The 72089-nt window shown below is 35.4% G+C and overlaps 3 protein-coding genes across 5 annotated transcripts; 2 read left to right on the top strand and 1 right to left on the bottom strand.

Annotated features, from left to right (window-relative positions):
- Positions 1 to 23159: 23159 nt before the first annotated feature.
- On the top strand, positions 23160 to 25884 carry LOC112023224 (cytokinin dehydrogenase 3). Its single transcript, XM_065779108.1, has 4 exons — positions 23160 to 23986; positions 24644 to 24771; positions 25180 to 25455; positions 25580 to 25884. The coding sequence occupies exons 1-4, from the start codon at positions 23329 to 23331 to the stop codon at positions 25850 to 25852; spliced, it is 1335 nt and encodes a 444-aa protein (XP_065635180.1). The 5' UTR covers positions 23160 to 23328; the 3' UTR covers positions 25853 to 25884.
- Positions 25885 to 53620: 27736 nt separating this feature from the next.
- Positions 53621 to 60951, top strand: LOC112023228 (CRM-domain containing factor CFM3, chloroplastic/mitochondrial). The gene is made up of 9 exons (XM_024055845.2): positions 53621 to 54997; positions 55305 to 55782; positions 55867 to 55997; positions 57734 to 58084; positions 58221 to 58377; positions 58469 to 58761; positions 58849 to 58908; positions 59021 to 59113; positions 60456 to 60951. The coding sequence occupies exons 1-9, from the start codon at positions 53729 to 53731 to the stop codon at positions 60540 to 60542; spliced, it is 2919 nt and encodes a 972-aa protein (XP_023911613.2). The 5' UTR covers positions 53621 to 53728; the 3' UTR covers positions 60543 to 60951.
- A 1313-nt stretch (positions 60952 to 62264) lies between these two features.
- LOC112023223 (uncharacterized) lies at positions 62265 to 69217 on the bottom strand. Of its 3 annotated transcripts, none has more exons than XM_024055841.2 (8): positions 69049 to 69217; positions 68850 to 68906; positions 67916 to 68031; positions 67536 to 67618; positions 66307 to 66428; positions 65226 to 65390; positions 64236 to 64329; positions 62265 to 62534 (listed from the first exon to the last, which is right to left on the bottom strand). In XM_024055841.2, the coding sequence occupies exons 2-8, from the start codon at positions 68872 to 68874 to the stop codon at positions 62333 to 62335; spliced, it is 807 nt and encodes a 268-aa protein (XP_023911609.1). In that variant the 5' UTR covers positions 68875 to 68906; positions 69049 to 69217; the 3' UTR covers positions 62265 to 62332. The 3 variants fall into 3 exon arrangements, with proteins under 3 accessions (XP_023911609.1, XP_023911608.1, XP_023911607.1); XM_024055840.2 differs by having other exon boundaries at positions 68850 to 68925; positions 69049 to 69215; XM_024055839.2 differs by lacking the exon at positions 69049 to 69217 and having other exon boundaries at positions 68850 to 69042.
- Positions 69218 to 72089: the final 2872 nt, after the last annotated feature.

Below are 72089 nucleotides of genomic sequence, written 5' to 3'. Positions count from 1 at the left end.
ATTGAGAATTGAACATTTTGTAATGAAGATTGAGTCCGATAAAGATGAATATATACTTTGTAAAAAATAGAAGGGAGAGACTGTCTTCATCCTGCTCATTACTTAGATAAATAAATAAGGACTTCAACTTACACAAAATCATTGATCCGGGGAGTTGGGTATGACCCTTGAATTGTATTAACACTTAGCAAAAGACCAATAGGTATCACAGTGTTAATTTTCCCTTAGTATCTGATCCAGGGGATCAATCATGACTATGATTTTGTTTAACACTTAGAAAGATGTCATAACGTGTTAATTTCCCCCAAAGCATCTAGTCCGAGGACTCAAGCATGACTAAGGTTCTGTTTAATCACTTACAAAGATGTCATAGAGTGTTAATCTCCCAAAGCATCTGGTCCGAGGACTCAGGCATGACTAAGGATCTATTTGAACACTTAAAAAGATGTCATAAAGTGTCAATTTCCCCAAAGCATCTGGTTCAAGGACTCAGGCATGACTAAGGTTCTGTTTAATCATTTACAAAGATGTCATAGAGTGTTAATTTCCCCAAAGCATTTGGTTCGAGGACTCAAGCATGACTAAGGTTCTGTTTGAACACTTAGAAATATGTCATAGAGTGTTAATTTTTCCAAAGCATTTGGTCCGAGGACTTAGGCATGACTAAGGTTCTGTTTAAACACTTACAAAGATGTCATAGTGTTAATATCCCCAAAGCATCTGGTTCAAGGACTCAAGCATGACTAAGATTCTGTTTAATCACTTACAAAGATATCATTGAGTGTTAATTTCCCCAAGAAATCTGGTCTGAGGACTCAGACATGACTAAGGTTTTGTTTGAACACTTATAAAAATGTCATAGAGTGTTAATTTCTCCAAAACATCTGGTTCGAGGACTCTGGCATGACTAAGGTTCTGTTTAATCACTTACAAAAATGTCATAGATCGTTAATTTCCCCAAAGCATCTGGTCCGAGAACTCAGGCATGACTAAGGTTCTGTTTGAACATTTAGAAAGATGTCACATAGTGTTAATTTTCCCAAAGCATCTGGTCTGAGGACTTAGGCATGACTAAGGTTCTACTTAATCACTTACAAAGATGTTATAGAGTGTTAATTTCTCCAAAGCATTTAGTTCGAGGACTCAAGCATGACTAAGGTTCTATCTAAACACTTACAAAGATGTCATAGTGTTAATTTCTTCAAAGCATTTGGTCCGAGGACTCAGGTTGTTTACATTCCACGGGTGTGGTATTACATGTTCATCTAGGTCTTTGAGGAAACAGGCTCTTATACTAGCTGTCGAGGTGATGTGATATGACCCCTCCCAATTGGGTCCCAACTTTCCCCATGCTGGGTTCTTCACAGTACCTAGAACTTTTTTCAACACCAAGTCACTAGGCGCTAACGGTTTCAGCTATACAGTGGCATCAAAAGAACGGTCTCCAACAGGTCGTTGTTATCGCTCGGATCAAAAGAACTCATTCTCAGCGTCGGGGGAGTTTCCCCTGTTGATCTGCGAGGTGTGGTTCGATATGTCCACATGACATGCGACAATTCTCCCACCCATTTTCCCTTTGCATTGTCTAACCTCTTCTTAAGTCCACTTACTATAACCTTGTTGACAGCCTCGACTTGTCCATTCCTTTAGGAATAGGTTGGAGTAGAATATCTATTCGTGATTCCCAGGTCACAACAATATCTCCTGAAAGATTTGCTATCAAATTGAAGGCTATTGTCCGAGATGAGGGTACGGGGGATCCTAAATCGTGTGACGATATTTTTCCAAACAAATTTCTTGGCATCCATGTCCTTGATGTTTGCCAAGGGTTTGGCTTCAACCCACTTAGTGAAGTAGTCTGTGGCGATCGGCAAATATCTCTTGTTTCCTACTGCCTTGGGAAAGGGCCCACAATGTTTAAGCCCCATTGAGCGAATGGCTAAGGGCTAGACAGAGGATTAAGGCCTCCTCCCAGTTGGTGTATGTTTGGCACAAATCTTTGACACTGGTCACACTTCTTTACATATTCTTGTGTTTTCCTTTGCATATTGGGCCACCAATAGTCTTGAATGATGGCTTTGTGTGCCAAAGATCTACCTCTAGTGTGACTTTCACAAATCCCTTCATGTAACTCCCCTAGGAGTAATTCTGTTGCCTCGGGGTATATGCATAATAGGTACGACCTAGAAAATGAGCGTTTATATAATTTTTGGTCCTCGGACAGCCAAAATCGAGGAGCCTTTCTCCGTACCTTGTCCAGTTATGATTTCTCCTCGCGTAGGATATCCTCCTTCAAGAATAGTACCATGGGGTCCATCCAACTAGGCCCTACTCTAACTTGGTGGACTTGGATTACCTCTCTTTCTTCGTACCTTGTCTAGTTAGGATTTCTCCTTGGGTAGGATATCCTCCTTCAAGAATAGTACCACGGGGTCCATCCAGTTAGGCCCTACTCTAACTTGGTGGACTTGGATCACCTTTCTCTTCACCTCTGTAGGTTTGTACAAATCCTCTACAAGGATGACTCGGGGCAGGCTCTACGCCAAGGAGGTGGCAAGTGTGGCTAGGGAATCAGCATGTGTGTTTCCACTTCTAGGGATATACAACAGGTTGAAAGATTCGAACCCTGATTGCAAATGTCTAACCTGACTCAAGTACCCCTGCATTCTTTCATCTCTCGCTTCAAATTCTCCTTTCACTTGGCCAACGATTAATCTTGAGTCCGAGAACATCTCTACTGCCTTTCCACCAATTCTTTGAACCATTACCATTCCCATCAGTAGAGCCTCATATTCAGCTTTGTTATTTGTGGCTGAGAAGTCTAGCCTTAATGACTTCTTAATAATGATCTCTTCAAGGGATACTAGAACTAGCCCCACTCTGGAACCCTTCTGATTTGCTACACTATCAACGTATACTTTCCAAGATAAGGGACCTAGTTGAGAGATCATGCCCACCAATTTTTCATTCATGTGTTAGGTTTCTACCTCTTCTTCCAATGGAGATTTAGTAAACTTAGCTACCAGATTTGCGAGGACTTGACCCTTGACAGAGGTACGAGGCATGTATTTGATGTTGAAAGCCCCCAGCATTGTCCCCTATTTAGCAATCTTCCCCGTATAATTAGAACTTCAGAGTAGAGCTCTGAGCGAGAGCTGAGTTAGGACCGTATATGCCTGGAAGTAATGTGGGAGTTTATGTGTAGCATATATCACTGCCAAAATGGCTTTTTCTAGTGGCAAATAACGGACCTCGACCTCATGTAGTGACTTGCTCACATAATAAACTGGCATTTGTATGCCGCTATCGACTCGTATCAAGACCAAGCTTAGGGCATGGAGGGCCACAGCAATATAAGCAAACAAGACCTCATCCATCTCAGGACTGGATATGGTAGGTTGCCGAGAGAGATAATTCTTAAGTTGTTGGAAGGCTAAGGCATACTCCTCAGTCCACTCAAACCCCCTCCATTTGTTCATCAATAGGAAGATTTTTGTGGAAGGACTTTTGTCTTAGCCTTCAATCAGGTATTGTCCTCTTTGGAAATGGCGTTAAGTCTTAATCCTCAAGGGTTTGTTTAATCCCACATCAGGGAGAGATGTCTCTCACTTATGCCTTATAAATCTTTGGCCTATGGATGAATGTACCACCATTACACATCCGCTGATTGGGAGATAAATCGGTTTAAAGAAGCAATAATTTTGATCAACTTTTAGACTTCCTTGGGATTCTGAGGTGGTTGTAAACCGTTGATTGCCTTAATCTGATCAGGGTTAACTTCAATTCCGCGATGAGTAACCATGTAACCCAGAAATTTGCTTGACCCTACACCAAAAGAGCATTTGGAAGTGTTAAGGCACAACTTATGCTTCCTTAGAATTTCAAAAATGTTCCCAAGATCTCCCATATGTTCAGACACTACCCAACTGTGGTTCAAACATTCTAGTCATCATCCTTTGATAGGTAGACCCTGCATTTTTCAAATCGAATGGCATCACTTTATAGTGGTAGTTCCCAATGAGGGTGACAAAAGCTGTCTTTTCCTGATCATCTAGGGCTAGTGGTATTTGGTGGTATTCTTGAAAGGTGTCTAAGAAGCTCATTCGAGCATGGCCCACAGTTGCATCCACTAGTTGGTTTATTCTAGGCATAGGGAAGGGATCCTTTGGGGAAGATTTATTTAGATCGGTGAAGTCTACACACACTCGCCATTTCCCATTATTCTTCTTCGCCACAATTGTATTAACTAACCACTCAGGGTAGAAAACCTTCTTGATAGCCCTTGCCTACTTGAGCTTCTTCACCTCATCTCTGACAACATCAAAGTGATCCTTGGACGAGCGCCGATGTGGTTGCTTCTTGGGGGTGACAGATGGGTTAACATTTAAATTGTGGCAAATGAAGCTTGGATCCACTCCCGGGGCTTCGTAAGAGCTCCATGCAAATACGTCCACACTTCTCTTAAGAAACTTTATCAGTTCTTCCTTCTTTAGAGGGGGAAGCTGAGCTCTAATTAGAAAAACTTCTCCGAATCATCACCGACAACAACCATTTCTAAGTTTTCACATTTCACCTCTTCGGTTGATCCATCGAGAGGTAAATTCAGAGCTTTTTATTGCTATGACTCCCTTACAGTAGAGGCCGAGGACTAGCCTCAGGCTGATGTAGGATGGCGGCTACCAGGCATTTCTTAGTTGTGGATTAACTCCTAACAATCTCTTCAATTCGGTCGCCCGATAGATATTTCAACTTTGGTGATAGGTAGAAGAGACGACCCTCAACACATGCAACTAGGGCTTGGCCATAATGGCCGTATAGGGCGAATAAGCATCTACTACGATGAAGTCCACCTCCACCATTTCTGAACTGGCTTACACGAGTAGCCTAATCTGGCCCTTCGGGATGACGATCTTCCCATCAAAACTTACCAAGGGTGAATCGTAGGCTGTTAGGTCCTCGGGTCTCAAGTTCAGCCCCTTGTATAGGTCGAGGTACATTATCTCGGCACCACTACCTTGGTCCACCATCACCCTCTTCACGTCATACCCCCCAATCCTGAGTGTGACCACCAAAGCATTGTTGTGGGGCTGTATGGTTCCAACCTTATCTTCATCAGAAAAGCTCAACGCCGGTTGGGTACTCACTTTAGCCCTCTTTGGCTTAGCATTTGTGTCCTTGGCAATCAGCCGAGCAATAGACATTACCCTGAAAAGGCAGGACCCGGTCCTCCCTAGAGCGGCGAAGATGATGTTTATTGTGCCTAAAAAAGGTCTCAAAGGAGCATCTCTTTGGGGTTTTTGGCCAGTTTGGTTTCCCTAGCCACTAGAATGATGCAGGAGATGCTTCAACTTTGCTACAAATTTCTGCAGTCTTTTGTAGTATGTCCTTGGTCCTAGTGGTATTGGCAATAGAGATTCTGATTGCACCTCATAGGGTTTCTTGCCATCTTATTCGGCCATTTGAAGAATGAATCATTCTTAATCTTCTTCAGAACTTGATGCACCAGTTCCCGGAATACCACATTAACTGCCTGAGTGTTGGCAGACCTTGACTGCTTAGTAAGGTCCTTTCGAGGCCCATTGTTGTTATATCGATCCGACCTGAAATCTCTCCTATCCTAAGGGATAACCTTAGCCTTACCTTTCCCCTGCTGTTGGTCTTCCTTAACCCTTTTATACTTGTCGATTCAGTCCATAAGTTGGCGCACGCTGGTGACAGTTTTTCCTATCAAAGATTTCCTTAAACTGTGCTCGGTTGGGAGGCCGACCTTGAAAGTACTGATGGCGACATCATCAAAGTCACCATCTATCTAGTTATAAATCTCCCAGTATCTATCTGAGTACGTTTTCAGGGTCTCCCCTTCTCGCATGGACAAGGACAGTAAGGAGTCTAAGGGTTAAGGAACTCTGCTACAAGTGACAAAACGAAAGCCAAATGCCTGGGTGAGCTCTTTGAAGGAACCTATGGAACCCGCCTTTAAGCCATCGAACCATCTCATTACCACAGATCCCAGACTGGAGGGGAACACCTTGCACATCAAGGTTTCATCCTTGGAATGGACAGTCATTCTTTGGTTGAAATTGCTCACGTGCTCCATTGGGTCTGTTTGACCATTGTAGATGGTGAATGTTGGCTAATTGAATCGTTAGGGGAGTCTCACCCCTTCAATCTTGCGCGTGAAGGGTGATTGGGAAATTTGATTTAGCGCCTTGCTCATAACGTCACCTCACAAGCCTTTATGAGGCGGGCTCTTATACCTATGTTTGTGATGGTGCTCCTCCTCGTAGGAGAAAGACTCGCTGGGTGGGGTCATTGACGTTCGTCTATAACTGGTATCCTTTCTATCATCAGAGGAAATGTTGGAGTTGGAGGGGGTTCGGTTTTGCTATGCACGACACAACTTTCTCTTTAGCTAGTCAACCTCCAGTTGTAAGGCTCTGGTATCTTCCTCTCTCGAGAGTGGCTCTTACCTCAGGGTTGACTTTTATCGAATTGGACAATATGCACACTCCCCTCTCGATCCTTTCTACATTCAAGGTTGACAAAAGGATTTTCATGTTAGGATCCTATGGATTCTTCTTAGTGTGGACTTAAACCTACCATGGTTAAATGTTGCACTCACTATCACCCAACTATTCCTCCCACAGATAGCGCTAATTGTGAGGACCCGATTTGAACTCTTAGCCTAAAAGGTACATGGACTTAGGCCCAAAAAGCCCAAAGCAATAAATTTGTAGAGAATGGGTTGGAAAATTGGGTTTTAATGAGTTAAGCAACAAGTAAACAGGTCTTGATGATTGAGAAAGGAAAATAATGAACTTTCACCAAGGAAAAACGTCCTCAGCGGAGTCCAAGGAGGCTGATTCTTATGTATTACTTTTGAAGTTCGATTACAAGTCTGGTTCTAGATTGCTACAGTGTTTCTCTCTTGATTTTTTGATCTTCCTTCCTTCAGGGGTCTTTTACATTATATATCTCACTCCTAGTGATCTTGGCCTTCGACTTGTTGATCATCCAAGCCACTACTTGAGTGCTTGTCCTATCAGACACCTTTTTTGGCTTTCTGTGAGTTGTGGTAGCCAAGACAGCACTATTCAGGAGTCTTTTCCACATAAATGCAACCAAAAAGTTAGTTGCAGGGCATTCAATGCGGTGGCAGTAGTTTTTCCTTAGGCATCTCCTAGCTTCTACTTTTTGGTACACTTGAGAATTACGCCCCTGCCACTGGAACTTCCTAAAAGGTCGCCTTGATCATTAGAATCTACATCAAATTCATGTTTAACTTATCCTACCTCCTCGGACTACCTTCTTATTAATATCATGCTCATGAAGCTACGAGCTTAAACCACTTACTACTATTTAATTGTCCTCAGATCACTCGTGTTCTCGGCCAAGGTCTAAAACCCAATACCAGATTTGGGCCTTTACCCTTATAATAATTTTCTCTCTCTCTAAAAATAAATATATAATTTTTCCACTTCCCCACCCCTTCCACTACAATATGGCAACACTACTCTTTTACAAACCCACCTTCACCTTCATCGCCAATCACAAGCACCAACCCACCATTGACACCACCAATCACTACAAACAATTTTAGCATCAGAAATCATAAACCCCACCTACTTTCATTGAAAACCCAGGCCTGTTGCACCTATTTCAAGAACCAAACCCAATCATGGCAAAACCCACTAAATATAATCTCTAGTAAAACCCACCTTCAAGCACCAAATCCACTCATACCACCTTTAATCACCAAGCCCCACTGAACCAATGATTACTAGCGAAACGCACTTTCAAGCACCGAACCCACTCGCACCACCTTCAACATCCAAACCCATCTTCAACCACTTAGCACTACCTTCATTCACCAAGCCTCATCGAACCCAGTCACCTGACCCACTTGCACAAACAAGCCCTTTGACCCGTAAAAACCATAAACTCTGTGCATGAGAGATAGAACAATATATATATATATATATATTTTAGTTTAACTTTGGCGATGACCAATCCTCGTTACTTCGGGCAAGGTATTTTCGTACGCTACTTTTTCAAGTTATGATGTGGACAGATTTGTGTTGTTTAGCCAAAAGTTTAGCTATTTCTTACGTATACCGAAGCTACCGTGAGTGCTCTAAATGGGCGAAAAAGAGCCAAAAGGGGAGGAGAATGGTTGGAAACGGGTGTTTGACATGGCACAATAAGATATTAACAAAATTAACTTTTAATAATCAATTATTATTGTAAGGACACGTTTTGCAGCCCAAGCCAAAGATATATAAGATCTTGGGCCAGTGAGCCTAGTACAATAAATTTATAGAGAGTGAGTTGGAGAACTAGGCCATAATGAATTTGACAACGGCTAGTATGGATTTAAAAGATGATCAAGAAAGAACAAGGGAGATAGAGCTGAATCTATTCACTGTCCGAAAAGATATTTTTCATATAAATCAATAACAATGGAGTACAAGTACAATTTTAATTGCTACAGTACTCTCTTTCTCTATTTTTCCGATCCTTTCCTCATGGAGGGTCTCTTATATTATATAGTTCCCCTTGGACCATCTTGATCCTACACTTGTTGATTATTTGAGCCATTATTTGAGTGCCCGTCCCATTAGACACCCTCTTTGGCTTTCTGTGAGTTGTGGTAGCCAAAGCAGCATTGTTCAGGGGTCTTCTCCACATAAATGCGACCAGAAAAGTAGCTGCGGTGCATTTAATGCAGTAGTAGTAGTTTTGGCTTTCTGTGAGTTGTGGTAGCCAAAGCAGCATTGTTCAGGGGTCTTCTCTACATAAATGCGACCAGAAAAGTAGCTGCGGTGCATTTAATGCAGTAGTAGTAGTTTTTCCTTAGATATTTTTGGGTTCCCTTCCTTCTCGTATGTTCATGAGGCACATCTCTATCACTGGGGTTTTTATGGAGGTTACTTTCATCGTTGGAATGCACATCTGAGTAGCATCTATCATATTCGATGAGGAATTCCTCCTCGGATTGCCTTCCACTCATGTCTTATTTATGAGACTCTGAACTGGAATCCCTCATAACTTTTTATCCCTCCTCGGACTTGTCAATGTCCACGGACAAAGCCCAAGGCCCAATATACGATTTTGGGCCCTTATCCCTACAATTATATATTGAATAGATTTCATTAATTATTTTAAATTTTTTTAATGATCTATTATAATATTTTATATTGATAAAAAGTCAATCTTACATGTTTTTTCCAACCTAACTCAAATTATTTTTTTGTTTTTTATTTTTACTAATTATTTTATTATTAAATTTTTTTTATGTTATTAAACTATTTATTTAGTTTATTTACATTTCCTTAATAAATATGCATATCATAGATATATTATTCTTGTTTGTGTATATTATTATGAGTAATGCTACAGACACAAACTATTTTACACAATTTTTACAAACTGCTGATGTGGATTTAGTATTTTCTAAATAGTTATTGCAAATAAAAATGTGATGTTAGTGATGGGCCCATATTAGAACTAGTAAGAATTTACCATATCAGCAGTTTGTAAAAATGTTATAAAATAGTTTGTATCTGTAGCATTACTCTATTATTATTGTACCATGTACATCACATTTAGAATATATTGATATACTTGATTGAATAAAATCAAGGAACATTATTTGTCCTTAATTTTAGCCCAGTTAAAGGATTCTCCTTAGTCATGTTTAGTTTCTATACATAGCGTACATAGGATTCATAAAACAACAACTTTGAATTGTAAAAGATGCAACCTTTAAAGATTTTATGTCGTGGACATGGATCTTCCGCTCTTCCTATCTCCAAATCTTTGATTTTCTTCCTTTTATTTTAACATATATATAATTTAACTATAAATAATATTATACTATCTAATAACCTTTTTTATTGAATTAATATTTTGAAAATATCACAGTTGGATAAAATGTTGTGGATATAGCACTTCTCATGTTCTTAACACTTACACTAAATTTTGTGCCAATTAGATACTATTTGCTATTTGATATAGAAACTTATCTTTTATGAACACTTTTAAACTAAAAAAAAAAAACTTGAAATTTAAACATTTAATTAATGACATAGTTGTTGACCTTAAATTATCTTGAAAATTGTTCAAGAACTTATGGTATAAGAAGAAAATATAATCCAACAGTGGATTTCTTAAAAATGACATCCAATAAAAACACATTGAGGAACTTGAACCTAACAAATATATATATATATATATGATTTGTCTTTTAGCTAAATTTCTTATTTGCAAGGTAGGATATAAAATATATTCTCCTTTTGTTTTCTTCATATATCTGACAAAAAAATTTAAGGTTTGTGTAATTGTTGTTAGAATAATGTGGCCCAACATAATATATATATATATAATGCCTTTATTATTAACAAATAAATATTCAGTCTCTTGTGAAATTATGCAATATTTTTATTATGTAAGATATTGATATATTGAAAGAGGTCTACGTGATTTAGTAGACTAAGATTATGAATGCATTCATTGTAGTCCTTGACTTGATCATATCCATCATGATGTAGCCTATTTTGATAGGTACATTGTTGGACCATGTTGGAAAGGAGGTGCAAGTTAAAATTGCTTAGACTATGGAAGATAATAAGGGCTAGTCTTTTTGATGGTCAGTGCATAATAATCTCGGAAGTCCTTCCATAATGAGATTCATGTACGTTGAGTGTTGGCTTTAATAAATTTATCGTGTCAATAACAGTAACTTGAACTCCTATTAAAGGTGTTGTCATTATAGTAGTTCTGGATATGAACGATAGATGAATCCATGTAGTAGCATGGAGTTACAAAAGTAATAACACATTAATGAACTTTTTCATTAATGAATCTAATTAATAAAGTTGTTTATTAACAAATGTAACATTTTTATTACATGAAGTGTTATTACAATAGAAAGGATTTTATAACTGGTCATGTCCTTTCTGAATATTATAAATATTGTCAAGGCCACACTTGCAAGAGGGTGTGAAAGAGAAAATTAACCTCTTGTTAATCCTGACCAGCTCGGGAGAGCATCCTGATTGCTTGTGAGGTCCTTGAATAACATAATCTAGTATGTAAATTTCTCACATCTTATTGTTGATTTTTATTATATATGCACATGATATAATTGTTGATAAATGTATTATATTTGTTTCTCTTGAATTATTACTTTTTAAGTATAATTCCAACAATTGTAAACAGGTAGGCAAATCATGAAAGAAATGGATCGTGAATGTACTTATATACTTGTCGGGTCATATCTCTAATATGACACTACGGATCAGATCCTTGATTTGTTTGCTTGTATGATTCTAAATTGACTGCATTGAAGAGGGAGATTTGGTATATCTTACAAGTTACAGCCACAATGCAAAGCATCGAAAAATCAGTGGTACAACCAAGGCAAAGTTAATTATCTGTGCTGAAGAATGATGCTATGTGAATCCAAGTTATATCCTTTAGAGTACATCAATTCAAACATTACACATGGAAGCTGCTTTACCTTCTGAATAGCAGGGTTGATGGCCCCACGAATGGTCCCAGATGGATGAGCATTACCTTCAAGGTAGAGCAGTACTGCATTAATGAAATGACATAGCTGTACACGTAGACAAGTCAATGATCATGACCCTGTTTAATTGAGAATCTAGAGCCGGTATGAAACTTTGAATGATCAAGATTCTAGATATATATGGTTGTTGGATGAGTAATCTATTAGTAATTAACTTCTACGCTGTCCTACAAATGGTCAAGACAACATAATTTTCCAATCCTCCTATGCAGGTTGGCTAGTCCATTCACATGTCCCTATTGTTTTGGTGATCTGTAGGGTTTCAAAATTGAAACAATAAAATAAAATAATTCAATGTAGAAAGAGAAATCGGAAGAAAGAAAATTAATGTGGTTAAGTATGATGGTTTATCACTACAATCAAAAGTCTAGCTAACCACACCTTTGCTACATTAAATTATGTTATAATGAACCCAATGTAGGGTAAATTTATAAAGACATTAAGCATAGTATGGTAACTTTAAAACCATCCATCATATTACAAAACCATGGTAGTATAGTATACGAATTTATGATAATATCTCAAATGTAAAGCTTGAAGATGCCTTTTGAGTTTGTAGTATAAACTTGATAAGGGAACTATGACCATAAATGATCGGATTAGATGTAAAATGAATTGGCCATGATGTCAATTGGAACAAAAGAGATAATAATGAACAAGGATGTTCAGCAAGGAATAGAGCTCTGAAGATGGCTATTGTGGCTAAAAGATTACTGCACCAATGACCAAAGGAAGACTAGTATTATGGTAGGAGTCCTATGTTTAGAACAAAAAACCTAATAGACTATATCTTTAATTTATTGAATTGTGTTTAACAATAAACCCAATGTACGTAGAGCGTAAGGTATGATAATCCTAAAAACATGGTAGTATTATAAAACCATGAGAGCCTATAATATTATACAAAACCATAGTCTAGCCATCACGTACGCTTTATTATTTCCATAGCCTTTTCTATTTGTTGGAAATTTTTTTCAATATACTTTCCGAATCTTCACGTGTATACTGAGTAATTCTAAACTTTAGGAAGGGCTAAAAATGAAAACTTGATGCATTGGAAATAGCGTTATTAAATTATTTGCAATTATGTAATGAATCTCAATGGGTCACTCGGTCAAATGAGCTCTAGAAGACCTACCAAAGAGGAGCACACAGCTCGAAACAATACTGATGTGGTATTTGGCCCAAACGTTTGATGCTTTAGTTAAGACTCAAAAAAAAAAAAAAAAACTGTTCATAGACAGCTCAAACTTGACTCGATAAAATACTCAAATATGTTTGTTTGTTTATATATAAGCCAAACTTAAATTTTAATTTTAGGCTTGTTTGAAAAACAAGTCAAGCCCAAACAAAATATGTGGTTCATGAACATGCTTGTGAACAATAAGGCTTAATAAAAATAAAATAAAATATATATATATAAAAAAAAAAAGCCAAGTTTAGGCTGATTTATGAACTTGGTAATAAATTTGATATGATCTTGAAAAATAAACTTATATCTTACCAAGTCTTTAATTAATTAGGAGTTATGATCACATGTCTAAACCAAATGGAGTTGATAATATTCTTAATATAGACTTAATACTTAGATCTTGAGCTTAAAAGCTTAATATGAAGCATGAGTTTGAGCTTGATATTGAGCTCAACCTTAACTTGACTAAACCAAGCTTAAACTTTTAGACTTTCTAACAAGTTTAAATTTAAATATAATTTGTAAGATTAGTTTAAACTCAAATCAAACTTGAACCTCTTACATTTATTTGAATAGAGCTTGATCGTATAATACTAATAACAAAGCTCGGATTTACGATCTTATTTTGGGTAGGTGTGGATTGTGCTTATGCATGTAGACTTGTCCCCATCAATTTGCTTTTAGGATTGACAAGCTATACCTATCAAATTACTTTTAGGATTTACCTCCAAACAAAATCGTGCAGTAATTCTATTGTTTATTTACTTCTTGAACTCCTCTGTCCTGGTAAAAGTGAGAATATGTTGGAGATTTAGATCTGCAGCAGGACAATCAATATCGGGGGAGAAAAAAATCAATTGAAACGGGAAAAAGTCACTAAAAGTATAGTATAGTATTTGAACATTTTCCCAAGCAAGCCTTCTTGAATACTGAGCAAGATCCACATATTCCAGTGGAGGACAATGCATGGACCTAGGCTATAACGAAACAGAGACCCGAGGTTCCCTAAAAGAACGGTGATTAACTTTTGGAGTACATATAACACGCTGGCTTGAAACTAACTCACCAACAAGAGGCTCACTAAACAACAACAACAGAGCCGAAGTGTACTGGGGGTCTGGCTCACACAGACGTAGACGTAGAGAAAGCTTATTTTCATTGGATAAAATTAAGAGGCACACAGCACTTGGATTTGACCGGAATTAAATTTTATCTCGTGAAATGGGATTTTATCATTTAAATGGTACTTTCACTTTGATACACCCATGAACCCAAATAATTTGATTGATCGATTGATTTTGCGATCATGACACCCCTACAACACCAAAACTTTGACCTACATGCATGGCACTGGAGCTGGGTACCCCTATGCCTATCCTTGCACTGTTGCCCATGTGCTAATTAAACTGCAATGCATGCCTATTATGGGTTTTGCCGGATTGAGATGCCGTTGTTACGAATGAATGAGATATAAAATTGCAAAAAGTAACTTTAAATTTTAATTATTGAATTTTAAAAATGAGAAAAAGTATGATCAATAAAAAATTATTGTGAGAGAGAAGGGGGTTAATTGCATAGTATATTGCAATTGCATCAAATCTCAATCCGGCTTAAGAGCATTGGTTTAAAAATTACATTTAGAAACATTTTATAGAAAAATGATAAATTAATTAATTTTTTTGACAGATTTTTATATTTCTCATAAAAGTGGTGTTAAAACTTTCTTAATATGATTTATTAACAATTGTTCTAATGGCACCTATTAACATGACCCAAAAAGTAGTGACTTTTTTTTAACAATATTTTCAATTTCTTATAAAAATGTCCTAAAATAGATTATTAATGTATATTCTAAGGGCATATATTACTTGAACTCATTACACATACCAAAATGTAATGAACAAATTGTGGCTTAACATTTTTTTTAAAAAAATGTGTTTAATGGTCAGGTGACTCAGGTCGGTTCAATCCTTAGGCCATTAGGTTATTGGTGGTTTTAGGATTTTTTTTCTTCTATGGCAATCAATAAGAAACTTAAATTATAAAAAATATATTAAAAAATGAACTTGAATATATAAAAAAAATGCAAATTCATGAAGTTTTATAATTTCCTTCCACTAATAAAATGAGAAAGCAAAAAGGGACAAAAGAGAGATGAGAATTAGGAATTTTGAGATAAGAGTAATAAAGTAGGAGAAAGTATGAAATGATGATAACAAAAATGGAGAGAGAGAGAGAGAGAGAGAGAGAGAGAGAGAGAAATAAACGATACCTACTGTAATTACGAGCCAAGCTGTTGAGGAAAGCAAAGTTGAGGTGAGTAGAGCTACCAACACCACATAGGGGAACTCATGGTGAAGGTATCTCTCTTGACACTATTTTCTAGGAAATATGAAATTTGATATTATTTTTATGGAATGGATTGAATGAGTTACAAATCTAAATGATTATAAGTTTTCATTTTTTTGGTTTGTTTTTGAATGAGCTTTTTGTTGAATAGTTTATTCATTTGTTGTTGTTAGGACTATTTTTGTTAGTGCTTGGACTAATTTTTATTATTGTTATTTGGGCATATATATATATATATATTATTGTTTAAGGAGTTAAGGATTATATCTGCAGGCCAAAATTATTTTTGTTGAATCTAAATTCTTGAGATTCTCAAATTAGGGTGTTCATATTAACACCCTATACCTTGGCTTCAACTTAAAACTGCCCTTACATTAGGTAATAGCCTAAGGCCCCTAAGTGAAAGAATGCCTCCTATTAACAAATAAAATATATTATATCTATCTATCTTATAATGTTGAGCTGTTGACAATTTTTTTTATTTTATTTTTTTATTATTTTTTATTGTCTCCTCTATCGGCCAATAAAATATATTCTCTATATATCTCAGTGTAAAAAATTTAATTAATAAAAATTACTTTTAAAAAATGATCTCTTCAAATGTTGTGCACCCTACAAATGTGTTTTACTCTATTTGTGATAGCTTCAAAATGTAAAAAACTTCATTCTCCCAAAGACGCGTAAAGTGAACCAACTCTTCATTTCTCTCTTTATCAAAGTTAAAATCAGAATTACTTATTTTTTTTAAAAAAAATATTACTAAAATTCAACGTTGTCAAAAGAGAGAGAATGACTATCTAAAAAAAATCCCAAAAAAAACAACACAAACCTCTTAGTTTTTGAAGAGATCAAAATCCCAAAAAAAAATTTCTGCGCGTTTTACTCACCTTGCTTTTTTTTTTTTTGAGAAACAAACACACACACAAGGTAAAGTGAAAGAGATTCTAACACAAAAACACACCACAACTCCACTCAAAATATATTATATATATTTTATAAAGAAGTTTTTATAAATCTTTTGTTCTTGTGTTCTTTTATCATTTTTCCATATTTCCCTTACACTATTGATTAATATCTTCCTAAACTCATTAATGGAGTACTTGATCTTTAAAAGTCCATCATGCTTGTCAAATAGAATGATTGAAGATTAATTAAAATCTAATATATCTCATTTGAAAAAAAAAAATCAATATATATATATATATATATGCACACACAATTAAGTCTACTAAATATTGTGTTTCAAATTGGATAATAAATGTCCTCCTATTAACATCAAAATTGGCATATAAGTAAGTCTTTGAAGGACATTAAATTAACAATGAGCTTGATAAATTATTAAGCCAATAAAAATCACTGAGAGAGAGAGAGAGAGAGAGAGAGAGAGAGAGAAATAAACGATACCTACTGTAATTACGAGCCAAGCTGTTGAGGAAAGCAAAGTTGAGGTGAGTAGAGCTACCAACACCACATAGGGGAACTCATGGTGAAGGTATCTCTCTTGACACTATTTTCTAGGAAATATGAAATTTGATATTATTTTTATGGAATGGATTGAATGAGTTACAAATCTAAATGATTATAAGTTTTCATTTTTTTGGTTTGTTTTTGAATGAGCTTTTTGTTGAATAGTTTATTCATTTGTTGTTGTTAGGACTATTTTTGTTAGTGCTTGGACTAATTTTTATTATTGTTATTTGGGCATATATATATATATATATTATTGTTTAAGGAGTTAAGGATTATATCTGCAGGCCAAAATTATTTTTGTTGAATCTAAATTCTTGAGATTCTCAAATTAGGGTGTTCATATTAACACCCTATACCTTGGCTTCAACTTAAAACTGCCCTTACATTAGGTAATAGCCTAAGGCCCCTAAGTGAAAGAATGCCTCCTATTAACAAATAAAATATATTATATCTATCTATCTTATAATGTTGAGCTGTTGACAATTTTTTTTATTTTATTTTTTTATTATTTTTTATTGTCTCCTCTATCGGCCAATAAAATATATTCTCTATATATCTCAGTGTAAAAAATTTAATTAATAAAAATTACTTTTAAAAAATGATCTCTTCAAATGTTGTGCACCCTACAAATGTGTTTTACTCTATTTGTGATAGCTTCAAAATGTAAAAAACTTCATTCTCCCAAAGACGCGTAAAGTGAACCAACTCTTCATTTCTCTCTTTATCAAAGTTAAAATCAGAATTACTTATTTTTTTTAAAAAAAATATTACTAAAATTCAACGTTGTCAAAAGAGAGAGAATGACTATCTAAAAAAAATCCCAAAAAAAACAACACAAACCTCTTAGTTTTTGAAGAGATCAAAATCCCAAAAAAAAATTTCTGCGCGTTTTACTCACCTTGCTTTTTTTTTTTTTGAGAAACAAACACACACACAAGGTAAAGTGAAAGAGATTCTAACACAAAAACACACCACAACTCCACTCAAAATATATTATATATATTTTATAAAGAAGTTTTTATAAATCTTTTGTTCTTGTGTTCTTTTATCATTTTTCCATATTTCCCTTACACTATTGATTAATATCTTCCTAAACTCATTAATGGAGTACTTGATCTTTAAAAGTCCATCATGCTTGTCAAATAGAATGATTGAAGATTAATTAAAATCTAATATATCTCATTTGAAAAAAAAAATCAATATATATATATATATATATATGCACACACAATTAAGTCTACTAAATATTGTGTTTCAAATTGGATAATAAATGTCCTCCTATTAACATCAAAATTGGCATATAAGTAAGTCTTTGAAGGACATTAAATTAACAATGAGCTTGATAAATTATTAAGCCAATAAAAATCACTTTCATTACAAATAGTTATATTAACTATAATTTGAATCAGAGATGAGAAAAGATTGGGTATTGCTTCAATATCTCAGAGAGTTTCTCTCCCAAAGTCGATTGTAGAGGTAGAAAGTCATGGTACCCATGAGAACTCTTGCATTCTCTTTAGAAATTAAGGTTACAAGTTATAACTGATGTTTTTGAGGAAGACTCAGATATAATTATAAACTCATTGAAAGATGAGGATGAATCTCTACCATCTTTCAATCATTTGATTTCTGATTCAAAGTTGATTCCAAAATCTTTCTGGAACATTAGTATTTCACATGTTCTGTAGCTCATAATTGTGCCAGACATACTAAATATATGTCACAGATTTTTTGATGTAGATATATAGATGATGTTTCTTCATACCTCGATGTTGTAATTCAAGCCGATTTGACTTTTTTTTTTAATGAAATTTGTAGTCTCCTTTTCAAAAAAATAAAACTTAAATCCATAATATATATATATATATATTGTAAAACTCGCTTATTTTACAAGATCAACTGGATATGACAATGGGTATATATAAAGGTTCAATAAATAGTTTGTAGTAACACTCTTTAAGTATTTTCAACAACAGTCAAGATGACCTCCAATTTTCATTTAAAGATTTATGCAATTATGAAAGAGGATAGTGTGGTTTGAACCTTCTTGAGCTCGAACAAAAATAACCAAGATAGCATACCATAAACATGTTCATGGAGTCAATTAGAATTATAGGGTCCGGTTAATGTGTACCTCTAGGGTACATATTAACCGTCCATTTTTTATAAATTTTTAAAAAAAAATAATTTACTAATATATGCACTATGCACATGAGCAAATTCCTTAGAATTATATAGCAGCAAATGATAATGTAGAAAAAATCTAGGCTAATAAAAAAAAGCTCTTATATTCTTGCTACAAGTTCCAAAGAAATTGCTCATCAAGAAAGCATGGTGGTACCCTTGGTAGCTGCCGATTCACGGAATGGGAATTAATCACAGTACACAGTACGTACTATACCCACTTTTGAAAGAGGATACGATTCCATTTATTCGAGGAAATGTCTTTCGTATTTCTTTAACTCTTGTCTCTGTGGGGCACTCAATAGTACAGACAGTATCTATGGCCCGAAGGGAAAAAATGTTCTGACTCAAAGCACGACAGCTGAGCTGAGAGGGTAAAATGAGAAAACCTTCTAATTTCGTTTTTGTCAAAACTCAAAGATTACCCTTCTTGCTCCTTTAGGAATTGTTGTGGACATTCACCTTCCCATCTTGGACAAAAAGTAACAGCCTCCCATACATGAGCCCAAATGAGAAATTTGTGTGCCTGTTTCACACACTCAAATGATTTTGTCTACCTTCTTTAATTAAACTATATAAAGAAATAATTCTACCACTTATAGCCAAAAGATAAAGGAAAGTCCAAATACAAAATGTGTAGTTAGGAATATATTATTTCTGTGTTAGTAAAACAAGTGTACAATGCAAAAATTGATGAGATGAATTACTCTATATTAACCCTAAACTGAGCTAATTTGGAGTAATCAACTTAAATTAGGAAACCCTAAAACAATTAGGATTAGGGCGACATAATACATGTGCCTTGGACCTATATTTCTAACATCCCCTCCAACTTCTGGTGGTAAATCCGAGGCTAGTTTGAATTTGAAGAAAAGGGTGAAGCTTATAACATGAAGCATGCAACTTAGTGAAGATAACTATAAGTTAGTTAATCCGCTAAACGTGAAGAAGATGATAATGAATGAAAGGACAATCAATCTCATAGAAAAAATCATTATGATTAATCCTAATAACATTCTAATTGTCATAATAAATTGGAGTAGCAACGGAAAAAGAAACTATCATATCCTTCAGAGAAAAACGTAACTAAATGAGTTTAGAAATGGTGTTAGTAAGAGCATGATATTCAACCTTAATGCTAAACTGAGCAACAACATTTTGTTTACACCAAAGCTAAAGAACACTAATAACAATTTTAATTTAAATATATTTGGTAATTTCATGAAAGATATCATTATATATGTGCAATCTTATAATGCTTTGTCGCACAATAAATCATAGTAGCAATGGAAGTAGACACTCACATGTACCCTTAACAAGAGAGCGTTTCCAAATGAGCTTACCAATCGTTTCAATAAGAACACAAGTCAACCTCAATAAAGCAACAACAGTTTGCTTTCCATGCTATCAATAAACTACCTAGGAAGAAGCAATTGCCACCATTAAATTAGTTGTGTAAGTAAACAATTGTATTACTGTAGGTATTGATGGAATGAATAACCCTAGATAAATCTAAACTAGCTTAGATTAGGTTTAGTGAAATTAGGTTGGAAAACCCTAAAAAATCAGGATTAGGAAAAAATAATAAATTGACCTTGGCCTATATATGTGATATATTTTCTATCTTTGGGGGAAAATGAGTGAAAGAAAAGGAAAATAATTGAATTGGTAGAGTGCATATACAGCCTTGCCGCTCTACATCTTGTTTTTGAGAAATTAAGGGGGTGTTTGAAAAGGATATTTAAACAACAGTTTTTATTGTTTAAACAACATAACACGTATTTTCATAATATTTTTTTACGTATACGTATTTTTAAAAAACTTAAATAATGTTACTAGAAAAACATTATCAAACAGATTTTAAAAGAAAAACTTTTTTATCAAAAATCTTGCAATTCGACATATCTTTTGATATTCTAACAAAAACATCTAGGATTTAAATCTTCTATCTCTCTCAACTATCAATACATCAAAAGAGGAAAGATTTTCCTAAAATCTGAAATTAAGACACGACGGCAGGGACCATGGTGGGTGTCTTCGTAGTTTTTCAAATGTAGATGATGTTTCCTCTCAATCAACCTTCATGCACATGATATATGTATCAATGGACGGATATGATTGCAGTACGTACGTGAGAGTAGAGCAATCAAAAATGACAATTGACATGGATTTGGCGGTGGGTCTTGTTGGTTTAGGACCACGCGATCTTGTGGGCTGGCAGGCTTGGATCCCCATAAAGATTTCCAGCATCTTAGAATAGTCCCCCCCTCCCCCCTTTTCTCACGAGTTCTCTCTACTCTATAGTCAGCTGTACCCATGTTTTTCTGCACAGGCATCTTTGATTCTTTCTTCTCTCTCACTATTTCTCTCAGTGATTCGCATGTCGAAGAAGAATCACATGTAACAACAACAACTCAGCTAGTAATGCCACCATTCTATTTATAAGCTACAAACTCACTAGATAAGATGTTGAATTTGCGTGGAAGTCTTATTGTACTGACAAAACAACATAGTCCAAATCCATATTTGGCGCACAGTCAAGTATATATATTTTACTGATGAGATGTTGTTGTCACCAACTGATGATCATCTAGCAACTTGCTCGATCTTTTGGTTTCAAAATTTACCGTTTTGATTGCAGATTTGGTGGCAACATACGATGTAGATATGTTTTGCCCCTCTTGTCTTTTCAAATAGTGTGAGTTATGATAGAAATTATACTAATGGATTGAAGCAGGAGTGTGTGGAATTTACGTTTATGTCTACATATTCCAAGGAAATATAGCAGGACAAACTTTTTTTATTACTAAATCTTTGGTTAGGTAGAGGACCTAACTATCACTATTTAGCCATGTGGGGAAGGCGTGCTTAGTTGTTTTCATGAAGTTACTTGATTTTATTATATTCAGTAAAATATGTTTTGTAAGGGATATGAATAGATTAGACATGCATGGGGCACACATGCATGACATTCTTGATAATAAATTATGGTGTTAATTACAGGATATGGACGAATGAAACCCTGCATGGTGGAGCGTCTAGTTCCCCGATAGCTCCTCCTACCTGTGAGATCTTTAGGTCAAAGATCATCCATTGAATTGGCTTATTTGTTTAGTCTAATTTCAATTTCCAATCAAAATCTTTGCTCTAGACCTGAAACTATCTTTGTCTAATATCATACCAAGAAGATCTCCAAGAGAACAGTAAGTTTTATAAATAATTGATATGTTATAGTACCACTAATTCTTCTATACCAAAAAAAAAAAAAAAAAAATTGTATGGAATTACTATTAATATTTATTGTGGCAAGACCAATGCTTGCAATTTAATCTACCAGATTCTCTTGTGTGCATGGCATGACATTGTTTTCTTGCTATATTTTTCTTCATCGTGTGTAAGATGCTCAAAATTAATGATAATTATAATTCCTCATGAAAATTGTATACTTCTTCTTAGACTATTATTATCTTAAAAGTTTGCAAGAAGCAAGAAGAATTCGCTCATTTTAATATATAGATTAAGAATCAATTTTAATATATAGATTAAGAATCAATGTCGATACTTCGCTATCTATTTATGTAGATTTGGTAATTTAAAATTTAAATTTAAATTTTTTTTACCAATGAGAGTTACCTTGGAAGTTTCATTATGAAGCCCTGGAACCATGATAATTACTCCACAGATAATACTATATATCTTTGACATTTCCAAGTCAGTAGGCAAGACAACATGGACAAGGAAACAATCTGATATGACGCCATTGATTGTATGTACTCTTAGATACGCACAAAGAAAATCTAGAATGAAGAAAAATCTGGTTTGATGTCTACCCCATTCCTTATTTTCCATCTATAAATCTAAATGTTGAAGATAAAACCCTGATTCATGAGAATCCTTCAATTCAAAAGAAAATCTTATTAAAAGATCCTCTGATGATTATCTATATTTTGACCACTTTAATTTCATCCTAATTCCTAAGTTTAAAAATAAATAACAATTGTTTTAAAAACAACAACTTAGGCTTGCACGAAGCCAATTAAAATTGGACCAAACTTGACTAATCTTGACCTGATGAGATCATGATCCAACGGTTTAGACTTGTCGTTTTGGTCCTTTAACGGCCCACAAGAATGAATTAATACTCCTGTGGGTTGCTTGGAATATTCGTGATCATGATGATACATACATAAACACACAAAACACGCAGTGGAACATGAAATTTAATACTATGTACACGAGCATTTTATGACCATTTCCCGTTTGGAAGAACACAGAAAAAAAAGTGAAATCCAATGCATTGTCCTTCCGTATCTTTGAAAATAGACTTTATATGCCACGACGTCGTTTCCTATGAAAGAACCCAAAAGATTTTCTTCCCTGATGTCAAAGATTTACATCCTATTTTTTCTTGCAAATGCAACTTTTACATCTATAAATACTGTCCAATCTTTCCACCACAAAGCACAGCTGACATCCCTCACCAACTTTATATTCCTCTCTTCTTCTTATTGTTCTTCTTCATCACTCATTCCCTCTCTTAAAAATGGTTGAAACTTTTCCAATTACGACATATTTCATGCTACTATTTTTATTTTTAAGTTCTTTGGTGTCCACCTTAGGAAAGCCAAAGCTAAGTACAAATTGTCTTTCATCCAAGTTCCAAAACCCTGTCTATCAAAATAGAAAGCTCCAAAACCTTGATATCATAAGTAAGCTTCGTGATGACCATGATGCCATTAAATTAGCCTCTAGTGATTATGGCAATATGGTTCACGAGATTCCGGCCTCAATTCTTTATCCAACTTCTATAAATGATATTGAAACCTTAATAAAATTTGCTCACAATAATTCTGCTCCTTTTACTATAGCTGCTAGAGGCCAAGGCCATTCTGTCCGTGGACAAGCAATGGCTCCTAATGGGGTTGTTGTGAACATGAGATCCCTGAAAAATCATAGAAATGGGTTTGGAATCACTGTCTCTGGAACCCCATCAATGGGTTTTTTTTATGCTGATGTTGGTGGTGAACAGCTCTGGGTTGATGTTTTGAATGCCACACTTGAACATGGACTTGCACCGGTCTCGTTCACCGACTATTTGTACCTAACTGTTGGAGGGACACTCTCCAATGCAGGGATTAGTGGCCAAACCTTCCGTTATGGTCCTCAGATCAGCAACGTGTATGAAATGGATGTCATCACTGGTATGAATTATTTTTTTACTCCATTTTTACATCTTTTTTTTAGTAGATTGATGATTTTTTTTAAAAAAAAAATCTTTATAGATTCAATTGAACTTGAAAGTATTGGTGAAAAAGGCAAGATTCGAATACAAGTTCCTTATTCGATTATAAAAAAAAGATTTTACCAATTAAACAACTAGATCTACCTATAGAAGAGAAAATCTGTGAACACAACTCTTGTATCATAATTTTTACCATAACACTGATATGGTTTATGGTGAATTGTAGAATAAAAATACTAAATCCATATAAAATGATAAAATTCCACTTATAGTTTGCCAGGCAAGTGTAAAATGACCTATATATAATACAATGTAGTGGTTGTTGAATTTAAATATACCCTCACATTGGAACATATTGATTATTATTACTATTAGGAGTCCTTTAGTTGGGACCCAGACTAGTTCTTAAAGTTAACACTGTGGTCCTTGACCTAAAGACCTAGACAAACTTTACATTTGTCTCCATTGTTTAGCACCTAATTGGTTTGGTTTAATTATTAGCTAATATTTTAGTTTTATGCAGATCTATTCTCAGATTTGTTTTTAGAATTAATTTTGTTGCATGCATGCAGCTATTTTGGGGTCTACTTATGATGTTTTTGCTTGTTTGATTTAGGGGAAGGTGATTTTGTTACTTGCTCCCCAGAAAAGAACAGGAAGCTCTTTTATGCGGTTCTTGGTGGTTTAGGCCAATTTGGGATTATAGTCAGAGCAAGAATTGCCCTAGAGCCAGCTCCAAAGAGGGTACGTGTAAATATTAAATAAAGCACCTTTTTTTTTTTAAATGTGTAGCACATTGACTTAGACTTGTCTTATTATTTTCCCACTGCTCTCATAATGTCGATTTCATGATGTTCCTTATTTCAACTAAGCATGCACGATAATAATTACAACTTTGATGATGATAATAAAAGACTAACTACAAAAACCCATCCAACTATACTGTACATAAAGAGATATTCATCATCAAGAAAAATTAAATTGATAAAGCAACCCATTTATGTACATCATACAGTTATCCGAAATAAAAGAGAATTTCATAACCCATTAATTCCATGCTAGTTAGCTATTTTTTATTTTTGGTAATGCTGAGTGTTTTTACTATGTGCCAATATTGTTTATTTAATGTGTGATGAATTTGTTTTTTTGTAGGTCAAGTGGGTTCGAATGCTTTATAATGACTTCTCTGCATTCACTAAAGACCAAGAGAGCTTGATATCACTCAATGGAAGGAAGCAAAAGAATGCACTTAATTACTTAGAAGGTTTACTTCTCATGGATAAGGGTACACCAGAAAATTGGAGATCAACCTTTTTTCCATTATCCGATCACTCCAGAATTATTTCCCATGTGACCAAATATGGCATCATCTACTGCATAGAAGTAGCCAAATATTATGATGACCACACTCTTAATTCAGTGGACAAGGTACATCTTAAAGATCAACATGATTTATAACACTTATAGCAAAATTACCTTCAAAGTTCTTCTAATTAGTAATATAACAATATGACTCCTAGTAATGGTTTTTTTTTTTTTTTTTAATTAATAGGAACTCCAAGTTTTGTTCGAAGGGTTGAGCTTTATTCCTGGATTTACATTTGAGAAGGACATCTCATACATAGATTTTCTGAATAGAGCCCAAAAAGGAGAGCAAAAGCTTCAGTCACAAGGACTATGGGATATTCCTCATCCATGGCTGAATCTCTTTGTACCAAAATCTCATATCTCAGATTTTAATTCCATTGTTTTCAAGGACATTGTTCTTAAGCGTAACATTACCACAGGACTTGTCCTCGTTTACCCTATGAACAGGAACAAGTAAGTTTTTTTTTTTTTTTTACTATACAGTAGAATTTCAACCTCGGTGCCATAATGATTGTTTTTTATTATCAAATCAAAACACCAATCGATTTTTAGTGTAAACATAGTTCGAATTATAAATTTTTTATTTAATTGCAAGATAATTTATTTATCAAACAACTAAATGAAACCCACAAGTTCTTATTATGCGTAAGGAAAAAACTTTGATATAATTTTTTAGGTGTTATACCTTCAGTTTTTCAATTAATTTCAATCATGTAACCTATTAATCAATGCAATAAAATCATGTGATTTATTGGCCATTACACTTCGTAGCTAGTGTATAGCTATGGCTTCTAAGATCACATTATTACATTGGGAACCTAAAGAATAACAATTAAGGAATTAATTTGGGGTTTAAGCAATAGTCCAATAGTAATGGTTTTTTTTTTTTTTTGGTGATATCACATGTTTGTAGTTCTAATCCATTCTCCCTCTACTATGCTATTTACCTATCAAAAGAAATTTTGAAAGAAAAAAAGAAAAAGAAAAAGAAAAACTAAGTAACTATGCTTAACTTTTACCTTTATGTATGCACATAAATGCACACAAAAACATTTTGATATATTGCAATATGAATGAATTACTGAAAATTAAATTACAGGTGGATGATAGGATGTCTGCGGTTATACCTGATGAAGATGTGTTCTACACCATAGGCTTTTTACATGGAAGTGGGTTTAATGACTGGGAAACCATTGATTTACAAAACAAGGATATACTGCAGTCTTGTTATAATGCCGGTATTGAAGTTACACAGTATCTTCCCAATTACAAGACAACAGAAGATTGGAAAAACCATTTTGGCATGAAGTGGAGAACTTTTCAAGAGAGAAAAGCTCAGTTTGATCCGAAAATGATACTATCACCAGGACAAAGAATTTTCAATAACAATTGAAGCATAAATGTATTAGCTAGTGTGACTGGAGTGTACGGGTGTAGTGAAAATATATATTTCTATCCTTTGTCTTTTGTAGTATAAGTTTCACTTTTTTACTTCTCGTACTATTTATGCCTTTTTTTTCTTTTTCTTTTTTTTTTTTGTATCATTAGCAATCAGTAGTTATGAGAATTAAATTAATAAACATAATCTTGATGGTCCATTTGTACTCAATTTGTCATAGTTTTTTTTACGTTTTTTTCCCTAGCTTATTTATGCTATATATATATATATATATAACCATTTAATATTTTACTTTTTCTAGATACAATTATATTTTTACCTAATTTATTTCTTGAGTCCAATTTAAAGTCAATCAAAATAAACAAATTATAATAATATCATTCATGCATGTCGTTTAGTCAAACTGTTGTTGGAATTTTCTAACTTGATACACACGTTTCCACTTTTTTAATGATTTGAACCACATATATAATAACGTGATGTTGAATCAATATTGCCTTAATGTGGGATTTAAAAGTTTACAGTCGGCCAGAAAAAGGGCCTTAGTTGCGTATCATAATTACCTTAGATCGCTGGTTAACCTTGGTAATCTTGGACTGCTAGGAAGAATTCAAATCCTATCCTATCACATCTAAAACAGAAGTCATAGTTAGCTGTAGGTGGGGTTGGGTCCAGATCTCACCATCTTCAGAAGAAGTACCTGGCTAGCTACTAGTGGGTGCTGGGTACGTATAGTCTGTTGCTACGTATGATTATTCGGAAAAATATGATAACGTCCTGGTTGGGTTAAAATTGTGTAACTCTAAACAATGTCTTACATTTAATATTTTGTTATTGAATTTATATTTTAAAAATCTCACTGTTCGATTATATATTCTATATGTTTTTAACATATATACATGTATTCATGTAAATCGAATGTTATTTACCATTTAATCTATAAACTCATTTTTTAATACATTATTTTAAACTACAAAAACTTAAACTTAAACAATTGATTGATGACATGATTCTTTATCTTTGATTATTTTGAAATGTTGTAAGCATATAAAATATACAAAAATAATGTAATTCAATAGTAAATTTGTCAAAATTTGCATCCAATTAAAAATATGATGTGATATAACATTGTTTAAAGTTACACATATATGTGTAATTTGAACCCAACCCTATTCATAATTAAGTGAGCTTTAATTTGAAATGTTAGAGACAAGAGCTATTTGTTTGACATTTACCTCTCATTACCCATTAGTTGTAACTTCACGCATATTTGCATATACACAGACAAATTTAAAAATAATAACAATTAGATACATATGAGATGTTCTTACTGAATTTAGTATACTACATACCTATATTTGTCTTTGAATTTTCTAAGCCTTGAAAAATCCTTAAAGTATACATATTGGTAGTACATTTTAGAAAGAAATTTGTGAAGATAACTTTCTGAATTTTCTTATGTTTAATAGTATTATAAAAAAAATAGGTTAAAGGAAAATTATCTCTTAAGTTCTTTTATTTAGCCTAACATGAGATAATGTTGTTTTCTATTAAAATTTTCTGTAAAACAACTTTATCTCATATCAAGTTAAAGAAGGAAAACAATTTCATCTCACGAGAAGGTAAATAACAGAAGTCAAGAGATAGTTTCCAAGTTATTTTAAAATCGCTACCAAACATAAGAAAATGAGGTAATTTTCTAGAAAATGCTTTTTGAAAAATGATTTATTTTTCATTATTTTATTTTACAAATATTTTCATACAATTAATTTTGTTAATAGTTATTAAAATTTTGAAATAAGTTAGGAAAATTAAACCATATAAAAATTTATTCAAAAGACACGAGAAGATTTATGGAATATGGTAAAATTTTGTTTTAAATTTTATTGAGTTAATAATAAGTACTAATAAGAAATTTGGATAACTCAGAAAAAAATAAAAATAAAAAAGAGTAAGAAATTAGGATTAATTTGAAGTAATTTTAAATGCACTCGAAGCAGATTTAAATTTAAAGGACATTTGACACGCAGTTTGAATAAATTTGAAATCTAATTTGGAACACCCAACATAAAATTGGAATGAATTAACTAATTAATATTCTGTTGAGTTTCCACTTTAATCATATTATTAATATTATTGTGTGTGTGTGTGTGTGTGTGAGTGTGATAGTATGTAGATCATTTGTACTACCCAATTTCATGCAAACTTCTCACGAATGTGTTTTTCTTCTTAAAAAATGGACAATATACCTTTCATAGTATTTGAAAGAAATGCATAGCTTTGCTATCGACAAAAACAAAGTGGGCAGAGAAGGTCTTGTGCAGCCCCACGGGTGGGGAGCGTAAAGTAAAATTAATAATCATTACTTAGAACTAAAAAGACCATACTTTGCGGCCTCAATAGGGGCCAAAGACAGCTTATATCCATTCGTTTATCGGCTTAGGCATTAAGCATGTTTCTAACTTTTACTGCAGCTGGCAAATATACCTTTCTCGCTATTGCTTTTTTTTTTTTTTTCTCCTCCGATCCCTTTATGTTATTAGCAGAGCTTATATAGATTAGTGAAAAATTCTAGTACCACAATCAATTTTATACTCATTTTTATAACTATCCAATGTGACTGAATATAAATGGCGAATAGAAAAATTGTGAGTCTATGTGAAAGTAACAGACAATTAGTCATACTGGCCATTTGGTCATTAGACTTTTTCTACATTTCTAATTAACACATCGAATATTCAAATTATCTTGCTCTACCTAAACTATATATTCAATATAAAAGTGCATCTTTACCCACCTTCTAAGTTCTAACACATGAGCAAATCCAAAGCAATGCATATCCAAATAGCCTTTGCCAACATTGAAACATTGAAAAAGAAAAGTAAAAAATGTTTTATGCCACCCCACGAGTGGGTTAAAGTGAAATGGATGATGATAAAAAAGAGCATGCTTTGCGGCCTCAAAGAGGGGGCAAAGCCAAGCTTATTTTTTTCCCCGACGGTGTATAAATGCGTAAAGCATGTTTCAAACTCTTATTGCAGCTCGCAGGAAACCAGGAAACATAAAAGGGAATTGTCCCCCATCATCATCTTCTACTTTCCTTTATGCTCATATAGAATATTTGTTCTCTTTTGGATTATAATTGCGATTCCTAGACAGGATCCAAACAATTCACACGCTGTAAATTATTAAGATCTTTGACTATAACATAGCAAACGTTTTTTTTTTAACTATTAAACTTAGTAATATTAATATCATACCACCACTTTTCTCTTCTCACCGACATTATGAAACCAAGTGGAAGATTCTTTCTCGTTTAAAGTAAAAACCCACGGGATCATCTCTAAATAAAGTCATTATTCTTTCTCAAAATTTCTTTAATTATTATAAAATTAATTACAATATTTTTTATGTTTATGCCTAAATTTATGCCTAACTTAAGATCAATGGTGGAAACAAGAATTAGTCTGGGGACAAGATTAAAAGCAAAAAATTTATCTGCAAACTATTAATCAATATTAATAACAAAAAAAATAAACAATTATATGCTAATGTAATTGTCATACACAACTAAAGTAAAATAACTCACCTAAGATCTTCTTTTTTACAAAAAACAATAATTGTCTGTGGTTGTAACAACCAAAAAAACCTCTTTTTAGAAAGAAGAAAAAAACCCTAATTATCTTCCCTTTTGTATGTTTCACAACTAAAGTAAAATATCCCTACTTTTCTTTGCTCTCTCACACATGCATGGGCATCTTTCTCTTTCTCATTTCACAATATTAATCCAAGCTTCACAAATTCTCCTTGATTTGTGTGCTTTACAAAAACCTTTGTAAAGAAAACTCAAATTTTGTTGTCTTTTTTCTTGTGCTATCTCCCAAGAAAATTTTTTCCTTTTTTCTCCCTTGGTTTTATCTTCAATTTTATGATTATTTTCTTTCCTTCCATTCTAAGGAATAATGTTTACTTTTAAAACCCCAAAAAAAGCCAAATTAATTTTTCATTTTTTGAAAAAAAAAAAAATATATATATATATTATATATTTTTCATTTGAGGCAATTTCGTAACGGTTCTAAACTCAATAATTAATCAAAATATCGAACTTCCTTTTATTTTTTTATTTGTTTCCCGTTGAGTATGCCCGGCCCTATCATTGCTAAATTTGCAACAATGGTGGGGTCTAATTGTGGGTTGACCTACCTTCTGAAGATTATCAATCTTTATAGGCCCACATCTGCTTAACTTATGGGCCAGAGTTTCATTTAACCATGGGTTAGAATTTCTTTATTTATAAAAAAGATGATGTGTTGGGCCTATCCTCCAGGTTAGAGCTTTTACTAATGGACTAGATACCCGTGATACTCTTGGGCAGAACTTGTAAGCCCCAGTGATTTACTGAAGAAATAACATGTGTCTTCGAACTTCAAAGTCCATAGTATGTTGGGCCAGACGTTGATAGGAAATTGAAAAGTTAATGGCCTTTCTAGGCCGATGGCACCTATCCACTCTTGTCCCTGTGAGGCTGTGACATGGGTTCGACTCACCTCCCTTTCTCTACCCACAAATGTAATACTAAAAATGAAAAAAAACTGATAAATTACTTTTTATTTCGTTTAAACTTTAAACTTTCAAAATATTTTATTTGAACCTCAAAGTTTCTAAAAAAAAAGGTTTAAAACCAGTTGATCACATGATATTTAATGGGATTAACAAAAAAATGTGAAAGAAAAATTTAAATAAGACGTTTTTTCAAAAAATTTTGAGGCTTAAATAAAAAATTTTGAAAATTTAAGGCTTAAATGAAATACACCCAAAATTTTAAGATTTGAAAAGTAATGTATACCATGCTTGCTCGTTTTAGTTAGTTCAACTAGTAAAGTCTATTGTTAATGAATAATAAATTTGTAGTTCAAACCCTACTAATACCAAAAATTAATCAGTGTCTTGACTTGATAATAAAGAGCAATCATCATAAAAAAAAATAATAATAATAAATAAAAATAAAAAAAGAGGAAAGATGAATAAAGTACCATCTCTAAATTTGGTTAGGTGTAAAAAGATGAGAAATATGAAAATATGAAGAATTTTCTTTTCTCCAAGTCTAATTTAACATGCAAGGTGAAAGCACTAGTTGCAGACTTGAAGAGATTGAAGAAGGGGGAGATATTGTTCCAATGGTAACTACACCAAAAACGGTGTTGTCTAAGAAGCACAATGCACACATGTCTCAATTAAAAGGAAATGATGCCGTTTCACTTAAGTAGAACAATGTCGTTTTAGATTATGTGTATTAAGTCTATTAGTGATTGCACGTGTGCACGTGGGAGAGGTTATTAGACTTTGTAACCGTTTCTCGTGTCTTCTAGATATTTTCTGTTTCTAGTTTCTGCTAGTATATAATGTACAAGCTTTGCCTATTTGTAATTTAAACCATTTCAATTACAATTTCTCCTTTCAATAAAAACAAAATTTTCTCTTCCTCTATGTGTTTTTTCATGGTATTAGAGCTTCGATCTATATCAATGGCTTTCACAAGTTCATCTTCTTTGTCTTCTACTTCAAGTTCAATTCTTGCTTTGGCTTATACAACCTTACCTGCAAATGCCTCGCTGCTTCTGCTATCCAATTTGTCTTCAATGATGACTATCAAGCTTGACTATGGCAACTACATCGTATGGAAGAATCAGATTGAGGTAATTCTTGAAACTTACTTAATGATTGATATTCTTGATGATTCAATCATAGCTCTAGATCATTATCTAAAGGATTCATCTGGTAATTTCACTACTAAGATTAACCATAATTTCATTTCTTGGAAAAATTGTGAACAAGCTATGTTCACCTTTATCAATTCAACTTTGTCTCTTGCTATTCTTGCTCTCACTTGTGGAAACAACGGAGGAGTCGCTACCCAGTTTTGCAATGGCCTAGGAACCATGAATATAGTGTCCTTTTGAGGAAGGACCATTGATCTTATTACCAGAGATATGGGTTCAGAGTTTTGGTACGTTCTTGGGAAGGTGTTAGGCACCTAAGACCGTCCAACCCTAAGGTTAGCCTCCCATCATTGTGTCTTATGTCTTAAACTCGATAAAATCATGTTCAACACTTACGTTCTAAACTCTCACACACACTAGCATACATTTAAGCATACAACATCGCATCATCATTCCAAAACACATACATATCCATCCATAAAGCATAAGAAAGCAAACCACACATATACAACCCTAGCATTCGTCTAACATGTGAAAACCCTATTATGTCATATATAAGGCAGCAACTTAATCATGGCAGCAAGTATATCATCTATTAATTAAACACAAAATGCAACATGACAACACATGTATTGTTCATCAAACAAAACATAACAACACATATGCATGTGAATGTGAATGTATGACTTACCTTTACTCACCTTGCAGCAACTCAACACCTGTGGCATCATGCATAGGCATGTGAATGCATGTTCAAGGTATCAAACTAAGAAACAAGAGATGAAACCCTAATCTAGCATATCAAAGGTAAATAACAATAAAACATGTGAAACAAAGGCATCAGATACACATATACATAAAAAGAAACTTAAACAAGAACATATGAGATAAGAAAATAAAATGAGATAGAAGCAAAAGACTAAACTAGGGTTCCTGGGTAGCGGCCTGCATATGCATACCGAAGGTTACGTACACAGGCCAAGCACCTGTGTACGTAGGAGGAGGCCCACATACATGCATAAGGTATGTGTGTGCAGCTCTACTCGAAACCCTAACCCAGAAATGGAAAAGCAGAAAAACAAAGTACAAATAAAAACCATAATTTTAACAACCAAACATGCTCAAGATATAAAGAAAACTATAAAACTAACCTGAACAAACATATATAAGCATAAATAAAGCAAACAAATAAGATTAAAACTGAAAAGAAAGATAGAAATGAAAAAGGAATAAAAAGGAAGAGTTAGGCTCAATACCTCAAATGAGAAGCTTTATAAGCTGATTTTGACCGTTTACCTCAGTCCAGTCTATCACAATTCAATAAAATGTGATTAGCAACGTTAAACTAAAAGGATTGGGGCTAGAAAAGGTCTTAATCAAACAAATTGACTTAAGAGTGTTTTGTGAAAAACTCCCTTTTGATTCACTATTTTCTAGTTTGTATTTTTCCCGTGGGATTTCTCTGTCTTTTGAAAATATACTGTATAAAGATTTATATAGTAGAAAAAATGGGGTTTGGAATGGCTCCCAAATGATGTGGGATTCATTCCAAACCTTAGCCATTATTGTAGAAAACTTGCCTTTTTATGTCTCTGAAATCCTAGTTGTATACGCAGGAGTGTGCCTACGTATGCATGCTTTGGCCCACGTATGTAGGCTGCTGTCCGTATGTGAGCTGAGGGCCACTTTGGTCATTTTATTTTCAAAAATAGATTTTTGCTCATTTAAAATGTTATATTTTCCATTTTAACACTCCTAAAGTCAATTTGATATCTAATTGAGCTCTAAACTAGCCTTAGACCTTAGAGTTTGGGCATCATTGGGGAATGGGGGATTGAGTCGTAAGGAGTACAAAATGTGATGTTTACAGATGCCCCTCTTTTGATTCATGAACTTCGCTGACGGAATCAAAAGAATAAGAGACAAAACATTTTATTTAGACGTACGGCTCAGGCCCAACCTACACACACGACACACATCATGCATACAAGGGGCGGGGCGCAACTCCGAAGAGCTGCGTGGGATTCATATGTCTAAAGTCCCACCTTTGTTGCTCAGGAAACGAGCAACAACAAGTTCATTATGTTGGAACCTGCGTTTGCCACTTGTAAGCATATGATGAGTGGCTCACTATCCTATAGTCACTTAAAAAGAATAATAAAAACAAACAAGGGAGGTCTTCAAGCTAACCCAACAAACAATAAAAGGATACAGTCTCTATGGTGCCCATCTAGGGCTTTTGCCTCAAACTTCTCCGGGTGACTCGCTCATCTTATCTTCTTCACTTTTTTCTCTATATTTTATGGTGAGGCTCTTACTTCGAGTTAACCTTGGTCTCTTTCTCCATCTCTATCTCTACATTTTCCTACTGTGCCTGCATGTTCAATTCTCGGAGTATATGTGCACGAGTAGTCTTAATTGTTGTTCCATTGAGGGTGGTGAAACCTCATTGAGGAGTAGATATGTATGGGAATGAATCTTCTGCCTCTTTCATGACTTACTTGGGGATGAGAAACTCGCTAAGGAGTAGTGTAATGTAGATGTGTGATCCATTGGGGAAGAATCTTCTGCTTCCTTCATGGTCTGCTGAGGACTTTGAGGAAGAATTTTCTACTTCCTCACTGGGGATACTTAAGGTGTACTTGGTCCACTGTGGAAGAATCTTCTGCTTCCTCACTGAGAATTGTTTAAATATGCTTGGGTTCATCAGGGAAAAATCTTCTGCGTCCTTCATGGGGATGATGTTCTAAATATGCTCAATCCACTAGAGAAGAATCTTCTTCTTCCTTACTAGGGATAGTGTTCTTGGATTTATGTGATCTGTTGGAAATGGTTTTGGGATGTACATGCTTCTTTGGGAGAAGAGTCTTCTGCTTCCTTTACTACTCACTGGGGGGTCCTTGGTGACATTGTGCCTAATTGGGGCAATCATAAGATGTTTTTTTTTTTTTTTTTTTAAACTATTCATGACTAAACTACACGTAGATTAGTGGTGACGTCTAAACTACACATAGTTTAGCTATCAAGTGTGTTCCCACCTCTTCATTTTTCCCAACGGTTACCAACCATTTCTTTTTCTTCTTCATTCTCTTCATCTCCCTCATCTCTTCACATTCTTCATAACTCTTCAACTTCCCTTTTTTTTCCTCTACAAAAACGTTTCTCTTCTCTCGTTTCCTCACATCATCTGATTCTCCCATTCTCTCAAAACTCCCTCATTCTCTCATTTTCTCTTTAGACTCTCTTCATCTCCTTCAATGAAACCCAAGGCCAAGAAGACTTCCTACGTCCTTTCCTCCGATGCATTTCTCCTCACCCGTTGGAGTGGAGCAATGAGATTGATGGAATCTCCTTCATTGACACACCGGCCAGAGATTCACATCCCTATGGCTGAATCTGTAGCACAATGCACGCGTGTCTCAATTAGAAGGAAACGGTGATGTTTCACTTAAGTAGAATGGTGTCGTTTTAGATTATGTGTATTAAGTCTATTAGTGATTGCAAATGTGCATGTGGGAGAGTTTGTTAGACTCTGTAACCGTTTCTCGTGTCTTCTAGATATTTTCTGTTTCTAGTTTCTACTAGTATATAATGTACAGACTTTGCTTATTTGTAATTTAAGCCATTTCAATTACAATTTCTCCTTTCAATAAAAAAAATAACTCTCTCTTCCTCTTTGTGTTTCTTCATAAGGGAGGGAAGAGGAGAGAAAGGACATCTCAATGTCCTATTAATGTGTATCCTATTACATCAATTTCTTTTTTTGGTAATTTTATTTAAACCATCAAAAGATTAAATAATCTAAAAATAAAATGCATTTTTCTTCATATAAATTGAAAATTTTATTTGTGAGCAACAACTAAAAAACTTGAAGATTTGACTTTAGTGGTGGAGAATTAAAAAATCACACAATTTTTCTGATAAAGAAGTAGCCTTTGTGCTATGAATCAAAAGATAGTGATCATTTCTCTCGACAACTATGACAAGTTTGCAATGAAATATTTAAGTTATGACTACTTTCTTGGTGTGGAGATATATTATTAGAATTTTTACATTTTTCAGTCCCAGTATCAGAAATAATTGAAAACTTTTCACTGTATCAGTATTTGGATGTATTAGAAATTATCTTCTGGCAGTCACTGTTCATTGTCATTGTTCATCTCGTCACTATTTGTGCAGAGATTCCATCCTTGTGCAAACACTGTTCATGTAGAGATTCCTTCAAAAGAATTTGGAATTATTACTGACAGTTACTATGCGACACTGTTCACTATTATGAATGCACTATTCATCATTTGGTTTTTTCACTTTCATATGCCTATATATATATATATATATATATGACATTTGTATGAGTCAAAAGAGGCAGGCTTTAGGTGAGGCTAGAAGCAAGACCTTAAGTACCTCACAACCAACTAAATATCAGTCTCCTTTCCTCTCTAAGTCCCTTATTAGTCTCCAAAAATCCCTTCCTAGTATAAGAAAAAATAAACCTTATATCAGAAAATTATCCTTATAATATTTTGAAGCAATTTGAATGAATATCAGTATTTGAAGTATTATTCAAGTAAGTTTTTAAATCTTTTTAAGATAGATTTTTATTATAAGTGTGGGGACAATTTTTGCTTCAAAGCCAAGGGCTAGACCATATTGTAACCTAGGCAAATTTGTTGTACTCTTCATCCACTTGCTCATCCCTTATAAGGTGTGAAGGGGAAGTCTTTCTTTCCCATGTGAGACAACAAATTTGCCTAGGTTACAATATGGTCTAGCCCTTGGCTTTGAAGCAAAAATTGTCCTCACATTAAAAGGAACCAAGTTAGTAGTACTCTACATCCACTTGCTCATCCCTTATAAGGTGTGAAGAGGAAGTCTTTCTTTCTCATGTGGGACAACAAATTTGCCTAGGTTACAATATGGTCCAGCCCTTGGCTTTGAGCAAAAATTGTCCCCACAATAAGTATTTGTATATTGTACAGTTATTATCCCATTATCCATGGGAGTCCATAATGAACATAATAAGTCAATAATTTTGGGAAATTTGAGAATTGTTGTGGAATTGGGAAATTATTTTCATAAATTTCAAACCCTTATTTATAGAAAGGAGGTAGTATTTTCAATTCAGCTTCTAAATGTGACCACCATTTAATGAACAATTAAGGAAGTGAAGGGATTTCATGAAACCGATCAAAAAAGAAAAGCCAAGAGTGTTTATCCCTATCATTCTGGAAGAGAATTGTCTTGTACCGTGCCATAAGATATTCAAAGTAATTTTCTTAATTCCCAAGGAGTAGCTCCCCATTGAGTTTTTTGCTAAAAGCTCCCCCATTGAGTTGGAGAAAGAACATGTTTGATTATGCATTTTGAATAAGCACTTCTATTTTTGGAAAAGGAGGATTGATCTAGTGTCAACAAAGGTTTTCAGACCCGGACCGTTCATTGAACCATAAAAGGGAGAGGTTCAAGGTTTTTGAGGTCGAACCGAGGTCGAACTGTGATGATGTCATAATTAATTTAATAATTATTTTAAATATATATAAAAGCATTAAATTAATAAAAAAATAGAAAAATTAACTAAAATAGTCCAAAACAAATATAGATAGTATTTTTTATAACATAACTTTCATAATACAAATACAAATTATTAAATTCTAAAAAAACATAAATAGCTATTGAGTTTCTAAATTATTTTTAAGTCATGACAAAGCACACTTTAGTACCCAATAATTTTTATTTTATGAAACCCAATAAAATAGTTAAGAGACAAATTAGTTTATTTGCTCATGGCCAAGCCCATTTGACTGTCGATCATTTTTTTTTCCCAAGCCCATTTGAATAGTCACTGTTCACCATTTATTATGAATTAAAAAAAAAAAAAATCAAAATCAAAAGCTAGATCTAAAGAATGAAGATGCCCATGCATTTAAAAATTGTTAAAGTTAAATAAATAACAAAACCCAAGAAGGAAGTGCTTGACAACAAGCAAGCATTTATGTGACTAGTTGACATGCATAGCAAAGAAGAAGTCTCTAGAAGCGTGAAGAAGTCTACAACATTTTTAGCAATACTTTCACAACGAAATTTATATAAAAAATTGTTACTAGTTCTAATTTGAACCCACTATTGAAATTATTTTTTTACTCACCAATATTAACTAATAACAATCTATTACTTAAAATTTATTGTGAAAATATTGTAGTAACATTTAATTGTGATTTTTTATTTTTTTTATTATTATTCCCTTCTTTCCTGGCATCAAACATTTCTTTTCCTTTTCTTTTCTTTTTTTCTCTTGTTTTTTCTCCTCCACACCGTATCCCCATCCCCATCCCCACTCCTCTCATCTTGTTTTTTTTTTTTTTTTTTTCCTAGACTCTTCCTTCTCCACATAGAGTGTCCTCTGCTCTTATTTTTCTTTCTTTATCTCTAGCTCTCTGTTTCTCATTCTCTTTCTCTCATACTCTCACCCTTCCACACACACATTACCAGCGGAGAACAAAGCTAGAATTTAAAGCTTGCTTTGCCCAAGAGAAGAGTTTTTGAAGAAAGGGAGCTGTGTGATATGCTCTGAAGAGAGAAGAAGAAGAAACATAAAGACATGCTGTGTTTCCCTAGATATGGTAGTGGCAGACATGATGTACTTTTTTTTTTCTTTTGAGAGGGAGTTGTGTTTTTGTGTTTCTCTGGAGAGGGAGTTGTGTTTCTTTTGTTTTGTTTTGTTTTTTTTGTTTTGTTTTGTTTTTTTTTTTTTTTTTTTTTTTTTTTTTTTTTTTTTTTTTTTTTTTTTTTTTTTTTAAGGTTCAGATTCAAAGGAAACCATGAGAAACGGTCTGATCACAGTTCTCAGAACCGTTCGGTTGAACTGCTGTTCGAATGGTTCCCTGCTTTTTTGGCATAGACTAGTTCTTGAGCATAAAAGAACCGTGATTGTGAGAGGTTCACAGTTTTCCCGATCGGACCATACAGTCTGGTCCGGGTTTTAAAACCTTGGTGTCAACTAGGACAAACTCATAAAATTCTTGGGTCTTATTGGAATTTTTACTTTTTCTAGTCCCGGTATCATAAATCATTGAAAACTTTTCATTATATCAATATTTGGATGTATTGGAAATTATCTTCTAACAGTCATTGTTCATCCCGTCACTATTTGTGCAAAGATTCCGTCATAGTGTAGACACTATTCACGTAGAGATTCTGTTAGAAGAATCTGGAATTATTACTGACAATTACTGTGTGGCACTATTCATTACTATGCAGAACTGTATTCTTTCATTGTGCATTGTATTATTATGAATATATTGTTCATCTTTTGGTTTTTTTCCACTTTTGTATGCCTATATATATGGCTTTTGTATGAGTCAGAAGAAGCAGGCTTTAGGCAAGGCTATGGCTAGACCTAAGGCAGAATATAGCAAGACCTTAAGCAACTCACAGCCAACTAAATATTAGACTCCTTTCCTCTCTTAGTCCCTTATCAGTCCTCAAAAAAAATCCCTTCCTTATATAAGAAAAAATAAACCCAGCATCAAAAAAATTATCCTTGTAATATTTTGATGCATTTGAATGAATATCAGTGTTTGAAGTATCATTCAAATATGTTTTTAAATCTTTCAAAATAGATTTTAATTATCAATTTATGCATATTGTACGGTTAAATTTGAAAAAAAAAATACACTAATAAAATAGTTGATATTACAAAGCTAATTGTTCAATTGAAATTTCACAATTCAAATTAATACATGTTTTTTTTTAAAAAATTTATTTATTTAGATATGATATGATTTGAATTTATAGCATTAATTCAATAATATTTACTTTTTTATCATTGTAAGGGGGTGGGCTTTAGTCCTATTATCCAAAGGATGAATGGATTAAGGCCCAAAGAGCCCAATACAATAAATTTGTAGAGAGTGGGCTAAAAAGCTAGGCTTCAACGAAATGACAACGACCCTATTAGGCTAAAGCGGATAAGAGAACGAGGAAAAATAATGAATAGACAAATGTGATGCACAGAAATTCTTCCTCAGCAATGTTCGAGGAGAGTAGTTCTTCAATATATCTCTCTTAGATTTGATTACAGTTGCTGTTCTTAATGCTATGGTGCTTTCTCTATAGATTTTGTGTCCTCCCACCCTTTAGAGGGTCTCTCACATTATATAGCTCCCTTCAGGCGATCGTAGCCTTCCATTTGTTGATCGTTTAGTACACAACTTGAGTGTTTGTCCCATTAGACACCTTCCCAAGCCCCTTGTGACTTGCAGCGGCCAAAGCAGCACTGTTTAGGGGTCTTTTCCACATAAATGCAGCTAGGAGGTTTAGTAAGATGCATTAAATGTGGGGGCAGCCACCATCCCTTCAGTCATGCCAGGGCTAACCCTTCTCTAAAGCTTTTTCTCAGCAATAGGACCTCCTCTAGCAATGTGCCACTGATGTGGCCTTATTGTATAAGCGTGTGGACTTCTTGGCTAGGCAATGGACTCCTCGGCCATGGATATGACATGTGGCGCAGTTGCCTTATTTAAATTCTTGTATCCCACAATAGCCCCTCAAAACTCCGATTTTTTTTCTCTTATCCGAGAAGAAAAATGGGGTTTTGACTTTGGAATATTAACTCCACACATTTCTTTGATTTCCACATGTGAAAGCGTCACTTCATGTGTCCTGCAACTGTTCTAGCGCTTCAGAGTTTGCAACGTCATATTAAATGCTTCAGGCGGCGCTTGTTGCCTACATCCTATGATGAGATGGAAATCCTACGGCTGGCGCCTCTCCTAAAAATTTGGGCGGGATAACTCCCACCCAATTTCGCCTCCTATAAATTTGGGCACCTGGAGGAATCATTTCCCCACTTTACAAATTTTCAAGCTCTCTAGACTTGCAACTTCACAAACCTTCAGGACTTTCTAATTTTCTAAGTCTTCCAGATTTTTCAAAAAATCCTTTAAACCTTTAAGAAGTTTAGGAAGCAACCCTCGTGTTCATTCTCGTAAGTTTTTTCTCTTTTAGGTTCTTTTCTCCTTGGCCAATCTCCTCAGCCTTCTGTTCTTTGTTTTCTTTCCTTGAAAATTTCTTTCTCTTCACCCTAGTCTGCTTAAATGGGTAGGTTTACTCACCTCGTAGACTCCCCCGCCGGTACGGAGGGATTTAGGGCTAAGTATCACATTCCCCAAGGAGTTTCCCTATGGTATTGTGCCCCAGACCAGTTGCTTACGCATAGGAACGAAGGGGAGGTTGTCATTCCCATGATCACCTTTATAGAAGGGGGAATGACGCTTCCCATGGGTAGGGTGACCAGAGATTACCTAATCGCCCATAGGCTGTGCCCCCACCAGTGTATGCCCAACCTCTTTAGGATTCTGGGTAGTGTAGATGCTCTCAATAAGCAAATGGGGCTAAACCTCACCTGGCACGACATCGTTTGGATGTATGAGTGCCACCAGCTCGCGGACTCAGGGTATTACCTTATATCCAATTCCTCCGTCGTCAGGCTTGTCTCGTGCCTCCCCAAATCCAACAAAGGCATGAAGGATGAATTTTTGACACTCTCGAGGGAATGGCACAATGGTTTTCACTGCCCAGTTCGGGAGGGAGAGCTAGGTGAGGTACCCTAGGTTTTGTTTTTTTTTTGTTTTTTTTTTTTTAATAAATAGGGACATTAGCTTTGCGATTTCCTTGCTTTCTTCTTTCTTTTAATATTCTGTTTGCTTCTAATTCATGGCTTCATTATCCTGACTATGGTTTTGCTTCTCGGATGTTTTTGCAGATAAAAGGCACGTAGCTCCCAAACTCAATCTCATCAACGTCATGGGCCTTAACAAGGTATTGAGGTCAGAAGTGTTTATGAGCGAAGACAGGCAACTGTGAGTTGTCCACCTTATCCTCGACTTCAAGCCCTTGTCAGACAACTTCCAAGACGTGGGCCATGCGATAAGAGCAAGCGATCCTCAGCTAGCCCAGATTGGCATCTCAGTGCCTAGTTTTCTAGCCCGAGAAGATCTTCCACCAGTTAACCTCCCCCTCCATCGATCCCCCCGTGAGGTAGCGGCTTCAAGGGAAGAAACAGCTTTCTCACGCTTGTCACTTCAGACTAAGACCAATTTCACCTCGAGGAAGAAGGAAAGGCACGAGAAGAGCCTGTGGAAATCTCAGACTCAGAGGGCTTGACAAGTCCTCCACCGTTCATTCCCCCAGACTCATAGTTGCCCGGGTGGACAGCAATTCCAAGGAGGAAGAAGAAATGGCCCTAAACCTGAGGAAAGGCCTGAAGGAGCTCATTACGGAGAGGAATAAGGGGTCGTCATCTAAGGATGCCTCAAGGTCCCAGCCCCTTCCTGCTCTTCCCCCTCCCCCTCATCTTACACTCAACCTGCTCCCCTTGCCTAACCTGAAGAAAAAGAGGAAGAAGAAGGAGGGAGTTAAGGAGAGGGATGTGGTCCCCTAAAAGGAACCCAAGCAGTAACGGATGACTAGAGACAGAGGGCGGGCCTCCTTAGTGGAGAGTAAGAAGGCCGAGCACTTGGCCGATGTGCGCCATCTGGCTTGGAACCCCCGGTTGGAGTTAGATGGCGTGGCAGTATGCTGAAGCTCCTCCATCAGGGAGTTCCAGAATGGTCATGCCACTTACATGGCCAAAGCTCTAGAGCGGCCTCTCTTGCTGCCCAAGGATATGGACACCCTGAAGAACATGAGGTAGCAGGATCTCTGTATGTCCTTGAAGAGGGATTTAGCTTTAGTGAGTTTTTCAACTTGGTCCCCTTGACCTTGTGCCAGTGCCGAGGGGAAGAACAAGGAGCTGGCTTTGAAGCTGGCCACGACGGATAGGGACTGAAGGAGCGTGGAGGCTAGCCTCAGGAGTGTTGAGGCACAAGCGAAGGAGTAGTGCCAGAGGCTCCACTACACCAAGATAGAGCTAGCCACAACCAAGTAGCAGGTGCTGGAGCTGAAGATAGAGCTATCCAAGGCCAAGAAGGCTGCCCAGGTGGCTGCTGACACTGCAAGGCAGGCGTTTTATGACCTTGGAGTGCAGGAAACCGAGGCCCGGCTGACTGAAGAATTGGCTGGGGTCTGTAAGGAGTACTATCTCAAGGTTTGGACTGAGACCCTAAATGTGGCTGAAGCTTTTGTGAACTAAAAGTAGAGGAAAGTTGAGAACATCTTCTATCCCGAGAACCTCCAATAAGTCCCTGAGGCAACCCCCAAGGAAGCCACCCTTGCTCAAACTACGGTTGAGCAGCCTCCTCCCTCCCAGGCCGTTCCTCCCTTTCTGAAGGAAACCAAATAGCTTGGCAAGGCTGGTGACCAAGGTAGGGGGCAGAGGTGGCCAAAGATAAGGAGGTTGATCAGAGCAGGGCCCAGCCAAAGGACAAAAGCAAGGGCAAAGAAGTCGCTCTCAAGGCGAAGGAATCTGAACTAGTCAAGCCCCTGGCCATAGCCTAGGAGAAGAAGGTTGCCGATCCTCCCATCCTCCCACCGGTCAGCAAAGAAGACCCTCCCTCGGTGAAGGCTTAGCTTAAGGTTTTTCTCTCTCTCTCTCTCTCTTTGTATTTTCAGCTTTGGATCTTTCTTTCTTTCTTTGTACTTTTTTTTTTTTTTTTTGGTTAGGGCAATTTGCCCCAGTCCATGATGTACTTTCCCTTTCGTTGAATGAAAAGATATTACTTTTTGCCTTTGTGGACCTTTGTTTTTCCTGCAATTTTTATCTTTGGTTGGCTATAATTATTATTTTTCCACGCTTTAACAAAAGCGAGTAGTAGTGATACGTTGTTAGCTTAAATAAGCTAAACCCATGTAAACGATGAGAAAAGATGACTATGTGCTGGTACTGAAAACTGTGTAATCAACATGGAGGCCTAAGTCTTTAGAGATAATCAAAATGTTTAGTAGAAAAAGGGATAAACAAGTGTTAGTTTATTCAAGGCAAGTGATCCGAGGAACTAGACATAGCTCAGGTTTTGCTCAACACTTAAGCAAATAATCAAGAACATTAATTTACCTAAAGTATGTGGTCTGAGGAGCTCAGCATAGCCAATCTTCTATTTGATATTCATACATGTAGTAAAGAGTGTTAATTTACCCAAGGCACATGGTCCGAGAAGTCAAGCATAACCAAGATTCTGTTTAACACTTAGAGAAATAATGGAGAGTATTAATTTACCCAAAACATGTGGTCTGAGGAGCCAGATATAACCAAGGTTCTGTTTAACACTTAGAGAAATAATGTGAAGTATTAATTTACCCAAGACATGTGGTCCGAGGAGCCAAGCATAACCAAAGTTCTATTTAACGCTTAGAGAAATAATAGAGAGTGTTAATTTACCTAAAGCATGTGGTCCGAAGAGTCAGACATAACCAAGGTTCTATTTAACACTTAGAGAAATAATGTGAAGTATTAATTTACCCAAGACATGTGGTCCAAGGACTCAGGCATAACCAAGGTTCTGTTTAATACTTAAAAAAAAAAAATGAAGTGTTAATTTACCTAAGGCATGTGGTTCGAGAAGCCAGGTATAAACAAGGTTCTGTTTAACACTTAGAGAAATAATGAAGATTGTTAATTTACCCAAGGCATGTGGTTCGAGGAGCCAAGCATAACCAAGGTTCTATTTAGCACTTAGAGAAATAATATGAAATATTAATTTAACCAATGCATGTGGTCTGAGGAGCCATGTATAACCAAGGTTTTGTTTAATGCTTAGAGAAAGATAACCAAGAATATTAATTTACCCAAGGTATGCGGTCCGAGAAGTCAAGTATAACCAATGTTCTATTTAATATTCAAACAAGCAATAGACGTAACACATAATGTCATAAATGAAAACATGGTAGAGCTGCCTTTTATTAATAATAGTACCTTCGTAAGTTATTTACATTCCAAGGTCACAACACAACTTTTTCATCTAGATCTTTTAGGAAGTATGCTCCTACGCCTGCTCCTGAGGTGATACGGTATGGCCCTTCCTAATTGGGCCTTAACTTCCCCCATGCTGGGTTTTTTACAGTTCCCATAACCTTTCTCAACACCAAGTCCCTAGGGGCTAGTGGTCTTAACTTTACACTCAAATCATACCCTTGTTTGAGTTTCTACTGGTAGTATGCCAATTGAACCATGACATTCTCTCTCCATTCTTCAACGAGATCTAGGCTCCTTTCCAATAGGTAGTCATTGCTATCTAGAGCAAATGAGCTAGTCCTTAACATTTGGAATCTAATCTTCAAAGGAATCACAGCCTCGGCCCTATAAGTCATTGAAAATGGTGTTTCCCTCGTTGACCTCCGAGGGGTAGTCCGATATCTCTAGAGGACATGTGGAAGCTTGTCCACCCATTTGCCTTTTGCATCATCCAACCACTTCTTGAGCCCGTTCATTATAACCTTATTGACAGCCTCGACCTGCCCATTCCCCTTGGGGTAGGCTGGAGTAGAATATCTATTCGTAATGCCCAGATCACAACAATACCTTCAGAAAGCCTTGGTATCAAACTGAAGTCCATTGTTCGAGATGAGGATATAAAGGATCCCAAATCATGTGACAATATTCTTCCATACAAACTTTTTGGTATACATGTCCTGAGTGTTTGCTAGTGGCTCAGCTTCAACCCATTTGGTAAAGTAATCAGTATCGACTAAAAGCCATCTCTTGTTTCTTGCTGCTTTGGGGAAGGACCGCACAATGTCTAAGCCCCACTAAGCAAAAGGCCATGGGCTAGACAGAGGGTTAAGAATGCCCCCTGGCAAATGGATGTTAGGAGCAAACCTCTAGCATTGGTCACATTTGTTCACGTACTCTTGTTCCTCTCTTTGCATATTGGGCCACCAATATCCTTGAGTAAGGGCTCGATGAGATAAGGATTTGTCTCCTGTATGGCTCCCATAAATTCCTTCGTGCAACTCTTCCAATAGTAGCTCCACTACTTCGGGGTGGATGCACAACAAATATGGCCCTGAAAAAAAGCGTTTATACAGCTTTTGGTCCTCATACATCTAAAATCGAGGAGCCTTTTTTTCGCACCTTGTCAGCCTCCCCCTTCCCCTTATCCTCAGGCAAGATGTCATCCTTAAGGAGGAGGACAATAGGATTCATCCAACTAGGTCCCACCTTTAATTGATGAATCTAAACCTTCTCCCTCTTCACCTCGATAGGGCTGCATAGATCCTCAACTAAGATGACCCGAGGTAGGCTCTGCGCCGAGGATGTCGCAAGAGTGGCAAGGGAATCAACATGTGTGTTTTTGCTTCTAGGGATTTGGTGCAAGGAAAAAAAGTCAAATCCCGACTGTAAGTGCTTAGCCTGGTTCGGATACTCTTGCATTCTCACATCCTTGGCTCTAGTTCTCCCTTTATTTGGCCTACAACCAACCTCGAATTCGAGAACAACTTTAATGTCCTTCCTCCCATTTTCTGAACCATGGTCATCCCCACCAACAAAGCCACGTACTCAGCTTCATTATTTGTGGCCAAGAAGCCTAGTCTTAAGAATTTCTCAATGATGATCCTTTCAGGGGATACCATAACTAGCCCTACTTTTGATCCCTTTTGATTTGCCGCGCCATCAACATACACCTTCCAAGGTAGAGGTTCCTGTAAGGAGATCATCCCAATTGATTTTCCATCCATGCTTGGCCCCTCGCCATTTTCTTCGAACGATGGCTCAATAAACTCAGCCGTTAAATCGGCAAGGACCTGGCCTTTTATTGAGGTGCGAGGCATGTATTTAATATCGAAGACTCCTAGGATCATTGCCAATTTTGCAACCCTTCCCGTGTAGTTAGCTTTTTGAAGTAGTGATCGGAGAGGGGGTTATGTTAGAACCATAACAGTATGAGCTTGGAAGTAATGCGGGAGCTTTCAAGTAGCATGCACTGTTGTTAGGATGGCCTTCTCCAGTGGAAAATGGCGAACCTCTGCCTCATGTAATGATTTGCTCACGTAATTAACTGGCCTTTGCACCCCGTTCTCATCCCGCACCAGCACCAAACTCTCCGCATAAGAGGCTACAGCAATGTAAGCAAATAAAACCTCATCCTTCTTGGGTTTGGACATAATAGGTGACCGAGAAAGATATTATTTCAATTGCTGGAAGGCTAAGGAGCACTCATTTGTCCATTCGAATCCCTTCCACTTATGCAGCAACTGGAAGAAGGGCCTACACCTGTCTGTTGATCGAGAAATGAATTGATTTAAAGCGGTAGTCATTCCTGTTAATTTTTAGACCTCATTGGGATTCTGAGGAGGCTGCAGGTTGTGGATTAACCTAATCTGATTTGGGTCAACTTCAATTTTGCGGTGGGCTACCATATATCCTAGAAACTTGCTAGAGCCCACTCCAAAAGAACACTTAGCGGCGTTGAGACACAGTTTGTGGCTCCTTAGTATCCCAAAAATATTTTCGAGATCATTTATGTGCTCGGACTCCATCTTACTCTTTACCACCATATCGTCTATGTAGACCTCAATGCTATTGCCCAGTTATGGTTTGAACATCCTCGTCATCATCCTCTGATAAATAAATCCTGCATTCTTCAGTTCAAAGGGCATCACTTTGTAATGATAATTCCCTGTGGGTGTAACGAAGGAAGTCTTCTCCTAATCACCTAGAGCCAAGGGTATCTGGTGATATCCCTGGAAAGCATCCAATAAGTTTATCCAAGGATGACCCGCAGTTACATCCACCAGTTGATCTATTCGAGACAGGGGGGAAAGGATCCTTTGGGCAAGCCTTATTTAAATCCATGAAGTCCACACACACCTGCCATTTCCCACTTTTCTTCTTCACCATCACCGTGTTGGCCAACCATTATGGGTAAAACACCTCCTTTATAGCCCTAGCCCACTTAAGCTTGAGCACTTCTTCCTTGACAGCATCAAAATGTTTTTTGGATAAGCGCTGAGGTGGTTACCTTTTGGGGGGAGGGGAGGGGGGGCACAAAAGGGGTTGACATTTAAATGGTAACAAATGAAGTCCAGATCCACCCCAAGGGCCTCATATATGTTCCATGCAAACACATTGATATTTTTTCTGATAAAATCTATCAGCTCTTCCTTCTCCCGAAGAGGCAGCTGAACTCCAACCTGGAAGAATTTTTCCTCGTTGTTGCCAATAACAATTTTCTTTAGTTGCTCACACTTAGCCCCCTTTGCCAATACCCTGTAGACAACGCTGATGACTTTGATTGCTATAAATCCTGCTCAATAGAGGCCGAGGATTCACCCCCGGTCTAATGTCTAATGGTTGCCACCATGCATTGTCTAGCCATAGACTGGCTCCGTACCAGCTCCTCGAGCCGATCCCCTGATGGGCACTTCATTTTCAGGTGTAGAGTGGAAGGTACTGTCCCCATGAATGAAGCCAAGGCCTTGCCACAATAGCAGTGTAGAGGGAGTAGGCATATACCACAATAAAGTTTACCTCCACGACATTTGTCCCTGTCTGAACGGGCAATCAGATTTAGCCTTTTGGAAAGACAACCTTCTCGTCAAACCCTATTAAAGGGGAATCGTAGCGTGTCAGGTCTTCAAACCTCAGCTTTAGCCCCTTAAACAGGTCAAGGTACATAATCTCTGCGCCACTGCCTTGATCCACTAGCACCCTCTTCACATAATACCCTCATATCCTGAGGGTAATTACTAGGGCATCATTGTGTGGCTGCAAGGTCCCCACTTTGTCTTTGTTAGAAAAACTCAATGCTGGTCAGACCTCCACTTTACTCCTCTTCGGATTAGAGGACAAGTTATTTGCAGGTGGTCGAGCCACAGACATTACCCTGGATGGCTTAGAACCAGTCCTTCCCAGGGCAGCCAAGATAACGCTGATCATACCCAAAGGCGGCCTTATGGAAGCATCCCTCTAAACACCTGACCCTGCATGACTGCCCTATTTGTTGGGTTGATACAGGAATTGCTTTAATTTTCCCGCCTTAATCAATTGCTCCAAGTGGCTCCACAAAGTCCTAAAATCCTCGGTAATGTGCCCTCGTTCCTAGTGGTATTGGTAATAAAGACTCTAGTTGCACTTCCTGGGGTCTGCCCCCATCCTGTTTGGCCATTGAAAATATGGCTCGTTCTTGATTTTTTCCAATATTTGGTGTACCGGCTTTCGGAACATAATATTGACTACCTAAGTAGCAATTGATCCAGAGTGTGCCGCAAAATCTCTCCAAGGTCGACTGTTATTGTACTTGTTCGATGATCGGTGCAAAACTGCAAGTGCACAATATCATAGTTTTATAGTAAAGTGATGAGAAGAGTATCGTCCTCAGGGATTGATCACTTACTTTTGACAAATACCAAAATTATGCTAATCTCAATTTTATCTAGAGAAGTCACTAAGTTTTTTTTTGTTTTTTTAATATGAATTTAAAATAAAATCAATTTAAAGAAAATGTGCAAAGGAAAAGAAAGATGTTGTTCGAAGATCAAATTGATGGGAAGAAAACTTCTAGGAAATCGATTTCACCTAATTCCTCACTATGCTTTACTCATCTAGCTAATTGAATTTAATTCTCTCTATTTGTTAGTAATCTCAACACTCTTCCAAAAGCCTCTTTCGATAGTCAATTGGAAACCATCTTGTTCATCAATTTACACAAGAATATGCAATTTAATAAAGCAAGAAAGCATTAAGACCAACGATTTTAATACTACATAGGTTCATACAAGTCTTTCGATCTCTATATTTACCTATGCTGAAATATTCAAGATCTATCCTATAATTCCCTCTTTCGACAGCAAATCACAAGATCAAAATCATCTAATTAATGGCCAGTTAATTAGAAGCAATAAACTCAGAATAAGTCAGACAAACATGAAAAGAATTAATTCAAATTAACATAGAAAAGCAAGCATAGTTCGGAACTAGATTACATCGTTTTCCTAGAATAAAGAAAATTTAGTTCATGCTAAAAATTAAATTCAACAATAACGAATTCACCATAATTTTTTTGAGAAGATTTGACGGGAAAATAAATGCTAAAAAATCTGCTTCAGCGTTCCTCTGTTCAGCCTTTTTCTCTTTCAGTTTAAGCGCCTCCTTCTTTAAGTTTCAGCGCCTCCTTCCTTTTGTTTCAGCCTTCCCCCTTTTGTTTCAGCCCCCAGGTTTTCTTTTCTTTGTTCAGCCCCTTTTTCTTTTCAGTTTCAGCTCAGCGCCCTCTTTTCTTCCTTTCAATTTAGCGCCTTTTTTTTTTTTTTTCAGCGCCTCTCTGTTTCAGTTCAGCGCCTCTTTCTTTTTCAGCCAAGAAGCCCTTCTTTTCTTCTCCCATTCAGCATAAAAACCGTACTCACCCTAGAGCCCCAACGTGTTGCTCAAAAGCCCAAAACATTCATCTTCAGCCCAAAGAACTTGCTCTCTATTCAGCCCACTCTCTTAATTTTTCTTTTCAGCCCACTTACTTAATTTTTGTTTTCAGCGCCCCACCTTTTCTTTCTCAAATGTGTTGCACTTTTTCAGCCCAAAACCTTGCTTTCTTCAGCCCTTTGTTTCAGCATTTTTCCTCTTTGCTCTGTTTCAATTCTCTTTCATTTGGTTAAATCTTTATTTCCTTCAAATCTAAAATAAAATTTAAATAACAATAATGAAGTCTAAAATCAACAAAAATAAATAAAATTAGACTAAAGTTTAAAGTTGAGAAGTGATAAATTATGTCAAATTATGCAAGTCATCATTCGACCTGAGATCCCTTCTGTCCTAAGATCCCTTCCCCTTTCCCTGTTGTTGGTCCTTTTCGACCCGCTTATACTCATCAATGCGATCCATGAGCCTATGCACACTCTTGACTAGTTTCCTAGTCAAAGAATTTCTTAGATCATGCTTGGCTGGCAGGCCATCCTTGAAGGTTCTTATAGCCACATCATCAAAGTCTCTATCTATCTCGTTGAACATTTTCCAATACCTATCAGAGTAAGTTTTCAAGGTCTCCCCCTCCTGCATTGCCATGGACAGCAAAGAGTCCAAAAGCCAAGGAACCCTGTTGCAAGTCACAAAACGGGCCCTAACCACCAATTAAAGGAGTTGATAGAGCCTTCCTTTAGGCTGTCAAACCACCTCATCACCATAAGCCCCAAGCTAGATGGGAACACCTTGCACATCAAGGCCTCGCTCTTGGAATGCACAACCATTCTCTGATTGAAGTGACTTACATGCTCCATGGGATCCGTTCTTCCATTGTACACGGTGAAAGTTAGCTGAGTAAAATGCTGGAGAAGTTTTCCCCTTTTGATTTTTCCGTAAACAGTGACTTGGAGATCTAGTTAAGGGCCTTACTCATAGTGTCATTGCCCAAACCTTTGTGTGGCAGCCTCTTACTCCTTTGCTCGTAGTGACGGTCTTCGTCGTACAAAAAAGACTCACTGGAAGGAGTCCTAGATTTGGGCCTGTAGCTGCCATCCCCCTCATCCTCAGAGGAAGGGTCAAAATCTAAGGGAGTCCTTCTTCGTCTCTCGCGGCGCAGCCTCTTGCAAAAACAGTCTATCTCTAACTGTAAGCTTCTAGTATTCTCCTCATGGGAGATGTGACTCCCTCCTCGAGACTAGCTCCTACTAGTATGCGTGGTGTGCACACTAACCTCATGGTCCTTCCTCCGCTCAAGGTTGAGGAGTTCATCCTGACGTTGGGAGCCAATAGACTCCTCCTAGTCCTGCTCTGATCCTACCATGGTTGGATGTCGAACTCATTGAAGCTCAAGAGATTCCCACAAATGGTGCCAATTGTAAGGGGGCAGGCTTTAGTCCTATTATCCAAAAGATGAATGGATTAAGGCCTAAAGAGCCCAATACAATAAATTTGTAGAGAGTGGGCTAAAAAAATAGGCTTCAACGAAATGACAATGACCTTAATGGGCTAAAGAAAATAAGAGAACGAGGAAAAACAATGAATAGACAAATGTGATGCACAAAAATTCTTCCTCAGTAATGTCCGAGGAGAGTAGTTCTTCAATATATCTCTCTTAGATTTGATTATAGTTGTTGTTCTTAATGCTATGGTGCTTTCTCTACAGATTTTGTGTCCTCCCACCCTTTGGAGGGTCTCTCACATTATATAGCTCCCTTCAGGCGATCCTAGCCTTCTATTTGTTGATTGTTCAGTACACCACTTGAGTGCTTGTCCCATCAAACACCTTTCCAAGCCCTTTGTGAATTGCAACGGCCAAGGTAGAATTGTTTAGGAGTCTTCTCCACATAAATACAGTTAGGAGGTTTGGTGAGATGCATTAAATGTGGGGGCAGCCACCACCCCTTCAGTCATGCTAGGGGCCAGGGCTAACCCCTCTCTGAAGCTTTTTCTCAGTAGTAGAACCTCCTTTGGAATGTGCCACTGATGTGGCTTTACTGTATGAGCGTGTGGCCTCTTTGGTTGGGCAATGGACTCCTCAGCCGTGGACATAACACGTGACGCAGGTACCTTATTTAAATTCTTGTACCCCACAATCATCATGCCTAAATACTAATATTTTTATTTATTTATTTATTTATTTATGTAGATGAGATTTGAACCAAAATCATTTTTCAATGACAATAGATCTACCAAAGAAATATAAAGTTCATATATTTTATAAATTGTCAAACTATTTATTTATTTTTTTAATATTTTAAGAATTAGATATATAAATGATTTGGAGTAAATGAAAAAAAGAAAAAGATGTTTTTAAGAATTTGTTTGGATTGAATGGGTTACCAAAAACCAACTGGATTTGACTAAATCATACAGTTAAATGGCCTAATTAAAAACTCATTTAGACTTTACAAACGGGTCAGATTAGTTAAATTGAATTACAAGTCAGATTTGGGTCGGGTCAAAAAGGACCATCCGACCAATCAGTTCGCTCCAAGTTTAAAAATTCATACTCTGGTCCGTTTAGATACAACCTATTGTTATTGAAAGTTGCTGAAAACTGATTGTTGCTGAAAACACTATAGCAAAATAATTTTTAAATATGTAAATAGTATCGTGGGACCTATGTTTAATATTTTTTAATATGTAAATAGTGCATGAACAGTATATAAACAGTACACACACGGTTTATGCACAGTCAATTTTGTCCCTGAAAGTCAACAAGTGCGAAATCCAAACGCAGGCAGCTATCTCCATGAGTCCAAACTCCAAACAGCTAAGAAATAGGCCGCGCTACAAGTCGTTTAGGAGTTTCACTATTCAATCCAAATCCAAATCCTAATCTTGTTAGAACTTAGAAATAGAAATGCTTTTCAGGAATCACTTTTCACCATGGCACTGCAACCATTTTCATTGAATTCTATCACTTCCCCTTATCCTTGCACTTACCCTTCATTCCCTTCTCTATACTTGCTTCTTCTCCAACCCCAAACTCATTCTTCGACTATTCCCAGAAGTCTCAGGCTCAGAATTTCTTGTTCCAATCAGACATCCCAGGTTGACAAGCGTCAACAACCTCAAAGAATCAAAGTTGCTTTTGAGACCACAAAGAAGAAGAGGAAACCCAAGCCGAGCTTCTTTGAGCAAATTAAAGATAAATGGTCGCTCAAACCCAGTTCCAAAAGAGAGAAATTTCCATGGGAGGAACCAGAAGAAGAACATGAAGATAAGGAGAGACAGAAATCTTCTGGGCTTTGTGTATCTGACTCAGGAATTGAAGCTAAAGAATCGGTGAGTGACCCAGTGAGCTCTGTGTTTCCGAACCGGGGTGTTCTGCCTCCTTGGGTTCATGGAAGCAAAAGTAATACCAGGAATTTACGGGTTCATTCTGAACCTGAAACTAGTACCCAAAAGAGTTGTGAACTAAGAGAAGATTTTGATGAGGTTGGTGGGCATTATAAAAACGGTACTGAAAGTGCTTTTGTTGAAAGAGTGGAAAGAATGGAAATTCATGAACAAGAAGTTGACTTCAATGTCATGTTTGAGAGAGAAGGTGAGGCATTTGATGAAATTCCAAGTGGGGGTTTAGAAAACGAGGAGACTAAGATTTCTAGTGGCATAAATGGCGTTTTTTTAAACAAAAGGCCATCTGGGAAAGGTGAACATTTTGAAACAAATGTAGGTTCTGTTGACGGTAGGAGAGGCTCAATTGGGTTACCAGGGAAGAGAGAAGGTGATGTACTTGATGAAATTCCAATTGGGGTTTTGAAAGACGAGGAGACAAAGATTTATAGTGGCATAAATGGTGTTCCTTTGAATGAAAATCCCAGGGATGAACATTTTGGAAAAAATGTGGGGTTTGTTGAGGGTAGTAGTGGCTCAATGGGGTTACCATGGAAGAGAGGGAAGGTTATGGAGTCTGGGGAAGGTGATAAGAGGAGCAACACAGAGTTGGCAGAGAGAAAGCTTCCAGAACACGAGCTGCGGAGACTAAGGAATGTAGCTTTGAGAATGCTGGAGAGGACAAAGGTTGGAGTTGCCGGCATTACACAGGCTTTGGTGGATTCTATACATGAGAAATGGAGGTCTGATGAAGTGGTGAAGTTGAAATTCGAAGGGCCTCTTGCAATTAACATGAAAAGAACCCATGACATTTTAGAGGTCAGTGTTTGCACATTGTTAGGTTCATTGTATCTTTTCTATTTCTTTGCTTTTGGATATTACAAATGCAACAATTTCAATGATTTTGGAGCTTGTAAAGAGTAATGACTTTGGCAACATATGCTTAACTGAATTGCACAGTCCTACATATTTTGATAAACTCACATATCTTTAGTTAAATGGGATTTTTCATAAATTTATTTGTTTTTTAGTTATGCATATCCTGTCTTGTTGTATTTTAGTATCAAGCGTTTGTGATAGTGAGTCTGCTAGCATCTTATTTTAATTATCTTTGTGCCTCTATCAGAGAAAAACAGGAGGTTTGGTTATATGGAGGTCAGGCAGTTCAGTTGTGTTGTACAGGGGAATAACCTACAAACTTCCTTGTGTCGAATCATATGCCAAACAAAGTCAAACTAATATGAATATGTTGGAAGATTCAAAAGGAGCTTTGAGTGATACTACACATAATATAGTAGTGGACACAATTAAATCTACAGAACCTTTTATCCCTGATTCTGCAAAGTATTTGAAGGATCTATCTAAAGAAGAACTGATGGAATTGAGTGATCTCAACCATTTACTTGATGAGTTGGGTCCACGGTTTACTGATTGGACAGGTCGTGAGCCATTTCCTGTTGATGCAGACTTGCTTCCTGTAGTGGTCCCTGGATATAAACCACCATTCAGACTTCTTCCATTTGGCGCAAGACATTGTCTAAGAAACAAGGAGATGACAATTATCCGTAGGCTTGCCAGAACAATGCCCCCACATTTTGCTTTAGGTATGTCATAATTAATTTTCATTATTGTATTCATATTCACAAATCTGGTTTCTTTATTACTTTGAATTTACTTAATTTTCATAGGAAGGAGCAGAGAATTGCAAGGTCTGGCAAGGGCAATGGTAAAGCTATGGGAAAGAAGTGCTATTGCAAAGGTAGCCATCAAACGTGGTGTACTGAATACACGTAATGAGAGGATGGCAGAAGAACTCAAGGTGAGACTCAGAAACATTGCTCCCTCTTAAATTTTCAGCATTTTAAAATATCTCTTGGGCTTCACCATCTAGCTAAAAGAAATATTAGAGTAGTTAGCATCAAGCATCATGAAGCAGATTTACATTGTTTTAAGTTAATTTTCCCACTTCAATGTGAAATCAATTATCTGGATATATTTTCCTCACAGTTTACTACAAAATGTAAATCTAAGGCGTCCTCATTGTATTAAGCTGATGATGAGAACTTTAATGCCCTTTCAGAAGATTCCTTTAGTTCATTATCTAACTAGCTTGAATGGTCTGGGAAATGTTATGTATTAAGCATGCAACAGACAGTTTCCAAGTTCAATACTAGCTCAATAAGTAGAGATTCTGTGGCTTTATTTACTGTTCCATTGCTTGATTTTCTGCACGTCACAATTACTTTGCACATTGATATAAAGCTTAAGAGGCAAACTCTCCTCCTTTTTCATACAATTTGGTGAAGATAGAATTTAACTGCACAATTCAGGTATTGCAGTCAGTGGGAAGTACACATCCAGTACTGGGAAATTAACATGCCATATAATTTCTTATTCCAACCATATACATTGTTACGTACACTATTTTTTTGGTTGGTGGCTTCTCAATTCCAAGCATATTATACACTGTTATGTACATTGTTTGGTGATTGCTTCAAGGGAACCAGGGCCTCCCAATTTGATAACATGGACTACTTCGAGGGAGTCCAGACCTCCAAGTTAGACTAGTTAACAATTTTTAAATTAGAAAATCATGACTATTCTCTAATCATTTTCAACATCTGAGTTTATACAGGACATATTCCAATTAGATAAAAGACAAATACTGACTTCCAATAATCTATCTATAAGACTCATCATAATTCATCCTAATCCAAACTATTGGATCTAATCCTAATCCAAACTAATTATTTGAATCAATAAACCATATCTCTATCATTATTTATCCAATAATAATTAAAATAAATTAGGCTCATAACATTCCTCCCCTCTAGAAAGCACTCTTGCCCTTTAGGTTCTTTCTTCTTCTGTCATGAAGTACTTCTCTTTGGTTTCTTACATATCATCATTTTGGATTTAAGCCTCTTATATATTTCGCAATGACAAGCATTTAGTTTTCCTAGGTGAATGGCATATAGTACAGAGATTGAAAAATTTTCATTGTTTTGTGACCTTACTTATCCACTCTTCAAGACCCTTTATGAATAAAGAGTAGTCATGGTTTTATCAAACTTGAAGGTTTGGACTCTCTCGAAGTGGTCCATTTTATCAAATTAGGAAGCCTTGGTTCGCTTGAAGCAAACAATAAAATAATTGTGTAAGTAAAAGTTAAAACTAACTTCCTATAATCAATCAATAAGACTCATCATTCATCCTAATCTAAACTAATCTAACTAATCCTAATTCAAAGTAATTTAATTGAATCAATAAAACATATCTCTATCATTTTTATCCAATACTAATTAAAATAAATTAGGCTCTTAACATTCATGAATGTGTTTTTTATATCTGGACCAGCCATGTCTTCTTTTGTATTATCTTTAAGGACAGGATACTATTCTGTTTCTTGTTTCTTCCAAGTTTTTGGAGATTTTTGGCCTGTCTTCCTTGTTCTAGAAGCTGGTCTAATCCCTTCGGCCCAGTAGCATATCAGATTGTGGATACTCAATTGTGGATAGCAATTCCTTCTTGACAGTTGCATTTTTATGCATGCAGAAATTGACAGGGGGCACACTAGTTTCTAGAAACAAGGATTATATTGTCTTTTACAGGGGCAATGACTACTTGCCTCCAGTTGTTACAAAGGTATTAAAAGAGAGGAAGAAACTGACAGATCTCCAACAAAATGTGGAAGAGCAAGCACGAGAAATGGCCTCAGCCTCAATTGTTGCAAAGGCCAAAGCTTCTAAAGTTCCATTGGTTGCTGGAACCCTTGCTGAAACCATTGCAGCAACATCTCGCTGGGGAAACCAACCAAGTAGTGAAGATGTTCAGAAAATGATTAAAGATTCAGCTTTGACTAGACATGCTTTGTTAGTCAAATACCTTCAGAACAAACTATCTATTGTAAGTTACTAAGAGACAAAATCAAATTTCTTATACAAAATTTTAGGACACAAAAACCTTCTGCTCTGGTATCTGGACACATAAATGCAAAATCATATCCAAGCTCTGATTTATATCTAACTTCAAATGGTCCTAGGCAAAAGGAAGGCTCAAAAGGGCTGAGAATGCTTTAGCAAAAGTGCAGGAGTATCTGGAACCAGCAGATATCCCAACTGATTTAGAAACTATAACTGATGAGGAGAGACTTTTATTTCGTAAGATGGGTTTGAGTATGAAACCCTACCTACATCTAGGTAAGAGTAGCCACTTTAATTCTGTACTTGATGCTTTTTAGAACCAGAGTTTAGAACCAGAGTAAAAAATTATTCTGTGTTTCTGTTTCAGGCAGGCGAGGGGTTTATGCTGGTGTCATAGAAAACATGCACTTACACTGGAAGTATCGCGAGTTGGTAAAGATAATTGTGAGAGGAAAAAGACTTGAACAAGTCAAGCATATTGCAATTTCTTTGGAAGCAGAGAGTGGCGGAGTGCTAGTATCTTTAGATAAAACTAACAAAGGATATGCAATTATCGTATATCGTGGGAAGAATTATCGACAGCCTCAAGCACTAAGACCCAAGAATTTATTGACAAGAAGGCAGGCATTGGCTCGGTCAATTGAACTTCAGAGGCGTGAGGTGACATTATAATAATTTCTTGGTCCTATGTGTTCACAAAATTGACTGATTTATATGCTTCCATTGAACTAATTTCCTGTTTTGCAGGCACTTAAGCATCATATCTCAGACTTACAAGAGAGAATGGAATTGGTGAAATCTGAATTGGTATTATAGCCATTGCTTACAAAGACAGATATAGTGATATTCAGACAACATTTGCCTAAACCAATCTTGTTTTTCCTGTTAGTAAATTATCTGTTTCTGCTTTTGATTTCAGGAAGATTTGAGAAATGGGAAGGAGATTGATGACTCAAAAACATTGTACTCAAGATTGGATGATCATAATGTTTCTGATGATGACATAGAAGAGGTAATTGGCCATTTAGTCCTCTGTATATAATTAATACAATGTGCCTCATGTCAAATTGTCGCTTTGGATTTGACTCTTCCAAACCAATATTATCACTGGCAGTTTTCTTCATTGACACAAAGAACTTGCTATGTATAGAATATGTGCCCTTTGTCCTTTTCAAAATTTTTATTAAAAAATAAAATAAAAGAAGAAGAAGAAGAAGAAGAAGAGTATGTGTGTCCTTTGTCATGGTTAACCTATTCTAGTCACTTATGCACTCAGTTTTTTAATTGTTTCTCATATCTACAACAGTGTAGGTAAAAGTGTGCTTAAACTCAAAGTGCAAACCCCAAGGCTCCAGTGCTTTTTGCCTCAAAAGTTAGACTTGCACTTTAGATGCACTTTTTCAAGACGCTCAAAGCACCCTTTTTGGCACTTTCTTGTCTTTTTCAAAAAAATAAACCAAAACTGAATCAAAACTATAGGATCTTGGCATTATTGATATAAACCATTGATTTGACATATTTTTAGTGTAACTTACTTATAAAATATATATATATATATATGTGAGTGTAACTTGTCCTGAAACCCACAACCCCCAGATCTTCTCTATTTTTATTTTTATTTTATTTTTTCTCCTTAAAACAGTAACCCACCTAGCTTCTTCTTATTATTATTCTATTTTTTCCCTTTTGAATATTTGCCTGGTATCAATTACCATATTGCTATATCCTGATATTCTTAGCTACTTTTGTGGTTGATGTTGAACATAGCAGACTAATTATTATAGACTTATAGTTATTAAGTGATTAAATTATTATCTAATATTAGAAATTAGTCATAGGGTATTATGGATATTGAAGATTCAAGGAAGGATATTATATGGAACTACTCATATCTAGCTGGTCCAAAAAAATAAAATGACTTGACTAGCAATTTTTGTGTTTAAATTGCAAAAGTAGGGCTTATATAAATGTTAAATGAATTATGAGAATTTTTTTTTTCAATTTATATGATAATTTGATTGTTGTATTTCTCATTATTAATTATTTTTATAAAATGGGTGCTTCACTTCAATTGAGCGCATGCTTGCACTTTATGCTTTGCGCCTAGGCTCCAAGAGGCCTTTGCGCTTAAGTGCGCCACACGCTTTTACCAACACTGATCTTTAAGTTATCTTTCCTGATTACTGTATCTTGTTTTGTGTTGGTTTTTTGGTGCAATATTGTCTATGCTGTGATCTGTAAGCAAATATTACTTGGCATGGTATACTATTCTTCCAGCCTCTTCAGATTAAATTCCTCCTGCTGCATGAGTTATTATATTTTTTATTTTTTATTTTTTTTCCTCTTGGATCCAGGATAAAGGCGAGGAGGCATATCTTGAAACATATGACATTGGGAGTGAAGATAGCCATGATCAAAATATGGAGCTTAGATCAGTGTAATAATCCATTGATTGTTACTTGGAAGATTAAGCATTGCAGATGCTTGAAAGGAATTCATTCATTCCGAAGGCCAAGCTAACTATGAGATGATAGCAGAATATATGCATTTCAAATGCTTGTTACGGAGGCTTTTCTTACATAATGCGTCAGCTATGATCATTGAGTTAACAGTTAGTGTTTATGCTGTTGCGCATGAACATCATGTTGTATACGTACAAGTCCTCTGCTGCTGTAACTGCTAGGAGTAAGATAATTATAATGTTATGACCAGTATTTTTTAAATATTTGCAACTGTTAGCAGCATTCATGTAATATATCACTGTAAATAAATTCATTCAGCAAAAATTTCATTAATGAATTATTATGATGTTCAGCTTCTGTTAAATAATATTTCAGAATACTAACATTTCATTCTTTTCTTCTTTTTCCTGATTTAATTTTTTAATTATTCCCCCCACCCCACTTCAAAGAAAAAAAAAGAAAAAAAAAAAAAGAGAGGATAAAAGACAAGATAAAACATCATATAATTGTGATATAATAGACAGATGCATCCAATACTGTCTATGTGCTGCACGAGTATAGTTTTAAGAGGACTGTTAAAGAGTTTAAGGTCAGTCTGAAAGTTTTGAAGCTTTTGTCTAAACCTCTTTTAAAATCTATTAAGATTGGTCATTAAATCTGAATTGTTTGGATTCAATTATGAAAATAAGTGTTTATAAAATAAATAACATTATCTAGCACTTTAATAATGTTCTTTTTTTCTTTTCTTTTTTTCAATCGTCACCTCTAAAATCTCAATTTGGTTGTCAAAGATTGTCACTACAAAGATATATATTAGAATAATGGCAGAAAAATGAGAATAAAATAAGTGAAAAAAAAAAAAAGTCAAAATTTCAGTTTTGAAAATATTATATATATTTTTTTCTTCATAAGATATGATATTATATTGTAGCTACAATCTATATTCTATTTCTATTCTGCCCATCAATTTCTACTGGAATAAGTTTGCTTTGACAAGTTCTTGAAGATATTCAGTAAGTTTTTCAAGGCGGCTGTGATTTTTAAAAGGAAAAACATGGCAATAAGATCATTCCTACATTCAACGTCTTTCTTCTGAGAGGCGATCTCAGCCTTACAAGAGTCAAAATTTCTATAAACAGGGGTTAAAAAATCTCAGATGCTTTAGATATGATTTGATGCTATGACCAAATGTCAAGGGTGACCACAACAAATTGTTGGAACCTGAGTGGGACAATGAACACTGGTTAAATTGGACAATACCATAATCCTCATTCTAATAAAGAGGTAAAAAATGGTTCACATTATGAACAATCATGCAACTGAACCTTGTCAGCAGAAAAAACAACTAGCAAACAATTTGTCATGATCCTCACTTCACGAAATGAGTTAAAGTAATAAGCACGTGCAGCTTTTATCATCTCATTACATAGGCAGGTTGTGATCATTCAACAGAAAGGTTAGAAAACTCAATCTGTTAAATATGCTGCTATTTGTCTTTATACTGCAGGTGGACACAGAAGTGCTTAGCTAGAGGTAACCTTGTCCTGCTGCAGAGCTTCTTTGATAAAATTCAAAACAACTGAGACTAATTCAGCTTGATGTGATGTGTATCCATGATCAGCTCCTTCTACAACATGTAATTTGTGGTTCGGTATTATCTTGGCAAACTCTAATGCATCTTGAACAGGGATGACCTAGAAAGGTTAGAAAACTCAATCTGTTAAATATGCTGCTATTTGTCTTTATACTGCAGGTGGACACAGAAGTGCTTAGCTAGAGGTAACCTTGTCCTGCTGCAGAGCTTCTTTGATAAAATTCAAAACAACTGAGACTAATTCAGCTTGATGTGATGTGTATCCATGATCAGCTCCTTCTACAACATGTAATTTGTGGTTCGGTATTATCTTGGCAAACTCTAATGCATCTTGAACAGGGATGACCCCATCAGCAGATCCATGGACTGTCAAAACCCTGTATATACAGTAATGGTGATTATTTACAGTAAAAAAAAAAAAATTATATTTCAATAACAATATGAAATGATATGCATAATGCGATTGGTGAAAATTGCCAGTTATACAGATAGTTATCAGCACCATAGTCAGCTGTAAGAAAATAGCCCATTTTAGTTTTACAACAAGAACAACCAATTCACCCCACCACCCCAACCCAAAAGAGAGAGAGAGAGAGAGAGAGAGAGAGAGAGAGATACATGAATTGTTAATGGTAAAACATTAAGTATTAGGCAAAAAAATTATAAAATGTCCCTAATAGCAAAAGCAACCTACTACAAGTCTGCAGGTTTTTTATTGGGATGTTATGGCTTTCCCTCCACCATAAGTAAGGCGTGGAGAGTGAGGGTTCAATCCAGTTGCATGAGTTGTATAAAACAATAAAAAATATTTCTCCATGGCCTCTGTTGGTCAATTTGTTTCATATGGGTTGGACTTTTTGGACCCACCAAAAAATGGGTCGACCCAAAACACTGCAATTCCAAGTCAGGTCTAGTCAAAATTTCAGTTTTCACTATTACATGACCCATATCACCCGTAGAGTGATGAAGTGAAATTCTTCCTCTACAAAATTTTCTATTCTAACCATTGGAGTCATTGACCCATTTATGTTTACTTTTCACTCCTCAATTTTTGTCTTTCTTTTATATCTTAATTATTTCTTCACTTTTATATGCAAAAGGTGGACTGGACAAGGTTAAAAACATGATATGGTCCACATCTAGTTTTTGTTTTTATGCCCTTTCATGGTGATGTTAAGATTAGTGAACAGTTTTGGATTGTATAACCAAGTATTTATGTATTATTTAACTCGAACAATGTAAATTTAAGATTTATATATTATTTAATGTTTGTTTATTTGTTCTCTTATTTGTATTGAAAGGAAGATGAGGAAGATGAAAACAATATGATTAAGTTTCTTTTTATATATATATATATATATATTTTCGTGTGGAAAAAAAAATTGCGGCTCATTCCAGGTCGATGTGACCTGTAAGAGATGGGGTGAGGGTCATAGGTTAGGTAACTCGTTTCTAACCCAAAGCCGGATAGATCAAAACCCGAACCCGATCAACCTGACAAGTTTTCCAGAACTAATTATGCATGGGTCATTCCAGATTTCAAATATGGCATAGTTAACAAGGTACCAAATTCTGAAAATCATGAAAGTGGCACAACAGTAAATATGACCTTACACAGAGAAAGTAATATAGGATTGGACAAAGTTTACCTCCAAACCCAAGTGGAGATTAAAACAATTATCCACATGTACTTTTAGTCACATGGCCTATTTAATGAGTTATGTGACTTGTTTAAATAATACCATCCCCCCCCCCCCCCCCTAACCCCCTTTTTTTCCCCTTCCTTCTCTTTTTTCCTAACTGAGCCCAAGTTAAGCAGTGAGCCTACCAGGCTTACAAAAAGCCAAAAAACATGGTTTAATCTTTGTGGGATATCAAGCTTTGTTTCATTCATCTAGAAAGAAAACAATTGCTAGCAGAATGTTAGAGATTGTGAACCATCAAGAAAAAATATGCTATGTAATTATGTTTTCATATTAACTAAGAACATTATGTAATGTTTCATAAAATATGATAAACTTGGTCAAGCAAGAGATGAAAGAACACATAAAGGCAAAATGCAAGAAAAATTAACTCACCGGCACTCTTTGTCTATCTTAAGGCATGCTTCATGCATATTTGTACTTAGGCGTTCCAGTAAACTTTCCTCAGTCACACGGAAATCAACACTTCCTACAAAGTATCAAAATATAAGTCACATTGTCTTTATAATTCATTCAAATAGTACTCCCTCCGATCCGACCCAAATTGTTGGTCATGTTTAGGAAATCTAACTTTTTAAAGGAACATCATTTAATGTATTGTCTTTTAGTCAAAATGTATAAGTTTACACAACTACCCTCATTAATTTAAACTTTAATAAAAGAATGGTATTAAATTTTTAGGGTAAAATATTATTTTGGTCCCTAACCTTTACAAAATGTTTGTTTTTGGTCCTTGAACTTTAAAAAATTCTTTTTTCATCCCTAAACTTTGTAAAGAGTTTTTTCAATAGTTTAGAGACAAAAATAGAGCTGAAAAAAGAACTTTTTTAATAGCTTAGGGATGAAAAACAAACTTTTGGTGAAGTTTAAGGGCATGAATAAAACATTTTCAATAGTTTAAGGAAGAAAGATGAACTTTTCAATAGTTTAGGGACAAAAAAAAGAACTTCTTAAAGTTTAAGGATGAAAAACAAACTTTTGATAAAATTTAGGGACCAAAATAGTATTTTACCTGAATTTTTAAATAAAGTAAAGGGTAAATTAAGAAATTTACATATTGACTTTTCAAAGAGGACTATATTTGGTGACATCCCAAAATGGAATAGAGGACCAACAATTTGGGACAAAGGGACTAATAGTTAATTTTTCTTTTTCAAAATTCACTTGACAGAAAATAAGCAGATAGATCTGCCATCATTGATGATGGAGTTATGCTTGATCCAAAATTCTGTGAAGAGCGAATTAAGCTAGAGCATATGCAAAACATTGAGGAAGAAAAGCATGTGAAAACAAGTACTTTGTAAACTGAAAGATTTCATATCATCAAGTATACATGACCTTGTTGGATAGAAATTAATAGATTACCTGTTTTAGTCTTAACGTCAATGAATCCATCCTCTTTGATTCTTTGCATAAAGTCTTTCCCCATGCGTTCTTCAATGCCTTTATTCAGGTCATAACGGCCAGAAAGATTGACAACTGTGCGAATATCATGATACTTAGCAGGGTAGAGTAGCACCACATTGCCTCCTGCATTTACATTTTCAGCACTTACAATTGATGAATTTACACATAAAAAGTCATTATTTTATTATTGAACTTCAAGAAAACTAGGTAAAAATACTGACAAAAATGAAAAATCAACTTTTAAGGCAAATGCAAGGCAACATACATGATGAAATGAGATTTGTGTCATTTAACGATTGTGGATGCAATTTCACATAGAAGTTGAATCTAAAGATTACAAATTCTAAATATCTCATTTTGAAGCAAGAACCTTGGAATATATTTTAAATAGTACACCAAAGTTATATGTGCATTTGGGAAGATCAAGCAGATAGAAATTATTTGCATTTCCTACTAAGGAAATATTCCATAAGCAGAAGCTAATGCACAAATATCAGTGTGCATCTATGTTTATATGAACAGCACCAGGACATGGACAGCTATCATGACATCCACACTCATTCCCTCCCATGACTGCCAGCCTGCAGCTTCCACCATTCCTACTAGCACCACTATTCTGGAAACCGGATATCCTCTCCTCCATTTAGAAGAAACATTTATTCTGGACTAGGTCCCATCAAAACAACATTAGAAACATTTATTCTGGACTGGGTCCCATCAAAACAACATTATTTCTAGAATTAAAAAATAATATATATATATATATATATACACAGAGAGAGAGAGAGAGAGAGAGAGAGAGCTCTTGCTTTGAGTTTCAAAAGACTTGTATAAATGCAAAGAAGGCCCAAAAATGAAGATGATGATGATGATAAGAGTAAAATAAGAGGATACAGAATTTCGGTTGGGGCCCAATGGGGCAAGAGGGCATAAGACTTTTTTCCAGCTCTAATTAGTCATCAAAGAGGAGAAAAACCATGTATAAAATTTTTCCTTTCTTATCAGTGATATTCATATGTTGAGTATGCTAACAATTTACCTTTACTATGCCCAATAATTGCACTTATTACACGGTTTGCTCCAGAGAAGTGTTGGATTACAGCATGCAAGTCATCAACCTCTCTCCAATAGTTAGCAAACTGAAATACACCTTCACTTTCCCTGAAACAGCAAAATGGAGCACTAAAATCACATGAAAGGAAATGTGTTGGGTAAGAACTACCAAGATTGACAGTTGACACTCAAAACTAGAACACATATCACAACTTTAAACCACAGAAGAAGAACATGATACAAATGGAGGAACAAGCATATGTCAGTAAAATAAAAATGCAGTCATTCTTTCAACAATTGCAATGTTGACTTTAACTTCTTCTTCTTCTTCTTTTTTCTTTTTTGTTGTTGTTGGCAAATCAATCTTATTGTGTGTCCTAGAGAGGCTAAAATGTCTGGCCAATGTAGTATAAATTGAAGATAATAGTCTCCTTCATTAAGAACAATAACAGGAATTTCACTATGGTCATTAACTAAACCAGACTATCTATAATAACAAAATCAAAATAGATAAATAAGTTGTATGCTACCATACAACAAGCCTATAAAGTGTTTCACATATGTGCTCAACCATGAGTGAATGACTTCTCATGTGGTTAGGATTTTCCTTGTACTTGAATCAAAGAGAATAGATAACCCTGGCAATAGAAGTGAAGGATTAAATACAATTCTACACACATCAAAATATTGTGGTATAACTTTCGAACTAAATCATTACATTAAGACTGATGGATTTCAAGTTTACGTTTTTTTGATGACTCACAACTCCATTCAGCAACACATTTGGTGAGGAGTCTGTGGACTAGGTTTTCATTTGATAAAGTTACGGCAGATAGCAGAGATGCAATTCCATAAGATTCTTAGATTATATAGTTTTTTTTTTTTTTTAATAGGAAGATTCTTAGATTATATAGAGAAAATTAATTCACTTTTTTTAAGGAAAAAATTGATTGCTGCTAAAAACTTTCATGAATGATGAGATCAGCCAAGGACAGCAGCAACCAGAGAAGCAGAATTTGCATTTAGGTACCTTATTAAAGCATCCACCATTACAAGTTATATGCCTTCTATTACTATAGTAGTTGTGGAACTGCATAAATATACGTAAAGACTATCTTCAAACAACTAGAAGATAGAAGTAGCACAAGTAAAGAAATCTTTATAATAATCTTTTAAGAGTCCAAACAGTTACAACCAGTAATTCTGCCAGCTTACCCATTTCCAGCAAAGTCAAAACGGAAGGCACTGATTCCTTCATTTTCCAGTGAAACAGCAAGGTTCACCATAGTATTATATTCCTGGAGGTGGAAAAATATCAGTTGTAAAACTCTTCCTCAAAAGGAAACCAAGTTACAATGTTTGCCTATATATTCATAATTATACACATATTTACATAATTACATCCAACAATCAAACTTCCAAAAATAATAATCATAATAATAATATAAAAATAATATAAAAACCCTAAAGCAAAATTGATTTTTGGAAAACATTAACTATGAGAGTACTAAATAAAACTGGGAGGAACAGCTAGAGGGGTGGGGTGGGGTGGGGTGGAACTAACCACTTTTCTTATTAGAATTAGAAACACCAACCTTTGAAGATTGAAAACCATGGCATAAGATTATAACCTCTGAAGATCCAGTTTCATGTAATATGCCCACAAGTTTTTCTCCATGTTTATTTGGTATTATGACTTTCTGCTGAACCACTGAAATGATGCAATTCACAAATCAGTAATAACTTTTTAGACATATATCGAGAAAAACAACATGCTAGAATGGTTTATCATCTTAGAATGACCTTTCCAAACATGCAAAGTAAGTAAAAAGAGTGTTCAAAGTTTATCTTAATTCTTTGAAATATTAAAGAGGACAATTTCCCAAGTCAAACAATAGTGAAGCTTTGCTCTAATACCCCCAGAACAAGACTTAGAAACAAAACAAATTTTAGCAAACCTGACCAACTCATAAACCAACTTGAACACTACAACTAATCCCAAACTTCTTCGCCAACAAAAACCAAACCCTGCAAGGCGAATCTACCAAATGCACATCTTGATTCAATAACAAAACATCACAAATCAAATTCACAAAAATGTTGAAGGTATCTCCATAAAACAAAGTAGCATTTCTATTGTTTCACATCAGATTCAATTCATGGAAGCGTGTATGAAATGAAGTACAAAGACCATCACACATAACATAACAATCTTCTCTGGGTGTTTCACTAATCTTATTTCTCTTCCATAATGCTTTAAGCTAAATCCTCACTGTCATATAAATTATTGCATAAAACAAAACACAAACCCAAAAAAAAACTATCGGTTACAAAATGAACATCACATATAATATATCCTTTATTATCTAAAGCCACGAATTTGCTATTATTTGCTAACGGGTCCTGCTCAATTTCACGGTTTGTTTCTCGCACATAAACTTGGTCACACATACAAAAACAGGGACATACATTTATGCACATATACATAGATATATAGGTATGTACGAGTGAAATGATGAATTTCATTACCTGGGTTTTGTGTAGTTTGGGCCATCTTCAAGGTTCTTGTTGTGGAGCTGTGATTGCCTGAGGAGAAGAAGCGCACCTGGTCAAAAGAAGATCTTGGTGAGATGGGTTTTTTGAAAACCAGTGAATTTGGGATTGGGAGCACTTGATGGAAATTGTAGTTGCACAACAAAAGGGTTTCCATTCCTGATTTATTACTTACAGCTTGTTATCTTCAGAGTTCAGACTTCAGAGTTCTAACCTTCCCTTGTGTTTGGAAGTGGACAACCAGTGAATAATGATCATTAACTGCGTTTTTGTTTTTCCATAACTAATCTAAACATTTTCTTGTTTTCTTTTTCCCCTATGTTTTTTTGCAATGTAGTCTCTTAGAATTTTTTATTTTTATTTTTGGCCATGGATAATGGCATTATTATTATTATTTTTTTTTTTTTTTTTTGGGGGAGAGGAATGGATAATGGTAATTGGCAACTAGAATATGGTGGATTTGGGGTAAAAACTGTATTTTACTTGATGGAAGTTTGTTCATGCTAGTTTCAGAGAAGAATGACTCCAATCCCCAAGTTACATGTTTTAAAGTCATATATTTGAGGGTTTCAATTTGTGTGACTTGGTAAAGTTTCTTCTCCTTAAATAAGGTCTTGCATTCAAGTTCGAGGGATACCAAAAAACGTTCCATTAATAACTTGGTTGGATGTTAAAGAACAATTATTATAAAGTAGACTCCAAAATTTTCAATCCCTATCATATTTATATTGAAAAAAAAAAGTTTTTTTTTTTTTTTGAGATTCGAAAAAAAAAAGTTGTATATGTAAAAAGTACATACTGTAGGCCATATTTCTTACTTAATGACAAGAGACTTTAATAATCAATTTAAAATAATATATATATATATATATATAAGTAGATATCTCATCTAAGAGTGCATGAGATTCTACCAAGTGGCATATTCTTCATTTAGGCTTCCACCTCAACAAAGATTACATTTATGTCAAAATATTAGTTCATTGAATGTCTCAATGGGTTAAATGCACATATTAATTATTTATAGGCATGCACTAATTATATATATAAATAGTTTATCTGGTTTATGGTTTTTAAATAAAAATGCATGAAGCCCAAGTAGAAGACCATGAGGTTTTGCCATGTAGCACAATTACACCATATAATAAACATAAATAATATGGAATGGGATAAAATGCTTTTATCATTGTTTAAATTACAATATTCCTATGTTGTTCTTTAATCCTTTAACTGCTCTTTACCTTAAGTGAAAAATTGTAATGGACATGTGTGTGCAATTTTAAATTTTCACTTTTTATGATGAATTCATTACTTCAACTAATTTCTATGACATACTTTATTTCTTTATCCTCTTGAGAATAAAAAAATTATTTATCCCCTTAATTTCGTATTACTTTAATTCAATAAAAACCTATTCATGTTTTTAGTTTTCTCGTCATTACTTAATGTTATTTCTTTAACATATTTTGAAAATTTTATATAATCTTTCACATGGCAATTTAAAAGCATTATCAGCACATCACGTGGGCCCTTTGCTAATTTTTGTAAAAGCAAAGTCCAACTTGACTTTGGGGCTATACTAAGTGCAATATTTTTAGAACAAAAATTCTAAGACCACATAATGCCACAATTTATGCCACAACTGTCTAAGTGGTAGATTGTGAGTGGCGGAGAAAAAGTGATGGGTCCATATGAAAGTAACAAACAGCTAGTCACAATCTAACACATAAGATAGTTGTGACAAAATTGTGACATTTTATGCGGTATTAGAATTACTTTTTTAAGGACCACTATATATATATATATATATTGTTTATTTGGTTTATGTTTTTTAAATAAGAAGGCAAAAATCTAATGTGGGAAACAATGAGATTCTGCCATGTGGCACAATTACACCATATAATAAACATCAATAATATAGAATGGATTAAAATGCTTTCATCATTATTTAAACTAGCGAATATCCTGTGTGATGTGCGTGTTCGTTATTGGTTATTTTATAATACTCATATGTGTTATAATGTTTGAAAAATTAATTTCAATTATATATTATGTGTCACTAAAATAATGAAGAAAAAAATTGTAATACTATATATCCATATATAAGTAACCATAATTAATTGACCCTAAAAATGCCACTACATGCCTATTGATTTTTTTTAGGAGTATTTTTTTTTCTTTTTCCTTTTTTTTTTTTAAAGAAAGCACATGAAATTTTGAAGGCTAAACATAGATTTAAGGTTTATAATTTTTTTTTGGAAAGAGTTTCAACCTATGACGTCCGCTCCTGATGAGAACTCTTTTATTATCAGATCAAAACATTTAGCCATCAAAAATTTTATAAGTTGACCTAACTGGAACCCACTTATAATTTTTAATTTGCAAAACTAATATACATGTCAAAAGATTAAAAATATAACAACAATTTAATAGAGAAATATAAAATTATACTATTTCATATCTTAAGTTAAATTTTACATACATCTGAGTACCTCAATCACTTATAAAGATTAAGCACTTGCCAAAAATATAAATAAACACAAAAAACACATATAAAGAATCTATGTCTTCCCTAAACATACCTTTGAGAAATGCTAAATGTAGTTGAAGCACTGATTCTCTTTCTCTCTCTCTCTCTCTCTCTCTCTCTCTCCTACTTTTCTTTTGGCCCTTCAATATTTTTGTGAAACTATAATATATAAAATAACAGATTTTATAACATGAAAAACCTAACATTGAATGAAGAAAACTTTTTATTTTTGAAATCAGTGAAATTAATAGTGAAAGAGTTCAAGAAGTTGGAAAAGGCAGTGAAACCTAATATCTGAGGTTGCATTTGGCAAAATGTAAAATATTTTCAGGTGAAAATATTTTTGGAAAATGAAAATATTTTCAAGTGTTTGACTGCATAAACTCCAAGGAAAAAACACCTCTTTGCTTCTTTGATAAAACCCTTCCAACGAAAACCCTAATTTATCTTTTCCTTCATCTTATATTTTAATGCATCAAAGATGTGGGCTTGGTGGGATAGTGGGCTAGAGTTTAAAATCTACTTGAGCTTATCTCTTTAGTCTCCAAAAAGCCCATAAAACATCTTCCTCTTTTATTTATTTATTTATTATTTTAATTGCCGCACCAAATTGTATGCACTAAAACTTTAATTTTCTCACCTATTTGTAGTACCACAAAATTGTCTACTCCCATCTTACTATGCACACA

Source organism: Quercus suber, unplaced genomic scaffold (assembly GCF_002906115.3).
Source record: "Quercus suber isolate HL8 unplaced genomic scaffold, Cork oak 2.0 scaffold_199, whole genome shotgun sequence".
NCBI classification, from domain to species: Eukaryota; Viridiplantae; Streptophyta; class Magnoliopsida; order Fagales; family Fagaceae; genus Quercus; species Quercus suber.
This window is presented reverse-complemented; position numbering and strand designations above follow the sequence as displayed.

Coding starts and splice junctions, on each gene's coding strand:
- LOC112023224 (XM_065779108.1), top strand. CDS start 23,329: ATGGTTGAAACTTTTCCAATTACGACATATTTCATGCTACTATTTTTA. Junction 24,772..25,179: donor TAGAGCCAGCTCCAAAGAGG/GTACGTGTAAAT, acceptor GTTTTTTTGTAG/GTCAAGTGGGTTCGAATGCT. Junction 25,456..25,579: donor CTCTTAATTCAGTGGACAAG/GTACATCTTAAA, acceptor TTTAATTAATAG/GAACTCCAAGTTTTGTTCGA.
- LOC112023228 (XM_024055845.2), top strand. CDS start 53,729: ATGGCACTGCAACCATTTTCATTGAATTCTATCACTTCCCCTTATCCT. Junction 55,783..55,866: donor GCCCCCACATTTTGCTTTAG/GTATGTCATAAT, acceptor TAATTTTCATAG/GAAGGAGCAGAGAATTGCAA. Junction 59,114..60,455: donor CTGATGATGACATAGAAGAG/GTAATTGGCCAT, acceptor TCTTGGATCCAG/GATAAAGGCGAGGAGGCATA.
- LOC112023223 (XM_024055839.2), bottom strand. CDS start 69,030: ATGGAAACCCTTTTGTTGTGCAACTACAATTTCCATCAAGTGCTCCCA. Junction 66,429..67,535: donor TTTGACTTTGCTGGAAATGG/GTAAGCTGGCAG, acceptor TTGCTGTTTCAG/GGAAAGTGAAGGTGTATTTC. Junction 65,391..66,306: donor AATTATTGGGCATAGTAAAG/GTAAATTGTTAG, acceptor ATGTAAATGCAG/GAGGCAATGTGGTGCTACTC.